Here is a 60,948-nt window from a genome sequence, read left to right on the forward strand (position 1 = left end):
TAAATAGTAGTTGTCCGATTTCGAAAATATTGGGTTCATGGTTGATTGATTTGCGTTGTGGAAAGTGCAATAATCATATGGAATTTAAAATTACAAGGTCTGTCGCAAAAGAAACAGGACTGTTAAAAAAAAAACAACAAAAAATTAATATTTTTGAAAAGTTATATTTTTTTTATTCAAAGTAGTTTCCTTGTGCTTCGATACAGCGTTTAGCCCGGTCAATTAGCATTTCAAATGCGTGTTTAAGGTAATTTTTCGGAATGCTCTTGAGAATATCGGTCGTCGCCTTTTGGATAGCTGAAATGTCCTTAAACCAGTTTCCTTTCATGGGCAAATAAAATTTTCCAAATAGGTAAAAATCACAGGGTGCCAGATCAGGTGAGTAGGGTGAGTGATTAATGGTTAATATGGAGTTTTTTGTCAAAAAAATCAGTGACAAGCGTCGACCGATGACACGGCGCATTATCGTGCAACAGGCGCCAGGACCCTGCCTCACGGTATTGTGGTCGAGCACGACGAATGCGTGACAAAAGACGCTTCATAACACCATGGTAAAACACAGCATTAATCGTTTGGCCAGGTGGGACGAACTCTCGGTGTACAATACCCTCGGAATCATAAAAACAAATCAGCATTGACTTTATTTTTGATTTCTGAAGACGACCGACTTCTGATGGTCACAGAGGTCCTCACGACCTTCTTGGAATCGCTTAAACCACTCATGCACATTACTACGGGATAGGCACTGATCACCATAAACTTTTTCATCATTTGAAATGTTTCAGTAAACTTTTTCCCAAGTTTAAAACAAAATTTAATATTTGCTCTTTGCATTTTACGACCGATGAACAAAAGCTGCTGTCACTTTTTGATCGATAACATCGATTGTAGTTATCCAATTGTCTTAAAATTTTTACGAAATGTCAACAAGAGATCAAACCAATAGGTGGCGCCGCCAGAAACAGTTATATTTAAAAAGTTCTGTTTCTTTTACGACAGACCTTGTATATACATAACTTCATATCTATCTCGATTACTTTTAGGTGATATAAGCAACATGTTGAAATTATAGTATAGTATTTATACTTATTCTCAGAATTCTCAGCCTGCAATCACTCCTACCTAATTTTAATTTCATCTGATTCCTTCATTTTACAGTACAGTGAAATTCCGCATTTCTTAATATTTTCATATATTTGACAGGTGACGGTCATTATTTTGCCAATTCCTAAAGCGTGTAAAGAAAACGTCAGTAATGGAGATATACAGAGTTGGATAAAATAGTATAAACAAGCTACATACGTTTGTTTTTCAAATAGTATTTCGTAACGAGCTACACTAATATTAATTTATTTTTTAAAATAGATATGAATACTTCAATAAAACTACAAAAGCATTTTTTTATTTTCTGTTAACAAACAAAAAAAGTTAATTTTTTTCCTTAGAGAAAATAATGGAAACAAAACGCTTAAAACTAAGTAACACAGGATTTTTTAATTATCTTATTACGAGTAAAATACATATTGAATTAATGTCTAGTGGAGCAGAATTCATTTTTTAAAACTGAGGTATCGAATTAACGAGATTTTCACACGTTGAAGAATCAATGGCATGCCACTCGGATTTTACTTTTTCCTAAATTTCTTCCTTACTTTTTCGTTTAAGGCCTACAATTCTTTTTTTCAACAACGCACACAAATGTTCTATAGGATTTAGGTCAAGGAATTGGGTAGATCACTACGTTACATTAATTTATTGGTCCTGTAACCATTCTTTAAAAAGTTTTGAGAAATGTTTGGGATCATTATCCCGCATTAACTCCCATTTTAAGTCCATTGCTTCTTCGGCATACGGTAGCATCATATCTCCAGTATATTAATATAGTCTGGACCGCACATTTTTTCCTTTAACCAAAATATCGAGCCAACTCCTGAGGCGGAAAAGCATCCCTTCCGAGACCATGATATTGTCTCCCTTATATTTAAAAGTCTTTATGGTGTATTTAGGAACAAAGTCAATATTTTTTGGGCGTCTTACATACTACATGTATGCATATTTTAGTTTTATTAGACCATAGTACGTTATTCCAATTTGGACGGGTTATGTGTTGCTTTGCGAAAGGCAGTCTTTTTACGATATTTTTTTTTGCTTAGGAGTGGCATTTTTAGCTAAATGGGCCTTCAAATCCTTCCCAATTAGTTGTGCAAAACAAACCGTGCACTCACCGTTCGTGAGCCGAAATGTTCGACCAGAATGCGATAACTCGATGTTTTGGAGATGTTCATTTCCATTTCCATGAATTTCAATGATGATTTCGGCTGATTTTTGATGAATTCACGCACAGTTTCGATTTCCGGGAATCACGTATTTTGATAGGCCCACATGTTGATCGTCATTTATGTCCTCACGACCCCTTTGAAAACGTTGAAACGGCTCGTGCACTCTGATACGGGATAGGCAATCATCGCCACAAACTTGTTTCATCAATTGAAACGTTTCGGTAAAAGTTTTACCAATTTTAAAACAAAATGTAATGTTGGCTCTTTGTTCGAAGCTCATTTTCGCACCGATAACACAAACATACTGACACTTAAAACGCAATAACTTTACTTCCAATCAATGAAATGTCATGAAATTCTCACTGGACAGTCGATAAAGATAGCAGATTCTAACGCACCAGTCGACATATATGTAGATGGCGCCACCAGGGGCGCTAGAATCAAAAAGTCCTGTTTACATTGGAACGCTGCTTGTAACAGTGGAAGCTGAGAGTATACACGAAGACTGTGGAGAGTCGATCCGACGCCATTCGTATTAACTCAGACTGGCATATGGAACGACTTGGCGTATTTTACGTCGAAATCTTAAATTGAAAGCGTACAAAATACAGCTTGTGCAAGAACTGAAGCCGCTCGACCTTCCCAAGCGATATCGCTTCGCTCTATGAGCTCTTGAAAAGTTTCAAGAAGATCCGACGTTTTCGAGCCTAATTTTTTTAGCGATGAGGTCTATTTCTGGCTCAATGGGTATGTAAAGCAAAATTGTGCATTTGGGACGAAGAGTAACCTGAAGAAAAGCCAGACGGTTTAGTGTGGTTGTGGGTGCGGTGGATTCACCGGTCCATATTAATTCAAAAATGATGCCGATGAGAACGTAACCGTCAATAACGACCGTTATCGCGCCATAATAACCGAATGTTTGATGCTTGAAACTGAAGCTTGTGAACTTGGCGACATGACATCTTCTTCTTCTTAATTGGCGTAGACACCGCTTACGCGATTATAGCCGAGTTAACAACAGCGCGCCAGTCGTTTCTCCTTTTCGCTACGTGGCGCCAATTGGATATTCCAAGCGTAGCCAGGTCCTTCTCCACCTGGTCCTTCCAACGGAGTGGAGGTCTTCCTCTTCCTCTGCTTCCTCCGGCGGGTACAGCGTCGAATACTTTCAGAGCTGGAGTGTTTTCATCCATTCGGACAACATGACCTAGCCAGCATAGCCGCTGAATTTTGTCAATGTTGTCGTGTATCTCGTACAGCTCATCGTTCCATCTAATGCGATATTCGCCGTGGCCAACGCGCAAAGGACCATAAATCTTTCGCAGAACTTTTCTCTCGAAAACTCGCAACGTGGACTCATCAGTTGTTGACATCGTCCAAGCCTCTGCACCATATAGCAGGACGGGAATTATGAGCGACTTATAGAGTTTGGCTTTTGTTCGTCGAGAGAGGACTTTACTTTTCAATTGCCTACTCAGTCCGAAGTAGCACCTGTTGGCAAGAGTTATCCTGCGTTGGATTTCTAGGCTGACATTGTTGGTGGTGTTTACGCTGGTTCCAAATAGACGAAATTATCTACGACTTCAAAGTTGTGACTGTCAACAGTGACGTGAGTGCCAAGTCGCGAGTGCGACGACTGTTTGTTTGATGACAGGAGATATTTCGTCTTGCGCTCGTTCACTGCCAGACCCATTTTCTTTGCTTCCTTGTCCAGCCTGGAGAAAGCAGAACTAACGGCGCGGGTGTTGAGGCCGATGATATCAATATCATCGGCATACGCCAGCAGCTGTACACTCTTATAAAAGATGGTACCTTCTCTACTAAGTTCTGCAGCTCGAACTATTTTCTCCAGAAGCAGGTTGAAAAAGTCACACGATAGGGAATCGCCTTGTCTGAAACCTCGTTTGGTATCGAACGGCTCGGAGAGGTCCTTCCCGATCCTGACGGAGCTTTTGGTGTTACTCAACGTCAGTTTACACAGCCGTATTAGTTTTGCGGGGATACCAAATTCAGACATCGCGGCATAGAGGCAGTTCCTTTTCGTGCTGTCGAAAGCAGCTTTGAAATCGACGAAGAGGTGGTGTGTGTCGATTCTCCTTTCACGGGTCTTTTCCAAGATTTGGCGCATGGTGAATATCTGGTCGGTTGTTGATTTTCCAGGTCTAAAGCCACACTGATAAGGTCCAATCAGTTTGTTGACGGTGGGCTTTAATCTTTCACACAATACGCTCGATAGAACCTTATATGCGATGTTGAGGAGGCTAATCCCACGGTAGTTGGCGCAGATTGTGGGGTCTCCTTTTTTATGGATTGGGCAGAGCACACTTAAATTCCAATCGTTGGGCATGCTTTCGTCCGACCATATTTTACAAAGAAGCTGATGCATGCTCCTTATCAGTTCTTCGCCGCCGTGTTTGAATAGCTCGGCCGGTAATCCATCGGCCCCCGCCGCTTTGTTGTTCTTCAGGCGGGTAATTGCTATTCGAACTTCTTCATGGTCGGGCAATGTGACGTCTGCTCCATCGTCATCGATTGGGGAATCGGGTTCGCCTTCTCCTGGCGTTGTGCATTCTGTGCCATTCAGCAGGCTGGAGAAGTGTTCCCTCCATAATTTAAGTATGCTCTGGGCATCGGTCACTAGATCACCTTTGGGGGTTCTACAAGAGTATGCTCCGGTCTTGAAACCTTCCGTAAGCCGCCGCATTTTTTCGTAGAATTTTCGAGCATTACCCCTGTCGGCCAGCTTATCAAGCTCTTCATACTCACGCATTTCGGCCTCTTTCTTTTTCTGTCTGCAGATGCGTCTCGCTTCCCTCTTCAATTCTCGGTATCTATCCCATCCCGCACGTGTTGTGGTCGATCGTAACGTTGCGAGGTAGGCAGCCTGTTTTCTCTCTGCTGCGGCGCGGCACTCCTCGTCGTACCAGTTGTTCTTTTGCACTTTCCGAAAACCAATGGTTTCCGGATGCAGCTGTACGTAAGGAGTTTGAAATGCCGTCCCACAGTTCCCTTATACCGAGTTGTTGATGAGTGCTCTCAGAGAGCAGGAGTGCAAGCCGAGTAGAAAAACGTTCGGCAGTCTGTTGTGATTGCAGCTTTTCGACGTCGAACCTTCCTTGTGTTTGTTGGCGTGCGTTTTTGCTGCACAGAGGCGGGTGCGAATCTTGGCTGCAACAAGATAGTGGTCCGAGTCGATGTTAGGACCTCGGAGCGCACGCACATCTAAAACACTGGAGACGTGTCTTCCGTCTATCACAACATGATCGATCTGGTTGGTAGTTTTTCGATCCGGAGACAGCCAGGTAGATTGATGAATTTTTTTGTGCTGGAATCTAGTACTACAGATAACCATATTTCGGGCACCGGCGAAGTCGATCAGCCTCAACCCATTTGGGGATGTTTCCTCGTGGAGGCTGAATTTACCGACCGTAGTGCCAAAGATACCTTCTTTGCCCACCCTGGCGTTAAAGTCGCCAAGCACGATTTTGACATCGTAGCGGGGGCATCTCTCATAAGTGCGCTCCAAGCACTCATAAAAGGCATCTTTGGTCACATCGTTCTTCTCATCCGTCGGAGCGTGGGCGCAGATCAGCGATATGTTGAAGAACCTCGCTTTGATGCGGATTGTGGCTAGACGTTCATTCACCGGAGTGAATGATAGTACTCGGCGACGGAGTCTCTCTCCCACAACGAATCCCACACCAAACTTGCGCTCCTTTATATGGCCACTGTAGTAAATGTCACAAGGACCTACTCGTCTCTGTCCTTGTCCCGTCCATCGCATTTCTTGGACGGCGGTGATGTCAGCCTTTATTTTCACGAGGACATCAACCAGCTGGGCAGCGGCACCTTCCCAATTAAGGGACCGGACATTCCAGGTGCATGCCCTGATATCGTCGACATGACATCAATCAATGGATTTATTGAGAGAACACTTTGCTGAGCAGATAATTTCTCGTTAGATAGTGTGATATCACACCGTTAGACTTTTTCCTGTAAAATCTAATGTCCACAGAGACAATCCCACTTCGATTCAGACCTTGGACCAAAACATCACGCGTGTCATTCGCCAGTTACCAGTCAAAATGCTCGAATGAGTCATCGAAAATTGAACACAACGGATGGACCATCTGAAAGTGATAATCTTCAATAAATAAATGCAAAGAATGATCTTTCGAATGATCATAAACGGGTCACTTTTTATCTTCCAATATTTATATTAAAAATTTTGTTTTGTGCGAAGAATTTTTTGTGATCTTTTAGACAAAATATTGGATACATATTTCGACTAAATATGAAAAATTTTGGATGTATGACTTCTCAAAACTTCAACGATAGAAAAAACGACATTTCAACCTTTACGTTTACGAAGAAAAGGAGGAAAAGTATTTCATTATAAAAATAACTATTCGGCCTAATGTTTATGATTTTTCTCAGCTCTCCAATGGGATATTCATTGAGAGCTCGCATTCCTCACAGGTCTACATCGCAGTTCTTCAACGTTTCCAATGCAAAAATTCCAAAATTTTTTAAACGATGTCAGAGATAATAATTGAATAAAATCGATACACACATATCTGATACTTGGCTGATATAAAGAACAAGATATAGTATATGCTTAGTATATGAATATGAATACTCAAATAGTAGAGGGTATTATAAACAACCGTTTAATGAACAAGCGTGGCGGCCTTGTGGATTCCAGTATACAGCGTTTCGCTTTCATGTCCAAGCTAGACCTATTTTCTTTTGAGAATGAAGACGGCGTGAAAATTCGGCAAATATTGCGTAGACACCGATTTGTGAAAACTTGTAGCTTTTAGATGTCAGAGGCTACGAAATTCCATGTTTCATAGCCGCACAGACGCGTAGACTTAACATTGCCGTTAAATATTTCCGTTTTGGTACGCCGCGTAATAATCGAGGATCTTAAGACAGCGTTGAGAGCGCCGAAAGCTTGCTTGACCTTCTTTATATGATTGGTGATGCCTACCTTTCATCCTCGGTTTATAGATATAAACTGCCCAAGTACCAACAACTTGGAACCTAGTTTTTTTGCCATGTCAACATAAGTATGTGTCATTAAACATGTGACTTCGAGTCATATATAAGTATTTAGACCTCAGCTGATTTCTTTCATTTCACACGTAGCTTTTGTCATTACTGTATTTAATACGTTGTGAAACAAAAGTGGTGAAAGAACGCAGCCCTGTTGGCCGTCCACCTCTTCTTTTATTTGATTACTAAGTATTTTTATTCGAGTACTAAGTCTTTTTTGTACAGAATGCGACGGCCCTCATCAGAGCATGACGATCTTGTTAATTTAATTAGTTTTGAGTGGACCCTTCTACAATCTAAAGCGTTCCAGATCGAAACGCTCGATAGACGTAGTACAGTACCTCGCCAGCTCTCACACTCTGATTGATCGCCTTTCTTGGGGCGATTGATAGTAGTACCATCTTTTAGCTTTAAAGATAAATGTCTTTTGGCTCAGAAGTCCGCGATTATGGGGCAGATCAGGCGAACTGTGTATGAAACCACCACCTTTAAAAGTTTGAGTGAGATGTTGTCTGGTCCAGCTGCTTTATTGTTTTAATTGCAGTTATAACTTCCTGCTTACATAGAAATTCAGTTGATCAATCTCCAAGTGCGTTGGACAATCGCAAGTAAACATGATGTTTTTGAAAAGTGTCGATTTCCAACACACATTTGTCCGCAGGCAAGAGTGGACTTCCACCCAAAAAAAGGCAATGATATTGCTAGTTCGTTAACTTCATCCTCGGGCAACCATAACCATAACCATGCTCTAAAACTCTTCCTCGTATGAAGAATTCTCAGTTCTTCTGTGAATGAAGTCATGTTTTCGAAAAAAGGATAGACTCATTAGGCATAAGCATGCGCAATATACTTATTTATCTACAATCGGGAAAGTCGTAATATGTCAGTATTTAAATTTGGTACATTATCAAAAAACTCGTAATCGTCCCAATGCGACAGCAGTTTTATTAATTTCCCACCTTCTACGTCTTTACGAGTGTTTTAAATTGAATTTACCAAATGTAGGAAGATTAGAGGAATTTTGCCCAAGGCTTTCATTAAATAGCAAAGCACACAATCAGCAATGCTGGAGAGAGAAGGAAATTAAATTTACTTTTCTCAATACTACTGTTTACACATTAATGTAAATCTCTACAAACTCATTCAAAACTAATAATTTCTCTTTCATAGTTAAATCAATCCCGAAGTATGGAGAATTCGGGAATTTTATAAACTTTTAAATATAAAAATTAAGAGATCACTAATATGACAGACGACAGCGCTAATTTGCATTAGACGGCTTAATTTACATTTACTTGCGCATTTGACCCATGTTAATGCAACTTTGTAATGCACAAGAATTTCGTGCATTTAGCTGAATTTACCACTGCTCAAAAATGGCCGATTTCTGCTATTTTTTGACAGATGTCGCTTGAAGTCTGCCGCCTCCTTTGCGTTTACAGCATCAGAGGTAAACAGTTTTATATGCTAATTAAATTATGTGCAAGTATATTAACAAAAACAAAGTTTAATATTTCTAGATGGCAGAAAATAAACAACGCACAGCTTGCTATCTATTTTTCCAATATTCTTAACTTTTTCGCACACATTTTTCGCATTAAAATCAATTATTGCTTTTAATTTCACTCTATTATCTTTGAATGTAGTAAATAATAAACGAATTTTTTCGTTAAATTTACATATATTGAGTTACCAAAAATACCAAAATTTCTATTAATAATTTCTCTTATTCATTTTTATTGCACTTCTTTTTTAAATAAATAAACAAATTTTACTCAGGGTTGTTGTGGAATCTGATAGTTGTCGGAATCAGAAATGAAACCGATCAAAAAAAGTAATAGTTGTCATTAAAAAAAACCAAAATTTCTATTAATAATTTCTATTATGCATTTTTACTTCACTTTTTACACTTTTTTTTAAATAAACAAATTTCACAATCAGCTGTCTTAATGCACACGTCTGCCGTCTGTCACCATAAAATTACGATGCACATTAGCGTTGCTTAATCCTGAGGATAAGTATTTAATGCAACTTACGAATATAAGCCCAAAGACCTTTTCTTCGAAAGAAATTATTGTAGACATGCTAATATTATATAATATTGGATATAAAAATGAGGAGTTAGAAGGTTGGTTACCTGTTCCGACCATCATAAAAATTGTACCGAATAGCAGTCGTCCCTAGACAAATCGTTTAAGTCAAGTTCAGAATATTCTATGTATCCTCTGAACATTATACCTAAATTATAGGTGTAATAGTAGATTTAAAGATACTACTTCGGGATGCCCGCAATACGGGACTGTGTACAATAGTTTATATGCTCAAAGCCAATCCAGTTTGTGTCGTAAAGTGGCTTCCATCATACCATCATTTACGTACTTATACATACATATGTATATGTACATGCATACATATTTGAATTGTGAAAAGCTGGTGTCAACCAGATGTGCTCTGCTGCACTCTCACACGCGTGTGTTTGAGTACACGAAGCACTTGTGCATCATCGACTACCCTGCTCACTCGAAGTAGGGTAGGGTTGTTGCTTCTTGCTGTTGTTTGCTAAAACGGTTTATTTTGTCGTATTACAATTTTAAAAGGACAATTATTTGTTTATACGTTGTCAGTCGGAATTGAATTTTAATGTCGTTGGATTACAAATCCTGTTCAAACTTCGCGCTTTTCAAAGGCGAATATCCGTGATTGACCGAGGCAAATGCCGTATTGTGTGCTGTTGCGATTAGTGACTCTCAGACACACTCATGAGGGTGCCGTTGTTTGCTCAAAGGATATTGAGTTGTTATTTTATTCACTACGCATTAGATCGACTATTACAACCGTTATGAGAACTTACTGTCTTGAATGTTGAGTCACTCATTCTCAAATCGCTATTGTAAATACATACATACAGATGCATGCTTACATACATACATATGTATGTATACTTATATGAGTATATTTTATGCAATAATAGCTTTACTGGGAAAGATCCAAAGATCACTTATTTATTCTTATGAACAGTCACCAAAAAAACAATAACGATTAAAACTGTTGTTAGCGTAATTCCTAATGAAGCGGAGTAGTCAAGGCATAATTAAATTTAGAGTTTTAACAAAAAATGGAAAATGTTATATCCGATTTGCCTGAATAATTATTCATATGTGTATGTAAAGGACAAGGAAAAATGTTGACTTCGGAGCCACTGCTGGATTGTGATCTTCAATTCCTAATTTATCAGCTGTAAATAATCACAAGTCCAATTAAAGAACAAATGACAGTACAAAACTCGCCCAACCTCAAAGACTTACGGGTGGTAATGAAAAGTTTCCGAGATTTGAATCTCATTAAATTGTGCTTCTTAGCATCCAAATTCCATATTCTCTAAAGGAGATCTACAATAGTATTAGGCGAGCGGATGAAGAGTCTACATAGTAGATTCATTTGACAGTGTACTCTATGTGTAACCCGATTTTGGAATTACCGAATAGAAGTGCATGACTCTGTTATATGGCAAATTATAAGTGCCAAGATAAAAGCTCGGAAAGATAAGACAATGAATTGAGTTACTTTTGAAATAAGTGAATGTAATTTTCGGCTGCAACTTAGATTTTCTGTTATTTTTGTAGTACAATTTCTCTGTTGCTTCAAAATAAATCTTAATTTCGGTGTTTTCATACCCGAAAATATTTTAGATGCGAAAATAATTCATATGTTTCTCAGAGAAGTTATCAGATAATTGATTTTTTGCACTTACGAATTCGATAAGAGCTATAACACATCATTTTACTATCACCAATTTTTGTTTACAAATTTGTTGGTTCCACCACCACGTCATGCTTTTCTGCGTAAGCTTCGAACTACTTTAAAAGTTCGTGGCACGTGTCAGTTGATGTTGCTTGGTGTCATTCTCGTATTATTATGAACACTACCTAACGTTTAAGGATAACATCACAAAAATATTTCATTAAACATTCGCTTAATTTATCTAAGACATGAATCGAAGCAAAGCATTCGCTAACGTTCTGACCGGGCACCGCTCGGCTGCTTTGATGATGTGAGCACACTAATTTCGTTGCAATAAGTAAATATTTATAAACGACAGTTCAATTACGTATTTTTCCGATGCCAGTTGTGGCCACGTGTCAACACCCCAGCAACGGTTATTGAGTGTGAAAACGTGCCCTATAAGTATTTACTTTTGGTTTTTTCTATACGCAAAATAAATGTGAATTACAAGTGCATAAAACAACAATTGAAACTGACACTCTCTAATTTGAAACAAATCGTTCCACATTTTCAATAAATTCAGAATCACTCCCACTTCCAAACAGTTCATCCTTGTCGTCCAATTTTAAGCTTCTGATTTTATTCAATAGTATTATAGTCTTTCATACTACCTTTATACATATATTACATTAGTTACGAAGGATTATCGCCCTAACATGAAAAAGTAGTTCTAAATGAATATTTTATACTCTCACAACTCTCATGTCTTAATGTTGGGAAAATACCTGCCTGTCTTAAGGGGTTAGGGGAATTTTCAAAATTTTTTTTTTTTTTGCATTTTCGTTAAGTGTAATATCTTAAAAATATTCCCTGAAAATTTCACGTTGATCCGATAATTAGTTTTTGAGTTATTCGACAAATAACAAAGAGAGCTCGGGCAGTTCAAAGCGCTAGTGTGAAACTTTAAACGTGTTTTTCTCAAAACTATGTTTTTTGAACCGGTGACTGTAAGTCGAAAACCGTTCAGTAGATTTTAATGAAATTTATGCAGCTTTTAGAATACATAATAAACTCGGGCCTGATCGAAGGATTTTTATTTTTTCGAAAATTTCGATTTTTTATGACCAAAATTTTTTGTTGATTTTTTCGCAAAAATTTAGAAAAAAATGCCTGAGGCCGCCATTTTGTTAATTTTGAAAAAAAAAAATCCTTCGATCAGGCCCGGGATTATCTATTTATAAAACTAATTTTTTTTTGTCCGATTGATTTTAGATGAATCTCCAAGGACTTATGCTTGTCACCGCAAGTACCTTTTTTTGGAACAGGGTCAACACAAACAACTATAACTTTGGAAATTAAGTTTTTTTTTTTTGAAATTTTCGTGACTTCACGTCAACACATCCTATAATAATGCCATATTACTACTTTTGTAAAATAACATGATTTAATAGCAAAAAAAAAAATACTGAAAACTCTCATTTTTTCGTGCCTCTGACTACCCCTAACCCCTTAAAACATGTAAGGGAGGTTAGCCCTCGTGAAAACCGAACCGAACCCTGAAAAGCGTATATTAAGTTTGTCACTTTTTAAAAATTGTCAACCAACATATAAGAAACACATATACCAAATTTCATGAAGATATCTTAATTTTAATCCAAACATCACATGTACAGACGGACGAAGAGACAGACACATGAAATTCAACTCGTCCCGATCTTGATCATAATTTGTTTTCTATTTGGTTGGCATAACATCTGTCCAACATATACAATAATCTTAAAGTCATTTAACAAACAACATCATATTTTCAAGGCAGCCATGTTGAATATTGCATAACATTCAATTCCAGACCGTTTGAAAGCTATGGGAAAGATTCAAAAGTATAGAAAATGGGTGCCACATGAATTGATTGAAAGACATATCATGAACTTCTAAAACCTGGTGAAACTCATAAACTAAACATTGCAGACAACAAAAGATCAATTTAACCATCCATTGATTGAAAAACGAGCAGAATGTGGCAGAAGACGCGGGCAAAGTAATTTTGTTATACGACAATGCACCTGCACACAATGAAAGTACTTGGCTGGAAGCTGTCACCCGCCATATTCACCAGACTTGGCTCCTTCCGATTACCATTTGTTTTCATCGCAGGGACACGAATTGACTGAGCAGCACTTCGATTCCTACGCAGAAGTCGAAAATTGGGTTTCTTCAAAAGACGAACATTTTTTTTGGAATTTTATCTACAAATTGCCAGAAAGGTGGTCAGAATGTTTATAAAGCAATGATCAATAATTTGAATAATTTATCTTTACTTTCCCATTAAAATTAGTATTTCATTGGTATAAAACTCTATATTTAAATCTAAACTAATTTTAGATGTTGAAAACTATTACTTTATTATACTTGTATAATGTCTGAATGTCTGTCACGCAAGTGAGGAAAGTTCTCTGATCGCCATTCACTTGGGAGTGGCCAGAAACGATTCTTTTACACATGGCTCAAGCAGCTCACTACTTCCGGTCTTTGACCAAGTATCCTCTGGGTAGCCTAAGAACATCCGTTCGAAGGCGAGCTAATGTGAGAAGGCGAAACATCCCCTGCATAGGGTTGTGCGCTGGGTTTGGGACCCGCCACGTAAAAAACACCCCCAATGAAAAGAAAACACAGCCTCGGATGAGAGACCCCCTTTTGATGACGACCAAGGCAAACGAAATAAGGACTACGATATTAGGGCATGCACCTGGAATGTCCGGTCCATCAATTGGGAAGGTGCCGCTGCCCAGCTGGTTGATGTCTTCGTGAAAATAAAGGCTGACATCACCGCCGTCCAAGAAATGCGATGGACGGGGCAAGGACAGAGACGAGTAGGTCCTTGTGACATTTACTACAGTGGCCATATAAAGGAGCACAAGTTTGGTGTTGGATTCGTGGTGGGAGAGAGACTCCGTCGCCGAGTACTATAATTCACTCCGGTGAATGAACGTCTAGCCACAATCCGCATCAAAGCGAGGTTCTTCAACATATCGCTGATTTGCGCCCACGCCCCGACGGAAGAGAACGACGATGTGACCAAAGATGCCTTCTATGAGCGCTTGGAGCGCGCTTATGAGAGCTGCCCCCGCCACGATGTCAAAATCGTGCTTGGCGACTTTAACGCCAGGGTGGGCAAAGAAGGTATATTTGGCATTTCGGCGGAAAAAATTGGATTTTTCCACTTTCCAATTTCAAAACTTTAATGATTTTGTTTTGTAAAGAAATATTTGGATAAGAAAAATTCAACAAGGTTTTTTATAAAAAGTGGAATTTTATAGTTAAAAAACTAACAGAAGTCGACGGAAAGTTATTCAATAAAATCAGATCAAAATTATTGTCCAAATAAAGAATTTTTTTTGTGTGTTTATAGCTATGGCTTTTCTTTTATTTTTTAGTGAAAATATAGCACCTACTTGTTTATAAAAAAAAAAAAAATTTTGAAATTGGCAAAGTAAGCTAATTTTTATTATTTTTCAAAAATTATACTAAAAAATATCAACTTTTCATTTTTTGATGGAAAAAAACTTTATGTGCTTTGCCTTGCTTAGCCCTCTTACTATAAAAAATGAAAGTTCCGAGTCTGTACTTTCAATTAAAAAAAAAAAACAACCGCCAATTACCGTCCCTTTTAGTAACATCGATTTTAATTTCCACAAATACTGATGTCTTCAACAGACTTATAACTGGATCCTTACATGGTAGCTTAACGTCATTCGAACAAAATATCCTTAGAACTAGATCCCATTGTTAAAGATATTGTGCTTGCATAATATTACAAATAAAAACTAACACAATTTTTCGCCTGTTACATATTCAATTAAAACATTGCATATTATATTGGATTTTTATCAAGGTTAAGGTATAAATAACGTCACTTTGCGTTTAAGTTTAATTTTTTTTCATCAGGAGAACTCAATTAAGAAGTGTCCCAAATTTCAAGTCCCTAGGTCCAAAAATAAAAATTTTGGCAATTGCAGTTATATGGGAGGTGGGTGTGGCAGTGGGCGGTTTTCCAAGATTTTTTCAAAATTTCTTAATTTAGTCCAGAGAAGTGTTTCTGCAAAGTTTCATTGTTGTACGACCACTCCTTCTATTTTTTTCCAAGAAATGTATGGAGCGGTGCCACCGTGCGGTCGGTAAATTCAGCCTCCACCACGAAACATCCCCAAATGGGCTGAGGCTGATTGACTTCGCCGGGGTCCGAAATATGGTTATCTGTAGTACTAGATTCCAGCATAAGAAGATGAAAACTACCAACCAGATCGATCATGTTGTGATAGACGGAAGACACGTCTCCAGTGTTTTAGATGTGCGTGCGCTCCGAGGTCCTAACATCGACTCGGACCACTATCTTGTTGCAGCCAAGATTCGCACCCGCCTCTGTGCAGCAAAAAACTCACGCTAACAAACACAAGGAAGGTTCAACGTCGAGAAGCTGCAATCACAACAGACAGCCGAACGATTTTCTACTCGGCTTGCACTCCTGCTCTCTGAGAGCAATCTTCAACAACTCGGTGTAAGTGAACTGTGGGACGGCATTTCAAGCTCCTTACGTATAGCTGCAACCGAAACCATTGGTTTTCGGGAAGTGCAAAAGAACAGTTGGTCCGACGAGGAGCAGTCGACACTAGAAATGATGCGATACTTAAATTATGGGATAATACCTCAGTGAACCACAACACCAGAAGAGAACTTTCAAACCAGATATTTATTCAAACATAATAGGGAGGCTATCCTCTTGCGACCGGACGAAAGCATTTAGAAATTAGGTGATTTAGTCACAACCCAGAGCATATTTCAAAGCTAGAACAGCAAAAAGGAGCATTACCCGACCATGAAGAAGTCAACAACCGAGATATGTGTATTTGAATTTCGACACACACCACCTCCGTCGAATCGACAAACAGACTGTATAAGCTGACGTTGAGCAACACCAAAAGCTCCGTCAGGATCGGGAAGGACCTATCCGAGCCGTTCGATACCAAACGAGGTTTCAGACAAGGCGACTTCCTATCGTGCGACTTCTTCAACCTGCTTTGGAGAAAATAGTTCGAGCTGCAGAACTTTATAGAGAAGGTACCATCTTCTATAAGAGTGTACAGCTGCTGGCGTATGACGATGATATTGATATCATCGGCCTCAACACCCGCGCCGTTAGTTCTGCTTTCTCCAGGGTGGACAAGGAAGCACAGAAAATGGGTCTGGCAGTGAACGAGGGCAAAACGAAATATCTCCTGTCATCAAACAAACAGTCGTCGCTCTCGCGACTTAACAGTCATAACTTTGAAGTTGCAGATAATTTCGTCTATTTAGGAACCAGCATTAACACCACCAACAATGTCAGCCTGGAAATCCAACGCAGGATTGCTCTTGCCAACAGGTGCTACTTCGGACTGAGTAGGCAATTGAAAAGTAAAGTCCTCTCTCGACGAACAAAAGCTAAACTCTATAAGTCGCTCCTGCTATATGGTGCAGAGGCTTGGGCGATGACAGCAACCGATGAGTCGACGTTACGAGTTTTCGAGAGAAAAATTCTGCGAAAGATTTATGGTCCTTTGCGCATTGGCCACGGCGAATATCGCATTCGATGGAACGATGAGCTGTACGAGATATACGACGACAATGACATAGTTCAGCGAATTAAAAGACAGCGGCTACGCTGGCTAGGTCATGTTATCCGGATGGACGAAAACAATCCAGCTCTGAAAGTATTCGACGCAGTACCCGCCGGGGGAGGCAGAGGAAGAGGAAGACCTCCACTTCGTTGGAAGGCGCCACGTAGCGAAAAGGAGAAACGACTGGCGCGCTGTTGTTAACTCGGCTATAATCGCGTAAGCGGTGTCTACGTCAATTAAGAAGAAGAAGAATGTCTGAAATCAACATCACTAACAGAAATAGTTTTGGGACAGGTATGAACCATAGTCCTATTACTTTGCTTCTATTTTCGAAATTCCAAACGAAACCTGTGATTACTCCCTTTTTATTTTTGGGGTCCGTTAAGTATATAACTTTAAAAACTATTAATATTCCAGAAAATAGCGATTTATTTCTTAACATAGCCTCCTTTTAGCTCGGTACATTGACCCAGATGTTCCAAAGTCTTCATTTGGAAACAAAATAAAGGCATGCGGGGGAAAATTTGTAGATCGCGTAGCAGTTCTTATTTTAATTCGTTCAGTGGGCCGCAGCGACGAAGGTGATTTGAGTCAATTCGGTGTCATGGTAGAAGATCACGTTTTCTTCGTTAAATGTAGCCGTTTGCTCTTTTGCAAGGAGGTGGTTGTTGTATCCGTTGTTCACATTTTTAAGAAAACTACCGAAACGTCCCCTGTCGGTAAAAACAAATCGATATGAAGTAAAAACAAAATACATATTTTAACTAAAACGTTAAACCAGATTCAGAGGGGGGATATTTCCGCCCCCTATGGGCTAATAATTTTATTACTCTGAAAAAATTTAAAGTAACAGAAATATAATTCAGAAATTTGTCATTTTATTTCAGAAACAAAATAAAAGACTGTCTTCATTTTTGAATATAATAAATAATGCTAAGATACCACTGAAGTTATACAAATTGTAGCAACGTATGCAGATTAAATTGTTAGTAAATCCAATCAGACCCGTAACTGAAAGTTTCATAATTTGAAAAGAGAACTTGAAACCAGGGGCGAAAGTACATTTTTTAATATTGCTTCAAATATAAAATTTACAAAACGACCTTTATCTTGGCTTAACTATGATAAAATTGTAGGAACTATAAACAAATTCTGCATTCAGATCCATCTGTCATCTGTTCGATTGATACATTCTCCGCGGTTTATCCTCCAAGTTTTCCAACATAAAAAAGCCAACAGCTGACAGCTAAAACCATTCTGACATTTTACGGCGTGTTTTTTAATGTGGCAACTGAACTTGAAGAAACAACAATAAGTAACTGGAAAAATAAGGAAACAGCAACAAAAGCAACGATACTCATCGCAGCCCTGTGCAAATTTGAGCTTATAATTTGGAGTCTTCAGAATGAATCGATCGATCTGGCAAAGGCATCAAATATGATAGATATGCTACTTGTAATGTCCCGAAATCGAAGACAGAAAGCTGAGGAACATTTTCGATTCATTTATTCAGACATAAAAAAAATGGCGGCAGAACTGAAAGTTGACGAAGAAAAACCAAGAATCTGCGGCCGACAAACGAAACGCGAAAATTTCTGCGTGAGAAATTGCGAAGAATACTACAGGGTCTCAGTGTACATTCTTTTATTGGATACAATCGGCGAAGATTTGATGACGCGCTTTTCTAGAGAAATATTGGATGGACTTCAACTGGGTTGCTGCTTTCAAAAAAAGTATGAGCTTTGAAAACCAAAGAAATGGAAAATCTTCGTCCTGTTTTGTCCACATCGTCTTGTTTGCTTTTCTATCCAATACACGACAGTGTTATATAATACATTGCAATAAAGTATGGCACCCGCACGTCTACATACGATTTATAATGTGCTTTTTAAATTTATTAGCAATTGATATTAGAAGTTCCATTTGAAATTTTATCACATGATATTCAATTGTATAAAGATTAAATATAGTTTTAATATAATAATCTTCATCTTTCATGTTATCTTGGCAACCGACTTTGACATCACAGTTTTGAGAAAAACGCACTTTTCACGATTGTATCTCCAAAACTATTACCCAGATCAACTGAAGCATTTAGAACAATGTTCTAGAGGTGTTATAAAATCGATTTTTTGAAGTTGTGAAACCCATTTAACCCCTTAACTACATAATGTTCGGAATGTTTCGCCGCCATCATCTATCCCTCCGACAATCGATTTAAATATCTAGCACATACGAAAGCATTTATAAGCAAACGCTTACATAAACTTACGTCCAGATTGTGTATATCTATATATGAATGTATCTATAAGCATATGTTCATAAGTACGCATCTATGTCGTTCATAATAAAAAGATCTTATGAAACAGGAAAAACACATTATTAGCAATTTCACTATAACTAGACATAAGTTGCTTGCAAGTCAACAATTCGAAATTGTGTTGCACGAGTATGTGGCATTGAACAGAAAATCACTTCAACTAACTAAATTCACACAATAAACAGGCATCACAAACACGAAACAGTGAAGCAGAAATGAGAAAGAGGAAAACAAACGCAAATGGCGAAGATTGATTTAATGGTGGATGTTGTGCTGCGGAGAGAAAGGTTATGATGCTGCAGAAGCGGAAGGCAGAGCGGCATGGTCACAAGCCCTTTGTGTAAAAGTATGTGTTTATTTATTAGGGTTTTCTTTACTTCACACTCACACAACATAAAGTCAAACGTATCTGCGTGTGTGTTGTGTTGACAAACACAAATGCAGTTGCAAAGCAAATTGACAGAGATTCGAAAAGTGGGCGGTCGTTGAGAGCGTTAACTGGCCAATCACTGTGCTTTAATTTTTCACAGGTAATAAGAGAGAACTTGTGATAATTTGTTATTGTCTTTTGACTTTCCTGTCTCAGCCAACATGCCATTTTCATATGTATGTATGTATGTACATATAATACATACATATGTACATATAATACATATGTATGTATGTATGTACAAAATATATATAGTACCAAATTGTGTATATGAATGAGCGTTGTACAATTCTTCTCCTTGCCCTTATGTTGCTTGTATTTTATTACCCTAGCTCTGGGTTTTGTTTAAAACGATAGGAATATCTGTACATACTTTTAATATACAAAAACCTTTATTTGATGGTGATGTGAGCATGTGCGCCTAAACTCGTACCTAGTACATGTTCCGCTTTGAATTTTCTTGTCATATCAATTTATTTTTCCTGAAAAAACACATTAACATATCTATATACATATGTATGTATGTATGTACAATACATACAGTGCCTCACAAAAGTACTCAAAAAATTATTTTTAAGAAAGAAATTCTTAAAAAAGTTTTATTATTATTAAAATATAATGTTTAATTTCTGTATTGCAAGAAACATACATATGTATATGTATGTACATACATACATATATGTACATATGTATTATAGTATTGTTCATCTAACGGTTGTACGTATCACCTAAATATGTATGTGAATGATCAGGATGACGAGAAAAGTTGAAATCCGTATAACTGTCTGTCTGTCCGCCCGTCACATATCTCGGGACTCGATCGATCGATTTCGACTATATTTAGTACGTAGCATTCTCTTCATATTCCCATATCACAGTGCGAAAATGAATACGAAACGGACTACAACCACGCCTACTTCCCATATAACACAAAGTTAAATTCCACTTGGAAGGATGGGGTCATGTGTAGAAGTTCACGCAAGTGAGGAAAGTTCTCTGATCGCCATTCACTTGGGAGTGGCCAGAAACGATTCTTTTACATATGGCTCAAGCAGCTCACGACTTCCGGTCTTTGACCAAGTATCCTCTGGGTAGCATAAGAACATCCGTTTGAAGGCGAGCTAAAGTGAGAAGGCGAAACATACCCCCTACATAGGGTTGTGCGCTGGGTTTGGGACCCGCCACGTAAAAAAAAAACACCCCAATGAAAAGACGCAACGAGCCTCGCATGAGTAAGCCCCCTTTTGATGACGACCATGGCAAACGAAATAAGGACTACGATATTAGGGCATGCACCTGGAATGTCCGGTCCCTTAATTGGGAAGGTGTCGCTGCCCAGCTGGTTGATGTCCTAGTTAGAGTGAAGATAGATTGAGAAGAGAACTACATTGGCCATATAATGAATGAACGTCTAGCCACAATCCGCATCAAAGCGAGGTTCTTCAACAAAGGTGCCAAAGGTGCCTTCTATGAGCGCTTGGAGCACACCTATGAGCGCTGCCCCCGGCACGATGTCAAAATCGTGTTTGGCGACTTTAACGCCAGGGTGGGCAAAGAAAGTATCTTTGGCACGAAGGTCGGTAAATTCAGCCTCTACGAGGAAACATCCCCAAATGGGTTGAGGCTGATCAATTTCGCCGGGGTCCGAAATATGGTTATCTGTAGTACAAGATTCCAGCTTAAGAAGATTCATCAAGCCACCTGGCTGTCTCCGGATCGAAAAGCCACCAACCAGATCGATCATGCAAAATAACAGCTGGAACGACGAGGAGTGCCGTGTCGCAGCGGAGAGAAAACAGGCTGCCTATATCGCAACGTTACGATCGACCAAGGCAGTGAGAAGGCGAACCCGATTCCCCAATCGATGACGATGGAGCAGACGTTCCATTGTCCGACCATGAAGAAGTTCCAATAGCAATTACCCGTCTGAAGAACAACAAAGCAGCGGGGGCCGATGCATTACCGGCTGAGCTATTCAAACACGGCGGCGAAGAATTAATAAGGAGCATGCACGAAAGCATGACCAACGATTGGAATTTAAGTGTGCTCTGCCCAATCCACAAAAAGGGAGACCCCACAATCTGCGCCAACTACCGTGGGATAAGCCTCCTCATCATCGCGTATAAGGTTCTATCGAGCGTATTGAGTGAAAGATTAAAGCCCACCGTCAACAAACTGATTGGACCTTATCAGTGTGGCTTTAGACCCGGAAAATCAACAAACGACCAGATTTTCGCCATGTGCCAAATCTTGGAAAAGACCCGTGTAAGGAAAATCGACACACACCACCTCTTCGTGGATTTCAAAGCTGCTTTCGACAACACGAAAAGGAGCTGCCTTTATGCCGCGATGTCTGAATTTGGTATCCCCGCAAAACTAATACGGCTGTGTAAACCGACGTTGAGCAACACCAAAAGCGCCGTCAGTATCGGGCAGGACCTCTCCGAGCGGTTCGATACCAAACGAGGTTTCAGACAAGGCGACTCCCTATCGTGCGACTTCTTCAACCTGCTGCTGGAGAAAATAATTCGAGCTGCAGAACTTAATCGAGCAGGTACAATCTTTTATAAGAGTGTACAGCTGCTGACGTATGCCGGTGATATTGATATTGAATCATAGCCCTTAACACCCGCGCCGTTAGTTCTGCTTTCTCCAGACTCGACAAGGAAGCAAAACAAATGGGTCTGGCAGTGAACGAGGGCAAGACGAAATATCTCCTGTCATCAAACAAACAGTCGTCGCACTCTCGACTTGGCTCCCACGTCACTGTTGACAGTCATAACCAGGGGCGTCGCGAGGATCCAGATCATGGGGGGGTGAGTCCCTTTGAAATGCCGACTCATTTCAAGAATTTGCCGATTTAATGTATATGTTTATAAATATATATAAAATTACGGAGGATTCGATCTTCATTTGAACGCCGATTCACTCGCTGATTTGAATTTTTAACATTTCTGTATACCTATATGATACGATATGATAAACTAATCATAATCTCCTTCGTCAATTTAAACAGAACGAGTTTCTTGTGAATATAAATATTGCACATATAAAAGTAAATTAGGACATAACCGACTTTTGAAAGAATGGCGATGGATAGTAAATTCATTCTTCGAACTTAAAAAAAAATATATTCAACCACTGTTATTCGAACATTGTAGTGTTTTAATAATCCTCGTGGAAATTACGAAAAGGTGTCTTTTTAAGCTTGCTTCCGCAATTATAGAGCTATTTATTGCGTTTTAGTGAAGTTAGAATTTTCATAAATGCCGGCTAGTGAATTCGCAATGGATATGACGTAAAAATTAATGTGCAATAATATATTTTGATGAAAATCTTAAAAATATTCAATAAGTTTTGACTACAAATTTCCGGGTACTTGGCAACTCTTAGTGGAATTGCCGAAATGAACTTTCAAATTTTTAGTTATGATATTAAAACGGCCGAAAATGCCGACTCGTTCATAGATGGGAGGGTGTCAAATTCCACTTGATTCTTTCTCTTTACAGTATACAAATTAAGAAGTAATTAATAGAACGGAATAAAATTTTGCACTAATAATTTATATAAAGTATGGCAGCTTACGACCAAAACGAATATGTGAACCCCAGTACCTATAGTTCATTTCGTTCAATGTGTGAGATATGCAATTGAAATTCAAAAAGGATCCTTTCAGTAGTATTTTTTTGGATCAAAAATGATTTGAATCGGGTCAATACTTCCCCGAGCCGCTACATACATACATACCTAATGCAAAGACTTTCGAACTCTTATGCTGGATATATCCGCCAATATTGGAGTTATCTCAATGAAAATTACAGAACATGTTTTACTAAGAACAGTATACCTTTGTGCCTAAAATAGATACACTAGGCGTCAAATGAAAGTATAAATTTCACAGTAGTTATTTCAATTAGATTTATTTAAAAAAATAAGTAGTAATTCATACAATATTGTTCTATTTCTTAACGTATATGGATAACAAAATATGTAAAGTAAATCTTATTCCATTAATCGAAAGAAAAATATTTTATTTTTTATTTGAAAATCTGATACTAAAACAAAAGTCGTCAAATGAAAGTATAAATTGGCAACACATATAGACAATTTTCTTTTGAAAAGAAATTTAGTAATTGGTATTACCACCTTTATTTTGAATTACTGCACGAAGACGTTTGGGCATATTTCGAACCAAATTCTCTAACATTTCCTACGAAATATTAACCCATTGGCGGTTCATCTCTAAGAAAAAGGACGCCAAATTTGTGCGGCTACTTTTTGGAATTTTAGAGTCCAAAATTGCCCACAAATGCTCAATCGGGTTTAAATCTAGCGATTGAGCTGGCCAGTTCAGTTTTTCGATTGCGTTTTCTTCAAAAAAGTGAGTTGCAAGTCGGGACGTGTGTTTGGGGTCGTTATCTTGTTGAAAAATAAACGACCCCAAATGCATTTTTTCCGCGCTTATTGTCAAATTTTCGCTTAGAATGTCAACGTATGCAGCTGCCGTCATTCTTCCATCGACATCAGTTTTTCGCATTTTGCACTAAGAACAGAAAAATAATCAAATGAAAAACCATTAAATTTTAAAAAAGTTTTCCTAATCAGTGGAAGTTTAGTTAAACAAATTCAATTAACTTTCATTTACGCACGCGCATCAAACAACAAAGCATATCGGGTGATTTTTTTATTGATAAAAAAACTTTTTTATAAAAAAAGCATACAATTATGGTCAAACGGTTTATTTATTTGAAACGTTAATTGGTTCATGACATTTACTTTTTGAAGATAATTTCATTTAAATTGTTGAATGCGTCTTAGGTGGTCAAATGTCCAATTTTGGGCAACTTTTTCGAGCATTTCAGTGAAGTTGATTCGGAAATTTGTCTTCCAAAGCTCATTTGATGCTTATTTCTGTAGACATTGGGCGACGTAGCCCCACAAACTTGAAATCGTATCTTGGTGGCCAACTTACGGGTCCATTTCTTCGAAATTGTCCAAGTTTTCGTGGCCATAGAATCGCGATTGTGTGGCATGTAGCGCCATTAATATAACCAAAGAGTCAACATTTAAATGAAATTTAGTATCTTCAAAAAGGAAGTCATGAACCAATTGAACGTTTCAAATAAAGAACCGATGAGATTTTGCAAATTTTATGCGTTTTTTTTTTTAAAAAAAAAGTTATCATGTTTAAAAAATCAGTATTTAAATCCATATTTTTATGTATGTAAACATGTCTACAAAAATTATGTTTATAAACATTGTATATTATTTACACTTAAGTTGCCGACAACATTTTTCCTTTTTCTTTAAGCTTTTTATTCTTATTACAATAAAGTGTATTTCCGAACTAAAATTAAATAAATCATTAAGTTTTGATCACTCATCGGAATCGGTTGCTTTAATACACATAACTGGCGCAGTCGGTAGGATAATTTTTTTCATGGTCATTTAGGGTTCTACTAGCGAAGCAAATTGGATGATTGTCTTGCTGCAAAACTGCACCCAGGGCATAGTTGCTAGCGTCTGTTATCAGTTGAAAACGTTTTTTAAAGTCGGGGTACTTGAGTACGGGGGCTTCAGTTATTATTGTTTTAAGTTTTTCGAAAGCAGTGATGAAATTGGGATCATTAGGATTGACTTTAGCATTCTTCTTTAAAAACTTTATTAGTGGATAAGCTACCTTTGAGTAGTCGCGAATAAATTTTCTGTAATATCCGGTAACACTTAGAAACGATTTGATCTGCTTCACATTTTTGGGTAGTTGCAGCTTTAAAATGCAATCAACTTTTGCCGGATTGGGTTTCACACAGGGGTGAGTATGTGGCCTAAAAAATTTCTTTTGCGAAAAATTTGCACTTATTAATTTGAATTTTTAAGTTTGAATATCTTAATTTGTTAAGAATATGCAATGTCGACGACATGCTCTTGTAAACTTGTGGAGAAAATTAAAATATCGTCAAGGTAGACGACGCATCTTTTATTAATATCGTTTTTCAAAACTTATTAATTAGACGCTGAAATGTGGCCGGTGCATTTTTGAGCCCAAAAGGCATTCGCGTAAATTCGTAGTGACCATGTGGGGTGGAAAATGCCGTTTTCGACCGGTCTTCCTCTTTAACGAGGATTTGGTGAAAACCCTTTGCCAAATCTATCGTGGAGAAATATTGAGCTCGGCCTAGTTTATCTAATATACTTTCAATATTAGGAATAGGGAATTTGTCTTCTACTGTTATTTGATTTAACTTTCGGTAATCTATTACTATTCTCCACTTATCCACCCCTAAACTGAACTCATCGGAATCGGTTGTTTTAATACACATAACTCGCGCATCAAACGACTAGCACAGACTAATTACTTTTATTGATAACAAGACTTTTTACGTATACATAACAAGCACACATTATGGTCGAACGGTTTATTTACATAACGGTGCCTCTTCATGGCATACTATTCGCATCAATTGCGGAATTTGCAAATGTAAGAAGTGAACGAATGCAGTGAAGTTGATAAGTATTAAATTTATACTTTCATTTGATGCCTAGTGTACATTGGGCGAAAACTTGACCTACCCCCCTATAACTATTGCCAGGATTTTCGAACATCCACTTGACTTCGTTCCATACGATTGGTGATTGTATGTAAGATACCTTAATATAACCCAAAGAAAATTTTCTTAGTATGTGGCAAGACCGAAAGTCATGAGCTGCTTGAGTCAAATATATAAAAGAATCGTTTCTGGCCACTCCCAAGTAAATGGCACTCAGATGGCATGTTTAAAGTAGTTTAAATTCATATTTTTACTGAAAATAAGTTTTGATTTTCCAAAAGATAATTCTGGAAACCAAAATCTTGTGGGTTCATTTTTACTAAAAAAGTGTATTTCCGCATACTTTTGAGAGGCAGTGTACGAGTGTAATCGTACAATGAATATTTGTGAGTAAAAAGTAAGGAAATGCTCAGTGCGGACGAAACTGAAAAATCGCTATTCTTTAAAATTACGGAGCTACTAAATGTATGTAAATGTCATCGAAAATCTTTGGTATCTGCGCTTTTTGCTTTTACATAGTATATACATAAGTATGTATGTAGAATGAATAAAATCGGGTGAAAACTCGCTCTAAACCCCATATAACTGACAAGCCTGTAGTACCTGGAAGTATTATCCCGGCATTAATCTTTGTTCAGTTATACCCGAACTTAGCCCTTCCATGCTTGTTTTATAATGTGTTTAGAAAAAATTTCTCGACGTTGTTAAAATAATAACTAATTAAAAACTAATTAATAAATTACGCTTTCCACTAAGTAAGAGATGCACATAATTAGACTAGCAGTAAGTCACACAGGCAGTGTCCTGAAATAAATCCTTCCCATCATTTTGAAATTTTCCTTTTAGATAACTCGGTATCTATTATTCAGTGGCGTATCCTTTCTACTAAAAAAGCTTCGTAAATTCTTTTAAATTTGAATTAAAATTTAAGTTTGACTCATGAAACCCATTAGGAACCGCTACTGCTATTATTATTATTACTACTATAGGGTTGAACAAACAACCGTTAAATCGTTACGTTTATCGTATATTGTGTACCATTTCGTTATTGTATAATTAGTCATTTGCGCAATGGTTGTGCTTTGTACTTACGATCTTTCTCTGCCCCCGACGCCTTGGTGTCTGTACCATGCTATACGAAAATATAGTATGTATGTATGTATCTACATATGTAAATATGTAAATATGTGCACATAAAAGTTTTTGTATACGGCGACTCGTATTTGCACAGTATCATGAAAACAAACTGACTACTGAATGAATTAGCCTGCACAATGTTTTCAATACTGTACTTTACGAGAATGCCATAAAACAAATTTTTTTTACTATTATTATGATGTCCTAATAGTTTTTTAATGCATAACTCGAACCAAAACGTATCATTTGACTAATCTTCATACTAGACAACTTTGGTGCGTACCTGAAATACATTAGCGGAAGGTTTCAAAAGGAAAGGTTTAATTAAGATGAATAATTTTTTAATATTAGATACCATCTATTTTGTAGACAATACATAAATTAAATGAGCAATTAAAACCATGAAATAATCGAGACATACGATAATAAGAAGATGATAAGTGCATCCATCCTACTTTGTATTTCTCAGTGTTCAGATCTCAATTTTATTTAATAATCACCATTTAGAAATTGAAATTGTCTGCCTATTTTCTGAGTAGAGAGGTGAAGTAGATTCTATAGTAAAAAACAAAATATGTATATTATAAATTCGCTTAAATTTCAATCCGAGCAAGCAAAGTTTTTATGTAGCGGAAATAAAGAGTCATAATTAAGTACATATGAAAGCGTAAAATGGCATTAAAACATTACTTTAACGAAATCTATTTGGTTTTTTAATTTCAGAGGATCCAGTTCAGAGATATAGTGACCACCACTTAACGTTTTTTTTTGAGAGAAGCTCCCGGAGATCAGCTTTAGTTCCTTTCCAAATAAATATTTTTACTAATACTGAGTCTTATAATACAGTTAAATATACCATAATTTCTTTATTTTCGACTTCCATCTGTATATAACCCCTTAACTAAGTATGGAATTGAATTGAAGGTAACATGTTATTGAAGAGAGTAATTTATCTTAACGGGGGTAGGGTTTTTCACTTTCGTAAAATCGATTTTTTTTGTCCTATCTTATTGTTTAACATTTCAAGAATATGTCCTTAACATTTTAAAACGATAGAAGTAATATTCTTTAAGTTATCGTCTTATTAGTCTCCTGGCCTTTAACGCTCTAACTCTAACAGCTGAGAGCGGTCGGGATAGAAGTGCAGCTTTAGGCGTGTTTTCCTCAAAACTACTTTTTCAAAGTCCGTGTTCACTGTCATTTCAAAACTACTTGATCGATTCATTTCAAACTTTGAACACATTTTTAACATATAAAATACCGTCCCCCAACGTTTATTAAATATTTTTTTTTTTTCATTAAGGGTGTTTTCCACCCACAAAATGGCGGAATTTTTAGTGGAAAAATAACAGTTTTACACTTTAGATGGCCGCCAAAAATTTTTGAATTCAGAAAAAAAAATTCAGAGAACGTTGGGGGAAAGATTTGATTATAGTTAAACAAATTTTTCTTTATTTTTTATTTTCGCATAATTTCCAGCCGAGTTATGGTGAAAACCGCAAAGGCCTTTTTTCTGAAGTGTTTCCGTGAGAATATCTGTTACCGGCTTATGCCTCAATATTTCTGCATAAAAAAATACCTTACATTGTCAAAAGTGTGCTCTATAATGTACAAAAGGTCCGAATAAAATTACTCAATCCAGATTTGAGAAATAAATTTAAAAAAAAGTCTTTTTTTTACCGTGAAAACCCTAAGAGTGGTTTTGAATTAATCATTAATCGAAAACATATAAAGTGCAATAACTAGCCGTAAATTAAGATAATGAACTCAAATTTTACACAACGAATCCCAATAAGCAGAGGGCACAGGTGGTTTGAGATTTTTTTTTAAGAGGACGTGGCCCCACCTTCTAATAAGTTTAATGTATAGCTATATCACCTAAATTTGTATAGGACTAATTCTGTCAACATTTCTCACGTGTGTGTGAAAATTGGCGAAATCGGATGATAATCCTGCCCACTCTCTAATCGGGCTTAAACATCATCTACTCCCCATATAACATAATTTGAAATTCCATCTGATTCTTTCATATTTGGTATACAAATAAAACACCAATGAATATAACGGTATATAATGCCTTTGAAGGGTGGCATCCAATGACCAAACATTTTACAAATCGAGCTGAAACTATTCAAGCTCCAAGTTATCAAATCAGTGCCTATAGTTGACTTTATACCGAAAATATAGGTCATTGTATGAGATATATAATTGAAATTCGGAAAAAGTCTTTAGTTTGATAAGAGTATGTCATTGTGTCAAAGATTATTTGAATCGGGTCAATACTTCCCTTAGCCCGCATATGTCCGTGTGATTTTATACCGCGTATACCGGCCAATATGTTAGTTGTCTCAATGACAGCGAATTTCACTAACCTTTGGGCCTATAATTGATAAAATCGGGTGGAAACTTGACCTAGCGGATATATAACTTATAATAGAATTTTCAAACATCCGGACGACTTTACTTCATATAGATTGGTTATGGTATGTGAGATTGTGGTATGTTAATATTAAATGGTATTGGCTAAAATAGATAAAATCCTAAAAACGATTGAGAATGGTTTAGTAAAATTTTCGTTTTGATTGTAATCTATTCACGATTTCGTCGAACAATGAAGTTGAACCCTTTGCACAATTTTCCAATATTGCCAACACCTGCAAGTTGCACTAGTATAAAATTTTCGGGTACATCGGATTTTGGCCCTTCTTTACTTGTTTTATTAAGTCTTAGGCCAAATGATGCAACTAATAAAATTATACCTCATTTATTATTCTAACTTCATTAGTTTTTTCATGTGTATAATCAAAGTCGTAATTTTTAAATTCCAAGCTGAAGAAAGCAGAAAACGATACCAAACAAGGTTTCAGACAAGGCGACTCCCTAACGAGCGGCTTCTTTAATCTACTGCTGAAGACAATAATTCTTCTACAAGAGCGTACAGCTTCTGGCGTAAGCCGATGTTTTTGATAGCATTGCCCTCAACATTCGCGCCGTTAGTTCTACTTTCTCCAGACTAGATAAGGAATTTTGATAATTACGTCTATCTTGGAACCAGTTTTAGCAACAACGTCAGCCTTGAAATCTAACGCAGAATAACTCTTGCCAACAGGTTTAAATCTACGACTGAGTATATATGGATTAAAGTAATATTTTATTGAATTTCTTTAAATAAAAATACATAAAAATTTAAGTAGGCATGTCTAGGTAAGGTGATATCATTTTCTGTTATTTTTTAGAATCGCAAATATTCGCATGCCATCAATATCGATCCGTCTTTGTTGTGTCGGCTTCAACTTGCAAGGCTTCCTTTGTGGCGCAACGATTTCCCACCGCCGTAAAACAAAATACAAACAGCTTGTCTATTTGCCTCTGTAAATTTAAGTAAACGTAATGAATGTTGTATGTAGCAATGAAATTTAACATTAAAATGTTAAACATCAGAAAACGAAGGCACTTTCATAAGATTCACCGTAAAAAGAAATTCGTACAAAATAGTAAAGTATTCTTACAGCTCTTCGTTCGGTTGTATGAACAAAATTAACTAACAGTTAAGCCCTGCCACGGAATCAATAATCGATATCCGTCTAATGTTACCTTCCATATGCGACAAGTATGAGGCATAGAAATAAAAAACTGAAGACAAACGAAGCTAGTTAGTCAGTCAAAACGGTTTACAAATCAGTTTAGGCGCTATTTTCATTTGGATAGTTCGAGCTCGTCCGCGAGCTCTTCGAAATTTTCCACCATTATTCGACTTTAAATTCTTAAATAGTTACCCCTATATATTACTCGTATATACAATGAACTGAAAAGACAGTTGTGGCAAGTACATACGCGCATAAATATCACATCGGAGTTATTTATTGAACTTATGTTTTTAAAAATATCCTTACGGTGAAAGTAACTAAACTTTAAAACATCATAAGGCTTGAATATTCAATTTCAAAATGGTGCAAATTAACTCTGGCAGTGGCGGTAAGTGATCTTCAGTTCGTGGGCACTCAAATTAATTTCTATGCCTTTTACATATCCGAGCATAAAAACGACCGTTAACTTTGAGTTAGCAATTGCAACTACAACAACGCTGTGAATTGATTATAAATGTTACAATAATTACAAATATAAAAACGTCAAACGCAAGCAATTTTTCGAGAATATTATCAATGTCTTGTTGGAAATTCGGTGTAGCAAAATGTATATACATATGTATGTGTGCCCTTAATCTCATTGTATTTGAACATTTGTGTGCGAACAAATCAATGTACGAAAAATCTTACATTTTAATTTTGAATTCCGTCAAGACATAACATTGATAACACAATATAAATATGTAAATTAAAAAAAATAAATATTATTTTGCAACAGTCTCGCCTTTATGTAAAGACTGTTGAATAGGACTTTAATGTCTTTAATTTTTTAAATAAATGGCCATCGAATCAATTAGCATTTAAATGTTATTTACTTCAAGCTAAGATTTTTATTTAAGACATGTAATGACATTATTTTCATCCTTCGTGACATTGTAACCTTACTCACTCTTCGCTTCCAAACAATCTTTTCATACATATACATATGTACCTATTTGTAAATCCATTGGTGCCTGAAGTAAACTTTATAGCGTTTTTTTCTCTGTGTGAAGCACCTAAAGAACCACAACTTGACTGTCAAATCAAAATCAGTACTTCGGTTTTCTGAATAACTTGTTTTGTAATAGTTAAACATAGTTCTGTATAAGGAGAGACAATCAAATTAGAATGTCGTGAAGTAATAACAAATTTTCAATGATTTTCATAAGGGAATACATATGTCTCTTGATCTCTTCGTTTAGTAGAATTTATAATTACCACATCGAAGTTATATATATCGGGTGATTTTTTAAGAGCTTGATAATTTTTTTTAAAAAAAACGCATAAAATTTGCAAAATCTCATCGGTTCTTTATTTGAAACGTTAGATTGGTTCATGACATTTACTTTTTGAAGATAATTAGGTCTTAGGTGGTCCATTCGAAAAATTTTGGGCAACTTTTTCGAGCATTTCGGCCGGAATAGCCCGAATTTCTTCGGAAATGTGGTCTTCCAAAGCTGGAATAGTTTGCTGGCTTATTTCTGTAGACTTTAGACTTGACTTAGCCCCACAAAAAATAGTCTAAAGGCGTTAAATCGCATGATCTTGGTGGCATTGCATCCCGAAAAATGCACTGTTTTGTGGTTTGTACGCTGGTGGAATCATTGGACCGTATTTTTTCAAAGATGCTGTTGGACGCAACGTTACGGTGAATGGCATCGCTATCGTTCGATGCTAACAAACTTTTTGTTGACAAAAATGGAAGAACTGAACTTGGGTGACATGTGGTTTCAACAAGAGGGCGCTACATGCCACACAGCTCGCGATTCTATGGCCATTTTGAGGGAAAACTTCGGAGAACAATTCATCTCAAGAAATGGACCCGTAAGTTGGCCACCAAGATCATGCGATTTAACGCCTTTAGCGTTTATATATGTGACCTGGTCTACGGAAAGGGGGCTTAGGTGTCAAAAAATCAAATTTCACGAGTTTTTTTTTCATGAGTTGTTTATTTTTAACAGCTGTTTCCCAGAAAACTAGTTTTCGCACGTTAGCTCCCTTTTCCCTTTTCGTAGACGAGGTCACACATAGTATTTTGGTCGAAAGCAACTTACCGATAAAGCATCAACTGCATTTTGGATATTTCTACCGAAGATTTGTTTCCCCACAATCTGGCTTCAGATCAGAAAATTTACCCAGACAAATAGAGGATTCTTACATTTACACGCTTCAATGTTTTTTACTCTGTGTATGCTATTGTTAGAATATGCAATATTAATTGAAACGTGCATGGTTCGACACCAAATACGCGTCGAGCAATGTGCACAGCACTTCTATAACCCCATGTGAAAGACCAATACCGCCATTAATTGAACCAATAAAAACGCGCAATACATACATAGAGCTTCGTTTAGATATGGGAAAAGAACTTATTATAAATACAAATATTTTCGATATACAAGGTCTGTCGCAAAAGAAACAGAACTTTTTAAATATAACTGTTTCTGGTGGCGCCACCTATTGGTGGGTATATGAAATAAAAAGTTTGATCTCTTGTTGACATTTCGTAAAAAATTTAAGACAATTGGATAACTACAATCGATGTTATCGATCAAAAAGTGACAGCAGCTTTTGGTCATCGGTCGTAAAATGCAAAGAGCAAATATTAAATTTTGTTTTAAACTTGGGAAAACGTTTACTGAAACATTTCAAATGATGAAAAAAGTTTATGGTGATCAGTGCCTATCCCGTAGTAATGTGCATGAGTGGTTTAAGCGATTCAAAGAAGGTCGTGAGGACCTCTGTGACGATCAGAAGTCGGTCGTCTTCAGAAGTCAAAAATAAAGTCAATGCTGATTTGTTTTTACGATTCCGAGGGTATTGTACACCGAGAGTTCGTCCCACCTGGCCAAACGATTAATGCTGTGTTTTACCTTGGTGTTATGAAGCGTCTTTTGTCACGCATTCGTCGTGCTGGACCACAATACCGTGAGGCAGGGTCCTGGCGCCTGTTGCACGATAATGCGCCGTGTCATCGGTCGACGCTTGTCACTGATTTTTTGACAAAAAACTCCATATTAACCATTAATCACTCACCCTACTCACCTGATCTGGCACCCTGTGATTTTTACCTATTTGGAAAACTTAATTTGCCCATGAAAGGAAACTGGTTTCAGGACATTTCAGCTATCCAAAAGGAGACGACCGATATTCTGAAGAGCATTCCGAAAAATGACCTTAAACACTCATTTGAAATGCTAATTGACCGGGCTAAACGCTGTACAAGGAAACTACTTTGAATAAAAAAATATAACTTTTGAAAAATATTAATTTTTTTTTTGTTTTTTTTTTTTTGACAGTCTTGTTTCTTTTGCGACAGACCTTGTATGAAATACATTGATATATTAAAGTAAATATAAGAGTATAGATATTTTAAAGTAAAACGTGGTCAAATCAAACACATTAAAATTTGCAAAGCAAGAGTTCCGTACTCAGATTTTAAAAGGCTTACAAATTTTAATGTGATTTCAAATGGAAACGGCGGGAAATGACAACAACTTTATTAAGTCGTATTTACTTATTCTTATTCACTTTTAAAAGAAATGTTGCGTGAATCAACGAACAAGTTTTAATAAAGTATGATGTAATTTAAGTTGATTCTTAAAAAACTGAGTTAAGGGGTCAGTAGGGTAATCTTTTTTCAAAAATTTTTTTTTTAGAAACCCACTTTACCATTGGAAGATTTCGAAAAAGGCCCAAAAATAATAATACCGCTCGACGTTCGGAGCGCTCGGAGTGCACACCTCAAACTTTAAACGAGTTTTTCTCAAAACACACTTTTTTAAACTGACATGATGCAGGTCGAACTACTGAACCGATTTGCTTAATTTTTTTTTAAATGTTCACAAAACGCCTGGCTATCGTCCTTATATTTTTTATAATTTTTTGACAATGTTATGACAAAATTTATGTAAAAAAAAACATGAGGAAAAATTAAAAAAAAAACCAAAAACGTTAATTACTTTTTTATTTATCAACACTTTTTCATGATTCTAGTAGGGACGATAAACCATTCACGTACTTTTTAAGAATAAATTGGGTTTTTGTGTTTCAGATGATTCAAACATGAGAAATCGTGTCCGCCAGTGAAAAAACGCATCTCATACACCCAGCCATTTCTGCGACAAATGTCTTCCGAAAATTCCGAAAATGTCATCCAAAAATGTCAAATAAAAATCAGGCCAGATTACCCTAATGACCCCTAAATAATTTTTTCATAGAAATGAAATAGAAATTCTTTACTGCCTCGACATCTAGAACATTTTTTAAATGTTAGATATTTTCGTAAAAAACCATTATCTAGTTTCTTACTCTTCGTGTGTCACAGTGCATCTCAAACTGCTCGCTACATTGGTTATAAGCTTTGATACCAATTATTTTTATTGCATTTATTTATTTAATAATATTTTTTTCATTGCTTTTTTTACTTTTATTATTTAATTTTGTTCTATTTGTATTTAATATTGTTTTCTGCCATTATGACTTGCAATTTCCCGAATTGTAAAAGGCGAGTCGGAACGCCTTGTTACTTACTGGCTATGTGACGGGCTTGCCCATCTTAAATGTGCTGGACTGACTGGCAGGATATTGGATTCTATTCTTGATAGTAAGGGCTTGGGCTGGTCTAAAATGCAGACCGACAGAAATTGAATTATTTAAAGTCTTTAGGCAGGCGCTCAATAATTTTAAGGAGATTGGCCGTGAACTTGAAACCCTTACCGAAAAATTTAAGCATTATGAAATGTTCAAAAACCTTCCTCTAAACGTCCGTCTGATGAAGAGACCACTGCATCTTCCTTAAAAAGAATGCCCCCAAAATTGACTTTCAATCAATCTTTCTTCCCCTTGTCCTCAAGGAGAGAAGATTTCGTCTGCTCAGAATACAGAAAAACTGTAACTGAACATGGTAAGCGAAAAACTTCTCAGGATCTGCCTCCAAATTACTGTAAGTCAGGTAATAAAAATTTGGTTGTAATACCGCGGAAAAAGTCAGTTTTCATCTCAAGACTTGCTGCGGATACCACAGTCGATGACATAAGGTGTTATACATTATATCATCAAAATTAAAAACGGACGATACAGACATCCGAAAATTTAATTTCAAATAGGAATTGGTGTCCTGTTTGCTGTTAATTCTTCAATTCCATCTGAAGCAGTCGTATGTATGTATGTAGACTTCATACAATTTAAGTGCATTCGAATTTGCGCTAATAGTGGTCATATCTACTTAACATCTTATATACCGTCTCAATCGGACTTATCTGTATATATGCTGCATGCTTCTTTAATAAATAATTGCTAATAATACTGATTGATGCAATGTCGGAGTTGGGTCTTAACCAAATTAATTTAAGTTCAAACGCGTTTCTTAGATCTGTTCTTAGATCTGGTTTACGTTGATAACGCTTCAATGTTCTCTGTTGTCCAATGTGATCCTTTGGTTCGGCCACAGGACTTGTATCATCTTGCTTTGGAAATTAATATCGAAACCATAGCTAACTTAGTCCATAACAATACATATATTAAGACCTTTGTTCTCGGTCCGAACTTTTTTCAGTTTTCCGGCCGATTGAAAAGCTAATTTTATTTTGCAAAAGAAATGATATATTTAATATTAAATTAATAATTCCAACTTTCCAAAGTAACATTGGTATATATTTATATACAACAGATTACAGTGGCAATATTGAATTTAGTGCATCCCATTTTAAAGAAACTATTTGAAAAATATGTTCCGAAATATGTTGTTAGTCAAAAAATTAGTTCTAATTTATGGTTTTAGAGAGTTATGTAAATTAAAAAAAAAGAAAATCTCGTGCTTTCAAACTTTTTAATCAAACTGGTTTAGTTTTTGACTATTCAGAATATTCTAAATTGTGTCGACAATTTGCTGAACTTAACAAAATATGTCATAATAACTATATAAATAATACCACAAGTATATCGTGTGAAAATCACACAATTTCTAATATGTTTGCTGAATTCTTTAGGTCCAATTTCTCTACAAAATCTCCGCATCAGCACAAGTTATGTCCGATTTATGTAATCAATGCACCAACCATTTCCGAAGCAGACGTCTTATATAATTTAAATATGTTAGAACAATCATTTAATTATTGCGCAGATATGATTCCCTCATGCTTTCTTAAAAAATGGATTTATATGGAAAAAGTCATTTATAATTCCTTTGCATAAGAGTGGATTTAAGTCATCCATTGAAAACTATAGGGGAATAGCAAAGTTGAGAGCAATACCTAAAATTTTTGAAGCAATTATAACAGACGAAATAACCTTCTGGATTTCTCCACTAATTTCTTGTTTTCAGCACGGTTTTCGTAAAGGGAAATCTACAGTAACTAATTTGCTTGAATTTGTTTCACATGTTTCAACGGACTTTAGGGAGAATAAGCATACTGATGTTATATACACAGATTTTAGTAAAGCTTTTGATAAAGTAAACCATTCAATTCTTTTGAATAAAGAAGATCACTTCTTGGATTTCAACAAATATTTCTAAAATGGGTTGCTTCTTATCTGAGTAATATAATTAAGCAAGTCATATTTAACGATACTTTTTCTAACATAATCAATGTTCCTTCAGGCGTTCCTCAAGGTAGCCATCTTGGTCTAATTCTGTTCTTTTTATTTATTAATGACATATAATCTGTTATTAAGTATTCAAGAGTTTTATTATATGCTGACGATGTAAGACTTTTTAAATCATATACTTTAAATAGTGAAAGATGTCAGTTGCAAACAAACTTTTTGTTAAACAACCTAGTTTCTTGGTGTGTTGGAAATAATATGCCATTGAACCTTAAAAAATGTAAAACGATGTGCTTTTCACGTAGATCAGTAGACCCTACTTCATACGTAAAACAAAACTGTAGCTTGGAGCAAGCATGCAGTTTTGTTGATTTGGGAGTAACTATGGAGCCCAAACTCAATTTTAATAAAGATAAAGGCGCTCTTAGTTTTGTTAAACGTTGATCTAAAGAATTTAGAGATTTAGAATTTAGAATTTAGAGGTGAGGCCTATATTAGAGTATGCTTCTGTGGTTTGGAACCCTAGTTATCAACTCCTTTCGGAGAAGTTAGAGTCCGTTCAAAAACAATTTTTACTTTTTGCCTTAAATCATTTGCAATGGGATTCCAGTTTAAACCTTCCCCTTTAAACTAACCGTTTAAAACTTATAAATCTCCCTACACTCGCTAGACGTAGGAAGATGCTTGCTACATATGTATAATATAACTTGTAAAAGTCATGAATGCGTCAGTGTGTGGCCCTTCTCTCTTATCTGATATTAGTTTTAACGTTCCCGCTCGCTCTACCAGGCAGTTTAGACCTTTACTTTTAAAATTGTTTAGAAGAAATTTTGAGTTAAACGAACCATTCCGCCGTATATGTCACGATTTCAATTCTCATTCCAGCACATTTGATCCAACAGACTCACTCTTTACCATTAAAAAAATTATTTTATCTACTCTTAACAAGTAACATTTAAAAATAATAAACTTACTTTGTTCTAATTCTTAATTTTGGCTGTTGAAATTTGTGTTTCTGTATTACTATTATTATTATTGTTATTATTATTATTATTATTATTATTATTATTATTATTATTATTATTATTATTATTATTACTATTATTATTATTATTATTATTATTATTATTATTATTATTATTATTATTATTATTATTATTATTATTATTATTATTATTATTATTATTATTATTATTATTATTATGTATATAAGTATCACAATTCAGCAAAAAATTGCAAGACTTTGTTCATAACCATACCATATTTTGCTAGTTTATCAGGGTTGCATATGAGTCGATAATAAAATTAGACAGTGGGTCCAAATAAAACCTCAGTAACTACTCGAACAATGTGAATAAAGTTTGGTGTATATTATCTCGACATACTCATGACTACTATAACTTTAGCTCTGACAACTTATCAAATTCGTTCGATGCTAGTGGCTCCCTCTCGTAGAAATTTTTCAGTCTGACTGGTGCTGTAGATTTTTAATTTAATGTAAATTAAAAATATATAATTTTTATTTCAGATCACATTCACACAGTAACTTTGGATAAAACCGGAAAGAAGTCATTTGGAATATGTATAGTTAGAGGAGAGGTGATTAAATGAACAATTTTAATGCCAATAAACTTAACTCCAATTGCTTATATTTTAATTTCAAAAGGTTAAAGACTCACCAAACTCAAAAACGTCCGGAATTTTTATAAAAGGTATAGTCCCAGACAGCCCTGCCCACTTGTGTGGGAAACTAAAGGTGATTGAAATATCAAAATGTTGTAACTCCTACTGAATGATAACTGATAACCTTTAGGTGGGAGATCGGATATTGTCGTTAAACAATAAGGATGTGCGAAACGCTACAGAGCAAGCGGTAATCGAGCTAATTAAAGATGCTGGCATCAAAATAAATCTTGAAATTCAAACTTATGGGAAGGTATGTTTAGGTCTTTGGTCTTTAATAACACCTAAACGATTCGTAAATGTTTATTTGCATTTAAATAGGATGAGAAGAAAACGTCGGAACGTGATCAACGCAACGAAAATGGTTATGTGCAAGCCAAAGCAAAATTTGCTCCAGGTGCTTATACATTTACAAGTTTTAAATTTGCAAAAGTTATTTTAAATTATTTGAAATTAAGTAAGTAATTATGGAATCATATTTCTTTAAGAACCGCCAATGTCGGCGAATAAAAGTTCGGCTCCGAAAGAAACCCCGCGAAATCCCGCGTTTTCCGCTTCCATTCGCCAGAAACCAGCTTCGAATTTTACAGCCAATGATGAGGATGACGAGGACACACGAGATATGACTGGCCGAATTCGAACAGAATCTGGATATGAGGTAATATAACTCATGCTTAATTGACTTACAGGAAACAATTACATTTCGTTACTCCAATTAAAGAAGCTACCACTTTTTCCGAACTATCAAATTTTATTTTTGACAATCCCACTGCTGCCTTTGAAAAAATTGACATTTGAAAAAAATTTTAGATGTATTTTCTTAAATAGTTGGAATTTTAATTGCCGTTCGCTTTACAGATTTCACTAAAGTCTTTAAAAGAGTATTTTTTCCCAATCGATGTAACTTTGATTCAATTTAGTTCTCGGTTCACCACCTTTAGTTAGGAGTTAGTCAAAAACTCCCTGACTCTATATTTCTTCTTTATTTAGCAACAAGTTGCCATATTGAAAGCTGTTTCATTTAGCATTTTAATTTTTAGTTTAACACTTACATACACATAATAAATTATTATAGATTGATCGAGCGTCCGCCGGTAATTGTAAACTCAATAAACAAGAGAAAGAACGAGACAAAGAACAACCCGATGAGTTCGGATACACAATGGGTATGAAGATGATTATTTATTTAGGATTTTCTCGGATTTGGATGTACATATATGTGAATATTTTATTGTTACAGCGAAAATCAAGAAACGTTATAATTTAATGAAAGATTTGCGGAAAATAGAAGTGACGCGCGCGCCGAATACCTCACTAGGATTGGCCTTAGCCGGCCACAAGGATAGAAGAAAAATGGCTTGCTTTGTAGCTGGAATAAATTCTAATGGCCTATTAGCTTCGTTGGATATAAAACCGGGCGATGAGATACTCGAGGTGAACGGAAATGTTTTACAGAACCGTTGCCATTTGAATGCCTCAGTGATATTCAAAAACATCGACACCGAGAAAATTATCCTTATAACATCACGCAGAAAAGACAATGATGAAGGCATATCGGTAAAGCCCATAAAGAAGTTCCCCAAGGAAGTCGATGATGTAAGTGGCAATATAAACTCATAGTATTTCAAATATACTTGTGGACTGACTTCTAAAATGTATCATAGCAAAGTTTAAACATGTACACTTTGTGCAAAAGAAATATTATGAAACAAGGGTGAAGCTTATCTTGACTTAAAGTTTTACCTTGCCTATAGTTTTGCTATTCTTACATTGTAGTCAACGTTTTTGAAGTCAGTTTATATACATATATATATATATATATATGTGTATATTTTATGTATATATGTACATAAGCATGTAAGTGTTAACTTTTGAATAATTTACTACTCGCATTATTTTCTTAATCTTTTGCAGACCAAGTTTTTATTTGATTTATATCCCAATGCCCGTTCAGTACAAGTTAAAAAGGAAGGATTTTTAGGCATTATGGTTATATATGGAAAACATGTCGAAGTGGGCAACGGTATATTCATATCCGATTTGCGTGAAGAATCCAATGCAGTAGCGGTAATAAATTGCTTAGTCTTATCTTTTTTAAAAATCAATCAGTAATACACAACCTTACAGGCTGGAGTAAAAGTCGGTGATATGTTATTAGCTGTAAACAAAGATGTCACTTTGGAATCAAATTACGATGAGGTATTTTTGAAATTTATAACTATTAAATATCGAAAGTAAAAAAGACGAATTTCTATTTCATTACAAAAATGAAGATTTATATTATACTATATTATCATTATGACTTGTCAAACGGACAAAAACCATTCAGCCTTGCCAAGTAACTTTCTTGCTGCGGATTTCACCCCTTTACGTAGGTTGCTATATATATTTCTGGCCTAATAATGTAAATAGGCATATTTATCAACGAAAATGTTTTTTTTTTTTTTTATTTTTTTTTTTTTTTTTTTGTAGATTGCTGTTTTGTTTCGGGCTCATACGCATAGATCCATGATTCGTCACCTGTGACGATCTTATAAACGTCTTTTGAAGCACCGCGATCGTATTTTTTCAGCATTTCTTTACACCAATCCACACGAGCCTTTTTTTGAGCGATTGTCAAATTGTGCGGGATCCAACGAGAACAAACCTTTTTTACGGCCAGGTGTTCATGCAATATCGAATGTATGCTGGTGGGAGAAATGCATAGGCATGCCTCTATCTGAAGGTATGTTACATGACGGTCTTGCATTATCAGTTCACGTACGGCATCGATGTTTTCTGGCACAACGGTTGTTTTTGGACGACCTTCACGGAATTCGTCTTTGAGCGAGCGTCGGCCACGATTGAATTCGTTGTACCAGTTTTTCACAGTGCCATAGGATGGTGCTTCATAGCCATACAAAGATTTTAGTTCATCGATGCACTCTTGTCGTGATAATCCACGTCGAAAGTTGTGAAAAATGATCGCACGAAAATGTTTACGAGTTAATTCCATTTTTTGGCCGAGATGAATTTTTTAATTCCCTGTAAATAAAACAATTCACGATTAAATCACAAAACGTTCTGAGTGATGTTATGCTAAAAAATGTCAAACTTTCCAATGGAAATGTCAGATTGCACCTTAGTGTTGCCCTAGGCCAGCATATATGTATGTATATAGCAGCCCTCGTATGCTCCTATTCAGTTGGGTCGCTATAGCTTACTCACGTAAATGGCTTTCCATCATATTTATATGTATTATACTGTCTAGGTTATAAAAGTATAATGAGATCATATGTCCCAACAAAATAATTAAAAATTTTATTTTAAGTATTCATTCTCATAGCGGAGTCAATTTATAAAATTAATCTTAAGGTTTTTTGAATACTTGAGAAATATTGTACAAGGTGCTTTCCAAAATAAACAGGACTTTTTGAATCTAGCGCCCCCTGGTGGTGCCATCTATATGTCGACTGGTGCGTCAGAATCTGCTATCTTTATCGAATGTCCAGTGAGAATTTCATGACATTTCATTGATTGGAAGTAAAGTTATTGCGTTTTAAGTGTCAGTATGTTTGTGTTATCGGTGCGAAAATGAGCTTCGAACAAAGTGCCAACATTACATTTTGTTTTAAAAATGGTGAAACTTTTACCGAAACGTTTCAATTGATGAAACAAGTTTGTGGCGATGATTGCCTATCCCGTAGCAGAGTGCACGAGTGGTTTCAACGTTTTCAAAGTGTCGTGAGGACATAAATGACGATCAACATGTGGGCCAATCAAAATCCATGATCACCGGAAATTCCATCGAAACTGTGGGTGAATTCATCAAAAATCAGCCGAAGTCATCATTGGAATTCATGCAAATGGAATTGAACATCTCCAAAACATCGATTTATCGCATTTTGACCGAACATTTGGGCTTACGAAAGGTGCACGATTTGTTTTGCACAAATTGACTGACGACCAAAAATTGCTCAGAATCCAACATTCGAAGGACGATTATTTGACCAAAAATCACATTTAAACCATTAACCACTCCCCGTATTCACTTGATATGGCACCGTGCGACTTCTTTCTTTTCGGAAAAATGCATTTGCCCACGAAAGGAAAGCGGTCTGCAGACGTAGAAGCCATTCAAAAGGCTTGCACCGGCATACTGGCGGCCATACCGGCCAACGAGCTAAAACACTCGTTCGACATGCTTTTGGGCCGTGAAAAAAGCTGTATTGAAGCAGAAGGAGACTATTTTGAATAAAATTAATTGATTTTGCCGAAAAACCATTTGTTATGTTTTTTTTTAAGTCCTGTTTACTTTGGAAAGCTTCTTGTATTTACGAATCACATATTCTTGAAAATTATGTATATTGTTTTAAACCCTGCTATTTTTCTGGCTCATATTCAGTGTGGTTAAACGTATGTACATACATATGTAACTGTAAATATAGAAATAAATTAGAAATAACTTTATAAACTAACAAATATTTTCAATGTTTTAAGGCCGTTGCACTAATAAGGCGTGCTGAGGGTATAGTAACACTTGTTTTGTTGACTCTAAAATCGGAGGAAGCTCTCAAGGCCGAAAAAGAGGCTGCAGAAAAGAAAAAAGAAGGTTTGAATTTTTTTTGATTCAGAAATTTTATTGTCTTCCCACCTTGGTTATTAAAGATAGAAAAACTAAACCTATAACATTTATAACCCAAACAGAAGCAAAAATAGAAGCTGAAAAGCCACAGGATCCTTCCGTTGCGGAAATCAAAGTCAACAAGAAAATTCTAATTGAACTGAAAGTTGAAAAGAAACCTCTTGGAGTCATAGTTGTTGGAGGCAAAAACAACCATGTCAAGGTAAGCATTCAAAATCATGATTGCTGCTACGTAAAGTTGCTCTAAGATTTTCATCTTTTTGTATTCTTAAAACTATTTCTCTTCTTTCTATGACACGATTTAAACTGATTTCGAAAATGTACAGATTTACCCATTAACTCTTTGAGCGACAAAGATTTCAGAAGTTTTCTACCACTTTTTCACACCATATTCCATTCACATGCACAATTTTCAGGTTAATGAAGTGAAATTAACGACAAAACGAGTAGAAACAGAAAAACTTCACCATAAAATCTGGCATGATGGAGCCATTAATCCGTTATATCATTTGTTACACATTTAAACTTGTTATTAACTTGGAATAAATGAAAATGCTTGTGGTTCAAAAAATTTACCACCTGAGCGTAAGTTACCAAAAATAAGGTATAAATTTTAGACCGGTGCTGCTCGAAGAGCTTACACGATTTTGTTCAAATATTTAATTTGTTATAACACATTGACACTTCGCACAACTTTCTTATAACGGTATATTTCGAAAATATAAAACATGCTACATATAAGTCTCTGGCCATTGACGAGAAAACATGACATTAGGTATACTAGATACCAGTATTTTAAAGAGTTCAGTTTAAAAATTTTAGAAGAGGCGCGGAATGGTCATATTTAGGTAAACTTTTTGTTAATATGGGATTAGCAATGTTCGAAGCCCGTCTATACCTATTCTGCCCCGCAAATACTGAAAATGAGGATATTCGCTTCCGTTTCCAATACATAGGTCATATTCATTAACGAGTTAAAATGTGATAAAAGTTGATGTTTCCTTATTGAAACGGAGCAAAACATTCTCCAACTCTGCTGGACAAAAATCCGGCTCCATTCCGGTTACGTACACGCGGTTGTTTTACTAGCGATATCGGTCGATATCTTCTACTAATACGGGTGTAACCGAACATTTCATACTCTTGCAACTTGCTAGGGTCAAAGGCGGGAAAATACCTTCAGACGCATAACGTTTGTAAGTTATATGGGGTCAGGGGCCAGTTTTCACCTGATTTTATCCATTTTAGGCACAAAGATGCATCGTTATTAGAAAAACACACTCGCTCAATTTTATCAAAATACCTCACACATTTGCCGATATATGCGATATAAAGTCCACTGGAAGTGCGAAAATCTTTCTATTAGGTATAAGGTGGCAAAAGAAATTATTGATCCGATTCAATCCATTATTGACAGAACAGGCATGCTCCTATTATTCATAATTATTTGGTCATAAGGTGACATACTTGAAGCACACTACTTGAGCAAAATTTTATCAATTTCCACGACAGTCGGTTCTACGCACCGGAATTGACACGGCCAAGGGCTGTTTTTTCGGCGATCTAACGCCGTTTGGATCGGTAACTGTTAAACTAAGTTTGTCGTATCAGAGCAATGCCTTGCAGCAGGGTTGCTCCATATCCTCCTGACTCGTGCTGGCATTGAGTCCAACCCGGGCCTTTAGGAATTTTTCTGCGGCGTTTGCAACGGATGGAGCCTGCTCAGGCCTCAAGACTAATAGGGAGTGGACCACGAGTTACGTGGCCCCATGTTGCCAACGCAACACTGCGACACTAACCTCTACAGCTATGCAATCAGCACACAGTTCGCGCGCTGCGTCGCCACTCACCCGGAGTGGCCAACAGAGGACCTCCACGGTCCCCAGAAGCTCAAACAGGCAACATAGCTCCCATCCCGATTTCTCCTCCCCCCAACCTTCATCCCGCTCCAATCCTCGTGCAAGAACCACTCAGCAACTCCTTGCTCCTCGCACAGTCTGTTCCATGTGTCAGACCGTCATACGTCGGAACGTCACATCAGTGAAGTGCAATTCTTGCACTTTCTGGTGTCACTTCCCGGCATGTTCCGGCCTGCGCACCCCATACTGCAGGAGTCTGCCCCCGCAACACATAACAATGGCGTCGCCAAACAAAACCACAGTGAGACAACCGCCCCTGCGGGTTCTACAGCTGCAACAAACACCACCTACACGCCATTCCCTCACCCCCAGGATCACCCACGATCACCCGCAACAAACCCGCATTCTTCAATTCAACTACCACGGACTCCAGCGCAAGATCGAGGAGATAGATGCACTTATGAACCGGTAATGCGTATCGATAGCTGCGGTCCAAGAAACCAAGCTAAACAACCGTTCAGATCTTCTGAGTTGTGCCTGTTTCAACGTTATACGTAAGGATCGTGAGCGAGATAATGATGGTGGCCTAGCCTTCATATTGCACAACACCGTGCAGTATCGTCTAATCGATGAAGACATTGACCGCAGGGATACTACCCTAGAATGTCAGGGCTATCCGATCAGGCGATGTCGAGCTCGAAATATTTAATACCTATATACATCCCCCCAGTTACATGTTGCCCTACAGGATATCACCCGAATATAGGTGCGCCACTTCGTGGTGAAAACCCTCTGATACTAGGCGACTTTAACCCGCACCACGATCTTTGGCATTCCTGCCTGTCAAACGATCGTAGGGGGATGGAGATTGGCGATTCAACATTCTACACAATGAATGACGAAGCCCCCACCAGAGTTATGGGCACCTGTAATAGCGCGCTCGATATTACCATTGCTAGTGGTGGTCTGATAAATAGCATAACCTGGCTCTCGCATCAAACCATCTGCCCATAATAATCTCGATCGAAAACCTCCCGATTTTGTTTCTGTGGACAGGGTCGGCTTCATAGAATTTACTGAGAGCACCTTCAACGCTCTACCCATTCCTTCGGACGTATCCGTTGGCGAACGTCGATTCCGCAAGGTGATCGCAGCAGCTACCGCTCGCTTCATCCCGGCTGGAAGAATAGCGGAACTCCGCCCCAATTTCCCAGCCGAAGCAGCCGTTTTAGCTAATGAGGGCGACACCTTACGCCATGCCGATCCCGGGGATCCCCGAATAAGGGATCTCAATTTGGAGATTCGGCGATTGGTAAACCAGCATAAGCGGACGAAGTGGATAGAGCACTGGAACATAGAAATGTTAAGTTACTTTTATATGCCGATATCGATCGAGTAGGTCCTTTTCATCGAAAAATGAACGGTACTACACCCAACGTCCATTTTTGACCCCGGCACCTTTAAAGCCACTTTGTATTATCACAGGTGTAAAATTTAATGCCTCTGGTTTATTTAATTATTGATTTATCTCGTTTTTAGTAGTTTTTAACATTACCGTTATATGGGGAATGAACGGGTGTATGATCCAATTTCATTCTTTCACACTGTCGGAAGGGGTTATAGGATTTATTTTGAGTGAATTCGTTGATTTCAGCTTGAATGGTTTGAGATATACATATGTACATTAAACTTATTAAAGGGCGGGATCACGACCACTTTTTCAAAATTTTTAGCTCACAGGTGCCCCTTTAGTGCTTAGTTATGACATTTTAAAGGTTTTTGTTTAATGTCGTTTTTTGGGCGAGGCAGTGGTCCAATTACGCCCATCCACGAAATCGATCTCTCTTTTCGCCAAGGAACCCGAGTACCGGATTTCATTACATCTCAATTTTTACTCAAGTCATCGCTTGCACAGATGGACAGACGCACAGACAGACACTCGGATTTCAATTCGGCTCATAATCCTATCCTAACCCTATATCTATCTCGATTAGCCATAGGTGATACACACAAGAGGTGAACGAAACTATTATACTCTGTAGCAACTTGTTGCTAGAGTATAAATTGATAAACGTTTCTCCTGCTGATTTAAAAAACTGCAAAAATATCTAATTTTCGGCTCTAATCCGACCCAGCCGATCGTCCTTATTTAATCTTTAAATTGTAATCTATTCTATTTTGCAGACCGGATGCATTATAACCCACATCTATCCTGATGGAGCGATAGCAGCAGATAAACGCTTAAATATTTTCGACCACATAGTGGAAGTTAACAGCAAGCCAGTGAATTGCAGTGAAATGACGACGCTAAAAGTGCACCAAATATTCCACACAACGTACGAGAAAGTTGTAACATTCCAAGTATTTCGAGCTGACCCGTTGGAAGTAGAAAAGTTCAATGTTGAATTTATAAAGAAACCAGGAAAAGACTTGGGGCTTTCATTAGCACCAAATGATCGCGGCTGCACAATTTCCGAAATTGTAAGTTTTTTTTTACTGAAACTCAATACCAATACTCATAAATTATAAAAATTTGGATTACAAATCACGTAAAGTTAGAAGATACTCAGATCACAACGTCATGAATGAAAAAATGTAGTCGCTTAGAATTTTTAAGAATGTTGGATAGTTATATGAAATCATTGAATTTTACTGTTTACAACTCGTTTTCAGATACCTTCTGGCTACGCTGAGATTGATAATAAGTTACAACGTGGTGATATCATAACCAAATTCAATGGTGATTCTTTGGAGGGGTGCACTTTTGAAATATGTTACGCCTTGTTCAAAGGAGCCAATGGAAAAATTTCATTGGAAATTACAAGACCTAAGCCTACATGTCGCACTGAAGCGTCAAAATAATTCAAATAAAAAATATTTGTATATTACATTTATATGTAATTGAAATAAACAATGCGATATATTTTAGTTGGTATCATATCATTTATTTAAAACATTATGCGATTGAACTGGCATTAGATGCAATACGGGGCCACAAGTCAGCACATTCTTTCGCAACAGGTCCAGTGATAGCAGAACCTTTCATTTCACCTTTATTATTCACTATAACCCCCGCATTATCTTCAAAATATATGAAAACACCATCCCTCCTTCTGAATGGTTTACGTTGCCGGATAACTACAGCTGGCATAACCTTAAAAGAAAAAAATATAATTATTATTAAGAGGAAAATTTTAAAAATTCCTACACTCTGTAATACATATAATGCGTTTTACATTTATTATAACCATTTATACCAAATAATATAATATTTGATAATATCTATTATAATGATAATTATTTGATAAAGAAAATAATTTATATTTGGACAATTTTTAAAACCACACGGATTTGAGTAAGACAGTTGAGCATAGCCGGTTGTTAAAAAAACACTAAACTTATAAAAACTTTATTAAAATAAAATGTTCACGGCTATTTTGGAAACGAATGGAAATTAAAAACCAAGTTCTCTCAATAGTGACAATTTTACTCTTTTAGAAATCAAGAAAAATCCATATTGAAAGGAACGCAATTTATCCAGTAATAATTAAAAATTGTAACAGCTCTTCTTTAATTTCAAAACATAATTTGCTTCGAATGTTTATTAAGGAAAAAAGAACTATCATCAGGTATACAGACAAGAAAGTGTACAAGATGAGTCCGATTGACGTATAAGTGTAATATATTAGATTTTATGTAAAAATGTATATATGGTAAATGAGGGATTTTGCATTTCTCTTCATACAATAACGTTAATCTTCAAAGTTTTGTTTTTTCGCGTACATTAACATTTTTACGGCGTTTTGTTGCTTTGAGCCTGAAACAACCTTGGAAAAAAAAAATGAGAACGAAGTCAAAAAAGCAGTTTATACCCGACACCGACATCAAATTTTCGGATCTGGGCTAGATAAATGATATTACATTCTAATATTCTTATCAGAGGGCGAATTTGAGCAAATGGGATGTTTAAATTATTGTTAAACCTTTAAAACCGAGAGAGCAAAGGATAATTATTAAAAATAGATATCAGAAAAAAGAAAATTTTTGCCTCTTTGAGGCAGCAATTGGTAGTTATTTACAGAATGATATTATCCTGCAAAAATTGGTCGCTGGAAGCTGAAAAGAGGAGAAGGCACAAACAAACTTCCGATATAGAATGAGCTCATCACAAGAATCGTTAAAAGGTGCCCATTTACGATTTCCAAGCAAATAAAAAAATAGTTGCAAATGCCAATACCAACTTCATAGATAAGAAAAATGTCGATCTTTGTTAACCTAAACGCACAAGTGCCATACTGAAAAGTGGGTACTGCAAATTGCCAAAACAAATTTTTAGACGAACTTCTGTCATAATAATTTTTTCAGTTCCCCTCTGGTAAAGAAAAAAAATCGACCTTATTCCCTTTTCGTTTTAAAGCGCAATACGAAAGGCAATTAGTCATTCCTATTGGCGTTTTTAAACGAATATAAACGAGATAGAAACGGGCGCGATTATTTGAAGCAGTTGGAAATTTTAATGCCAGAATTGGATATACCAAAGCTTTAAGATGAATAAAGATTTAGATACAATGATGCTATTGGGCGTTATCCCACTTTTTTTTTTTTTTTAATTTCGGATTTTTCGGCGTTAGGATATACTTCAAGAATACGAATTTAGGAATTAAATGACGGTAACAACGACAACGGGAGTAGGGCCGAATATGTTAGATGATCCCCTAATCAGCAAGTCAACGCAAAATATACAACGAATGCCATAAGGTATCGAGGCCCTAAGATGATATAATGCGGATGTTTTTCTTGTAGTGGTCTTTGAGCTCTGATAAAGATTTCATATGGATACCATTTAATTATTATAAAAACAATCTGGAAGGCTTAGTCAAAAAGGATATGTCCATTGTATGGGTCAATCAACAGGATAATGACCCAATGCAAAACTCGAATCGGTAATATGGTAGATTGGTCGGCATTAGACAGATGCGCAAGTGCACTTGATATCACCGAAACAAGGAGTGACCTATTGCATTAACGTGTTTGATATCATTTACAGCAAGGTGAGCAGTGAACTAGAATAGCAACGAAGGACACAAACTTGAGATGCTTGAAAGGCAATGCCATGTCAAACATTGCCTTTATTGCCTAATATCACATACTTGATTATATGTTTACAGCAAATGTGGGAAATGTTTTCTACTATTAACTACTACTTAACTTAAATATTATAGGAGTCAATAATAGATAACAATATGCACAAATATACTGAAAAAAATTTGAAAATGTTTTGTTGCACTCATTGCAATATATCGTGAATTTCATTTCCTTTGCCTTTATTGTATTTTCCTGTAGATTGTTTTGAAACAATGCTTGGAAAGAAAATTGTCAAGCTTTTCTCAGTACTCACATGATGTGTTATGTTAAACGAAGGAATGACTTGAAGCACGGTGTAAGTAGACTTGTGCAACTGTTTAGTCGGCCATGGTCTTCGGACCTCTATCCAACCGAACAAAATCATATAACCGGATATGAAAAAAGGTACTAGGAATGCCGAAACAAAAAAGTTTTCAAAGATTATGAAATTAAAAAAAGAATGTTTACTTCTCTCTAGATGACACGCTTATATATATTCTTTGCACTCCAGACATACCTAATTAAAAATCGTAAAGAAACAACTTAGTACAGGTCGTGTACATATCAGCACAGTAGATAAATTTTCGTATAGTTAATCCTTTTTCGTTACCTTTTCGAATAGTTCGGAATGTTTTGGGCTCAGAGTAATAAAAAAAAAAAGCAAAAAGTGTATTCATGGATTTCCATGTTCACTTTGGTCGATTTTATCATTTCGAGCACGACTGCAAATGTATACATTTTTTTCGGGAGAACTTCCTCTATTGGCACATGTCCATTTTAACCCGTGACGCCAAAGTTATCGTCAGCAATTTTCATAAAACAAGAAAAAATTTAGTGAAGTGTTACTAGATATAAAGTAAATGTATTATAAATTGAAGAAGTGCGCCCTTTAAATATTTGATCTTTAAACGCAAATATCTTATAAACCCATTAGTCCGCGGCACCTATAAAAATCTCTTTGAAGAACCCCCTCTATCCATACATACTCTCTATAAACCTGAAATCGGGGGATGCTAATCTAAAATTTATGAAAAATATGCACACTACTCTAATTACCAAACCCGGTGCTGAATCCGAAACATCGTCGTAAGTGTAAGATAAAAATTATTCCGAGTAAATTACAAAATGCACACAAAACATATTGTCATTTATAATTTCCTCAATGGTCCTACGACACCAAAACTGACCCTCGTTTTATCCGACAAAAGCCTATTATTTCAAGAATTCAACCCTACTTGGATTGGTATGTAATACCAATTTACAAGTTAAACCCTTTTCCTCAACTCTCAAATATACTTTTACAGAGTGAAATACATAAATTCACATAATCAATAAGATGTCTTTGACATAACGTAACTTTGATCCAAAAACTTACCTTCTTTCTTAGCTCAGGTTTACCCTTCTTCACTGTGGCTACAAACATATCACCTACACCAGCAGCTGGCAGACGATTCAAACGACCGCGAATGCCATGTACAGCAATTACAAACAGATTCTTTGCACCTAAAGTACAATTTAAAAATTAATGAGATTTAAACACAGAATAAATAAAGGGTATCGAACCTGTGTTATCAGCGCAATTCATCACGGCGCCCACTGGCAGACCAAGTGAGATGCGGAATTTTCCACCCGCGGTACCACCACGTCCTAAAACACACAATTGAAATATTGATTACTAGACATTCTTACACATTTTTCTAACAAATATACACATTAATAAAACAAATAACTCGGTTAAATTCCACGATTTTTCACGATTATTTTTACCTCTCTTCGACATTTTGCTGCTTGCTCGGTAAGAAAAGGAAGTAAAAGAAAGAGAGCGGTCAATTGGCAAGCAATGCTGCCAACTGTCAACTCTGACATTTTACAAAAAGACCAATAGCACACATTCAATCCGAATAATTATACGGCATTGGCAGCCAAATGTGGATACTATTGCATTATATCGACTCAGCCATGATACAATTATAGAAGGTCGTATAGAAAGAAATGTTCTTATCCACAATGTCTTTTTTGTATATCTGCTGCATTTTATATTTACATATTGATGAATTTGTGTTATTTAAAATCTATTCGTGTTGAGTTATCACTCATAAAACGTATTTTAGTAATAATGGTTGAAATCTTTGAAATTTTTGTATTTGAATCATAAAAACAAAACGAAACGGCTGATTTTGAAATTATGAATCCAATTACTTTTGAAAAATTGTAGTTTTTGGGCTTTGACAAACTCTTAGAATATCATTTACAGAAATATATTTAATTTTTACCATCTCAATATTAGTTGATAATATTGTATAAATAATTTTTAATTTACATACAGCAAACCCCAAAAAATTAAAATCAATTTAGGATAAAGTGGAAATCAGTTTCTTTCAGTTTTCTGATTTTTTGTTCTTAGCGTCGTTAACACAATGTCTGGCTAAGGGCATAACCAGAACTTTATCAGCAAAATGTAGAAAAATGGTCGTCTCAATATCTGGTTAGCAGCGATCTGTCAGTTAAATCCTTTATCGAAAGAAGAAGTCTTGTTTAGTTTTTAATCAAGCTGTGTAAAATCTATAAGTAGGGCAGACGGGGATTTTTTTGCTATAAATAGCTAGAATCAACTAGACAGCGAAATTCCTAGTTGCCGGATTGTTCGAATGATGGATATATGGTAAAAGATTTACCATATAAGGCAGCCGAATTGTGCAGCAGACACAGTTCTGTACTATGTTCGGGCCGACAACGAAAACATGTATTCGTGGGAAAAACTGGTTTTAGCACGAAAACTTGTGTTTTCGTCCATGTAAAATCTGTCAAACGAAAACACAGTTTTCGCTGAAAACTACTTGAAAACTTACATTCCACTCAATATAATCGGTGTCTGCTCTAGTTTAATCGATGTTTTTGGAAGACATATTTTGCCGGCCCTAAATTGTCACTTGTCATTTGTTTACATTCCATATACAAAAACAGCTGTCGCTTGATATTCTCATATTAGGGGGATTCTCTTGCTCTTGCAAAACCTTGCACGGTGCAGAAATTGCAGAATTTTCCTCTTGGTGCAACGGCACAACAACAAACACATGCAGAAAATTATTTGCAATGGCTATAAATATGTCAGACGAAAACCCACGTTTATTTTCGTGCCGTCATATATCACTAGATTCTGCAATGGGTGCTCTCTTGGCCTTGCATATTTCGGTATGGGATTTTTGCATTTTGGGTCATCGTGCAATCTTGCAAGAGCAAGAGAATGCCGCTATTGATAGTTGTCAGTGAAAACTCATCGAAAACACACATTGTCGGTCCGAACGACTTAAATTCCACAACATATATATGTGTTTTCAAAATGTTTTCAATGTCGGTCCGAACATAGTACTAGTTACATCAAATCGTTTACCTTGTAACTCTTTCTTGTGTTCGATCACTTGATGTTAGATAAACCTCTCAACTTTATGGCACTTATCTTTATTTCTTTATCAAACAATTTAATGATTTATTACTCATCATCTTATACCATGTTCAGACTGGCACTTAATCACAAGATGACAGTTCTTAATCTCGTCTTTGGGATGATTTGAATCTAATGTACGCGAAAACTCACTGTGCGACTCTGACTCTCCACTTGTCAGCATTGGAAATCATCACATTATCACAGCTGATTTAGGACCTAAAAAGAGAAAAATATGGAAAAAAACAAATGAATTAAACACAATGAATCTGAATTCACCTGAAAATCGACTTCCAAAATAAAAAAATTCGTCCATTATTTCCATTATATGGAAAATATTTAAAAAAAGACGGCTTTTATTATATAAAATTTTTTTCTTTTAATAAATATTAAGTGATGTGAATTCTTGAACGGCAGAAACATCTGTTTTATCAGGAACTTGATATATTAAGTAAAAGACAATTTTTGAGACTTGAGACGATTTTGCTATTCTGTAAGTGACATTCACAAAATCTTTAACATTTCATTATTCAGAGATGTTCTTACGCTTGAATGAAAATTTGGTATTTGAGTTGCTTACAATATATAAAAAAACGACAATCGATTAATATCTATGATGATCTCTTTTCAGTATATTCAAAATGGCTTTTCAGTTTTGTGAACTGCTAACTATGAGGTCTCAAATTTGAAGCAATATTTTGAGACTAACGCTAGAGACTGTTTAGTGAATAGCAATTGGTCACAAATTGAGACTTTACCTGAAAATGTCTCTAATAGAGACTGGTTACAGAATCCCGCTATTACTTGACTACAGCTCAAGAAATGAGAATTTTTTTCTTAACTTAAGAGCTGGAAACTAACCTTCAAGTAGAAGCTATAAAATCTATTTAAAACTTACCTTCCTCAACAATTTAACGGCGTAATATGTCTTTATGTAAAATGACAGCTAAAACCGGGTTGCAATTATATTTTTACGTGTCATTGCACGAAAATAAACATGAGTTTGGTCAGACATATTTTACAGCCATTGCAAATAATTTTCGGCGTTTGTTTGTTGTTACGCCGTTGCGCCAAGTGGTAATTTCTGCAATTCAAGCACTGTGCAAAGGTTTTGCAAGAGCAAGAGAATACCCCTAATATGTTCAAACTAGAGTTCGCAAACCATCGGTAGTTGGAATCATCGATTGTGAGCAATAGTATGATCACTTACCATCGATAGTATGAATTCTTCTTCTTCCAAAGGAAATCAATGAAATTTAAATTTAAGTTATTACGAATACTACAGCAAAAAAATGGTTTCCATTCCATAAAATTAGCATATTAACATATTTTTGATTTTAGGCACCTTCGCGGGTCTATAATCCGCTTCCCACACTTGCTAAAAATGCGCTCCGATTTCACAGATGTTGCTGGAATACACAAGTATTTAGGCGCACAATAATTTATTGCATTAAATTTATCGCCTGAAATCTAAAAGTAGAATTGGTCAGATCTTAGAATGTATACCTTCTTAATTATAATTATACCTTTCAATAAAGAAGTGAATCAGCACTATCTTAATGTTGGCTCTTTTATAATATTGCCTCAGCATTATTATGCTATCTGAACGTAAAGTTTTTACTTTTCCCGTCACGCGCATGTAAACAAGCGAAGATGAACTGGAACTATCAATCATGGTGCAGTCCGCACTGTGAATTGTTTTCACACGTAAAGACGCTACTTCCTGCTCTAAACAAATAACAGATTGTTGTGTATTCGTCTCAGATTCGGAACCTTCTTTTTTGAAACGAGGGTCGAGTAATGCACCCATCCGCGATGGTGTTCTCGCTAATTGTGGTAAGTTAACAGATGTTCACCACAGAAAAATGTTAGGTGCATTGAAGCAACCGTGCCAAATAGGTTGGGCCAGAATATGCTTATTCACAGCCAAATTTATATTTTTGCGATACAATTTGTTTGTACTCATTTAGTTATTTTAATCTACAAGCGGCATAAATTACCTAGACATATAGGTATACACTTAAAATACCAAAGCTCAAGATGCCCACCCATTAAAATACCGACAATATTCAAATATCTTGTCAGTATTGCTATTGGTCATGGCGAAATAGTGTTGAGTAAGCTTATTTATATTACTTTTTATGAAAGAAACATATTTACCGTATTTATACTATAAAGTTATTGCAAATTCAAAAAATAATCTATTAAAATATTTAAAAACTTAGCTTGGAACCAAATAATAATATGGTAGTTCTTGTAAAGAGTCGTTCATAAAATATATATATATATTCATCACTAAATACTGAAAAACTGAGACAGCTTCACATTTCTACACAAACACTAATATATTATATAAAACGTGTATGCAGTTTGTGATTAAAACAAATTATACTTAAAATATAAGAAACATGGGTTCAATAATTATCTTTTATCAAACATAATTTTCAATTTGTCCATAAATAGGTTAACTAAAAAATATACAGCATATTTATCTACATATATCAAGAAGGTATAATTAAATTTTTAGTTAACAGCATTAAACTTCAATCTATAACCAGAATTGAAAATAGGATTTATAAGTGTATATACAAGTAATAATAATAATAAGACAATGAGCATTGCTAACCTCTGTCAAATACATTGTCATTAAAGTTGGCTATGCTTTTATGTGGGCATATACTATAATGAAATAAAATAATCATTAATAAATGTTTCCGCTCCAAATTTTCTGTGAAAACAGTTAATTGCGAATACAGGTGGAAACAATATTGCTAGCAATACAGATTTTTAGAAATCCGAAATTGTTTGTGGAAACGCCCGATTACATGAAGAATTAGCACTGAAAAATATCGGTTATTGCTTAATATGTTTATCTCATCTCAATTGTTTACAGTTAAGTGTTGTTTCTTGGTTTAAAGTGCTTAATTTTTTGACTGTGCCTAAGTTATTTGTACATAAAAATAGGATAATGGAAATTGGATATTTACAAGAAGTAAAAGCAATAATTAAATCGCTTGTCATTTCGTGTCCTAATGCAATTACGATTGATGAACTTAACCTAGACTATAGGAACATTGAGGGCCAACGAATACCTTATCATAAGCTTGGTTTCCAAACATTAGAGTCGTTCCTTCGTTCCATTCCTGACACAGTTAATGTAAATATTGGATATATAAAGCAATCAGTAGATTTTTAAAATTTGTTTTATTTTATTTATTTTTAGGTTTACGGAAGTGGGCCTTCAGCTTCTGTAGGTATTGTTGTCAATGAAAAATCTGCTCACATTCATAAGATGGTAAGCGAGCAGAAAAAGACAAGAAATAAACCAAAGCCGTCAAAACAAAAAATAATACCAGTAAATGCTTCTCATTTTAATAAATCACAATCTGCAGGACAGAAATTACAAATAAGTTCTAAGAAAATAAGCAATAATACTCTTCCTTCAAGTAATATTCGTCTCAGTCATTTTATACCACGCTGTGGCCCGCGGAACACGGTAATAAAGTGTCAAGCGCTTGACACTTCGAAGTTTATGTTTAAAAGAGTTGAACAAAAACCAATACAATTTTCTGGACAAAGCCGTCCTGATGATGCGAAGGAAATCAACAAACCCTTACATTTAATGCCTGGAAATATTCTACAAAGCAACAAACCCATAAATAAAATATCTGAAACAATTCCACAAATCAAACACTCCAAACAAGAAATGCATGAAACAATTTCACATTCTGAGGTAGAACAAAATATTTTGGGCAGATCTCCATTAACACAACTAAAGCAAGATGAAGTTTTATGGAAAATCTTTGGTATGTGTGAAATACGTGATGAAGTTGATGTAGATCCATCAAGAAATAGAACTGTAGAAAATGGAAAAGAAAATTTCGCAGTTGAAATTTCAAATAAAAACAAGAACGGAGATGAGGAAGTATCTGTTAAAAACTTTTTTAAACCGTTGTCATTAAAAAAATCACTTGAAAAAAATCACATAGATGACATTGAAGAAGCAGTCCCAGCCTTCGCAGCCGTATGTATTGTTTTTTATTTTTAAAAATTTGTGTTCATATCTTACATAATTTTACAGAATAGCCTGGTATTCCGAATGGATTTTCCGGAAAATACTATGACCTTCGGTAAGAAGATTCCATCTTATAAAATATCGGACCAAATTATTCGAGGTTCTATCATTGGAATTTTTATATCAGAGGTGATACATTATTATATAATTCACTTCACTATTGGTATACTAATTTTTATTTGAAATCTAGATTCACAGCCCTTACAAATTTTGGTTTCATATTTACAAAAAACACCATGAATTGGATGACCTAATGCTTCAAATTGAGTAAGCATTTTTTTATATTTGTTAATATAACATGGTTAAAACTTGAATGTATTTAGACGATTTTATACATCACTGGAACCTGAAATATTCTGCATACCTAGTGTTTGTGTAAGTCCTGGCCAAGTGTGTGCAGCACTTTACAAAGGACTATGGCATCGTGCAGAAATTTTGACTTCAGTTATTGGGAATAAAGCAAAGGTAATTACTTTTATTTTTATTTTCTGGTAAATATTAATTCAGATGTCTTACTTTCAGGTCTTCTTTGTAGATTATGGCACCGTTTCGAATGTACCTGTTAGCAACATAAAATTCCTCTTGACCTCGTTCGCAAGATTGCCAAAGCAAGCTATTCGCGGATCATTGTCCCATATTTGTCCCAATAATTATCACTGGAGTCCGGAATCAATTCAATATTTTTTGTCCCTGTCTTCTGAGTTAATGCTCTATGGTCAAGTCTCAGAGATCAATGAAAAGGTAGTATTGACTTATTGTGGTGCGAAAATTCTAAAACTTAAATTCATTTATAGAAACGCATAATTCACATGGTCTTATGTGATTCGAATCGAAATAAAGTTTTACAAATTAACAGAGAGTTGGTGGAAAAAGGATTTGCTTTTTACGATGAACAATGGTTGAAATCTGATAAGGTGAACAGTTCTCAATAATGTAGCCATGTATATGTATATACATATATATATGTGCATAAGAATTAAGCAAATATTTTTACATGATTAAACCTTTCGGAAGTTGTTACTTGTATATATGTATGTATCTTATGGACTGTTAATGCCAATACTCTGGTTCCTTGTTATATGTATATTATATATATATATGTATGTATATATATTTAGTTTAAATTCATGAATAATTGATATATAAATCTAAGTTATTAAAATAAATTTATTTACAAAATTTGTATGTTAGTGCTGACAAGCTTGACCAAATGAATAGTTATTTTATTTGAACTAATATGGTTCTTCCAATAAATAGGTATTTTTGAATGAATTTCTTTTAAAACTTTGCGTTTCTAATATTTAAATCAGGCAGGAATTTTTATATGCACACATATACAACTGGAAGCCATTAATGTTCGGTTCAATAAATAAATGCAAATTTATTTTCAGGATGAGCTGCGAACACATCATCTTCGTGAAGATTTTCCTACGTGAGGCACACACTTGAATCTGGTAAAAACTATACTAAATTTGTCCCGTCTTTTATACAGGTTTTCTATGCTCGAAATGGGCGAATATCCTTCCTTGGCTGAGCTAGTTGATCTTACAAATAAAGGTATTGACTATGAAAGAATCACTGATCACCATGTGTTTCATCCGGGTAGATTGGATCTTCAAGAAAATGTACCTGATGAAATCCGTAGACTTCCTTTTCAATTGCTTACAACAAATCCTTTTAGACAGGATATTTATTTACAACTGAAACATTTGTTATAAGAATTTATAAAAAGATGTTTGTATGTATATATCTTATTTGAAGGTATTTGTTGATTATAACACTTCTGAGATATAGTTCTGACTTCCCAAATTTACTTTTAAATAATATATGTTTTTTTTTTTTTTTGAATATTTTTCACTCTGCGGGATTCTGTTCAACTCGGTCTTAAGCAGGCATATTATAGCATCATTATTTCTAATATTTTATATTTTTTCACTATTCGATATTCTGTTCAATATCTTTATTTATAAAACTTTATATGCTGATATACATATGTATGTACGGCTTAGATGCAGAATGCAGCTCATTGAGTTGAAACATAAAAATAAAATAAAAGTGAGTAAGCTTATAATATTCGTATGTGCTATAAATGGGCAAAGAGATCTTTCGAGTATGGTGTATAAAGCGAAATACCGTTTTTCTTATGCATAAATTCGCACACGTCCTTTTTTTCACAGGAAGCTACACTTCCGCTCATAAAATAGCCGATTGAAAATATCTTTGCAGTTTTGTGATTTTCTGGGTTTTAAGAGAAAATCTCGTAATCAAATGTCAGTTATTTTAATTTCGGGTTAAAGTACAAGAATTTAATTGAAATTAAAATTACAATTTGAGAAATTGATGAAGTAAGTCAATTTAAACTGAAAACGATGGTTTTAAGTGCAAATCAGAAAATATTATTGTGTTTAAAAAGCAACCGATGACAAATGTTGCTATTTCTTAAAACTGATAGTGTACTCCGCCTGCCTGGAAGCGGACATCGAAGGCAGACGAATCAACGAAACCACAGGCAGAAATTGCTGCGGAGCTTAAAGATATTTATCGAATAGAACTAAGCAGCTGAACTGTCAAACGTCGGTTGAAAGAAAATCATTTGAATGCCCGAAGAGTTGCAAATTCCCCGCTTCTTACATCAAAAATGCGTCTTACCCGTCTAAATTGGTGCGGACATTGAGCAAATTGGTCCGAAAATGAATGGAATCGTATTGTGTTTTCAGGCGAAAGCAAAATAAACATTATTGGACCAGATTCGGGAGTCATGTTCGTCGCAGAGTCAATGCACGATACAGTGATCAATGTGCTCAGAGTACTGTAAAGCATTCG

At 35.9% G+C, this 60,948-nt stretch overlaps 3 protein-coding genes across 3 annotated transcripts; 2 read left to right on the top strand and 1 right to left on the bottom strand.

The window, feature by feature from the left end:
* The first annotated feature begins 30,784 nt into the window (after nt 1-30,784).
* Nucleotides 30,785-48,412, top strand: LOC126756488 (inactivation-no-after-potential D protein). The gene is made up of 14 exons (XM_050469572.1): nt 30,785-31,121; nt 38,847-38,917; nt 38,985-39,074; nt 39,132-39,254; nt 39,323-39,398; nt 39,490-39,659; nt 40,077-40,167; nt 40,242-40,597; nt 40,916-41,068; nt 41,129-41,200; nt 43,481-43,592; nt 43,688-43,827; nt 47,669-47,965; nt 48,158-48,412. Exons 1-14 carry the CDS (start codon nt 31,094-31,096, stop codon nt 48,344-48,346), a joined length of 1,968 nt encoding a protein of 655 aa, XP_050325529.1. The 5' UTR covers nt 30,785-31,093; the 3' UTR covers nt 48,347-48,412.
* On the bottom strand, nt 48,408-52,466 carry LOC126756490 (60S ribosomal protein L23). Its single transcript, XM_050469575.1, has 4 exons — nt 52,376-52,466; nt 52,172-52,255; nt 51,984-52,111; nt 48,408-48,638 (listed from the first exon to the last, which is right to left on the bottom strand). The coding sequence occupies exons 1-4, from the start codon at nt 52,386-52,388 to the stop codon at nt 48,441-48,443; spliced, it is 423 nt and encodes a 140-aa protein (XP_050325532.1). The 5' UTR covers nt 52,389-52,466; the 3' UTR covers nt 48,408-48,440.
* A 4,468-nt stretch (nt 52,467-56,934) lies between these two features.
* Nucleotides 56,935-60,196, top strand: LOC126756489 (uncharacterized). The gene is made up of 9 exons (XM_050469574.1): nt 56,935-57,207; nt 57,274-58,074; nt 58,132-58,254; nt 58,316-58,392; nt 58,449-58,590; nt 58,648-58,866; nt 58,920-59,039; nt 59,517-59,557; nt 59,618-60,196. The coding sequence occupies exons 1-9, from the start codon at nt 57,019-57,021 to the stop codon at nt 59,841-59,843; spliced, it is 1,938 nt and encodes a 645-aa protein (XP_050325531.1). The 5' UTR covers nt 56,935-57,018; the 3' UTR covers nt 59,844-60,196.
* Nucleotides 60,197-60,948: the final 752 nt, after the last annotated feature.

The sequence above is a fragment of the Bactrocera neohumeralis genome, chromosome 4 (assembly GCF_024586455.1).
Source record: "Bactrocera neohumeralis isolate Rockhampton chromosome 4, APGP_CSIRO_Bneo_wtdbg2-racon-allhic-juicebox.fasta_v2, whole genome shotgun sequence".
In the NCBI taxonomy this organism is placed as follows: Eukaryota; Metazoa; Arthropoda; class Insecta; order Diptera; family Tephritidae; genus Bactrocera; species Bactrocera neohumeralis.

Excerpts from the sequence above, each read along its gene's own strand:
- LOC126756488 (XM_050469572.1), top strand. The coding sequence starts at position 31,094 with ATGGTGCAAATTAACTCTGGCAGTGGCG. Across the intron at positions 40,168-40,241 it reads TGAGTTCGGATACACAATGG|CGAAAATCAAGAAACGTTAT; the intron begins GTATGAAGATGA and ends TTATTGTTACAG. Across the intron at positions 43,593-43,687 it reads TGCAGAAAAGAAAAAAGAAG|AAGCAAAAATAGAAGCTGAA; the intron begins GTTTGAATTTTT and ends TAACCCAAACAG.
- LOC126756490 (XM_050469575.1), bottom strand. Across the intron at positions 52,112-52,171 it reads GAATTGCGCTGATAACACAG|GTGCAAAGAATCTGTTTGTA; the intron begins GTTCGATACCCT and ends ATTGTACTTTAG. Across the intron at positions 48,639-51,983 it reads AACCTGAGCTAAGAAAGAAG|GTTATGCCAGCTGTAGTTAT; the intron begins GTAAGTTTTTGG and ends TTTTCTTTTAAG.
- LOC126756489 (XM_050469574.1), top strand. The coding sequence starts at position 57,019 with ATGGAAATTGGATATTTACAAGAAGTAAAAGCAATAATTAAATCGCTT. Across the intron at positions 58,867-58,919 it reads TCTCAGAGATCAATGAAAAG|AAACGCATAATTCACATGGT; the intron begins GTAGTATTGACT and ends ATTCATTTATAG. Across the intron at positions 59,558-59,617 it reads CTTCGTGAAGATTTTCCTAC|GTTTTCTATGCTCGAAATGG; the intron begins GTGAGGCACACA and ends TCTTTTATACAG.